We start from the raw sequence: 55,000 nt of genomic DNA on the forward strand, positions 1-55,000 counted from the left end.
TGTGTGTGTTGTGTTGTGTGTGTGTGTGTGTGTCTTGTATGTTGTGTGTGTGTGTCTTTATGTGTGTGTGTGTGTGTCTTTTGTGTGTGTTGTGTGTGTGTGTCTTTGTGTCTTTGTGTGTGTGTGTGTGTGTGTGTGTGTTGTGTCTTGTGTCTTTGTGTGTGTGTGTGTGTGTTGTGGGTGTGTTGTGTCTTTGTGTGTGTGTGTGTGTGTGTGTTGTGTGTGTTTTTGTGTGTGTTGTGTGTGTGTGTTGTGTGGTGTGTGTGTCTTGTGTCTTTGTGTGTGGTGTGTGTGTGTGTGTTGTGTGTTTGTGTGTTGTGTTGGTGTGGGTGTGTGTCTTTGTGTTGGTGTGGGTGGGTGTGTGTGTGTGTGTGTGTGTGTGTGTGTGTGTTGTATAAAAGGAGGTGGGATCCGAGCAGTATCTCAATTCTCATCCTGCGTTTCTTTGGATATTACTACAGTGAACTTCTAAAAGTTATACTTACAACCATTGTTGTGTAGTATATTAACATTTACTAAGGCGTAAATAAGGCGAGTATTTCAGTTTGTTTTTTTTTTTTTTTCTTTTTTTTTTAAGTAGTAGATAACTTTCAATTTTTGATTGAGATTGTTTCTGTTTCTCCTTGAATAGATTGATGATCATCTTAGTCTATTTCAATACACCAGACTATTTCAATTATAATATATTATTTTTCAGGTTGGGAAAAATGAACCAAATGGATATTGGTAATGGGGAAGCAGTTGGCATTGAGAAATTGGGAAATGATGAAGAGAGGAAAGTAAATGAAGGAGGAGTTGAAGATGAAAAGGGAGATGAAGAAAGGGGAGAAGATGAAGATAAAAAGGTAACTGAAGAGGAAGAAAGATATAAAGGTAATTGAAGAAGAGATGAAGATATAAAGGTAATTGAAGAAGAAGATGAAGATAAAAAGGTAAATGAAGAGGAATATGAAAAAATCAAGTTTTTTATAAATAAATTTGACGCTCCATTTAAATATGATTCTAATTTTAAAAAATTTAAAGAATTGAAAAGTGAGCTAGATAGGATATTTCTTGAAACTAAATGTAAAGTTGAATGCTTAGAAAAATGTACATTCACTAAAGAAGAATTATCCGAATCCGGATTTCAAGATTTTATTAAATATGACCATATGGACCGGATATATAATTATTTCATTTATTATGGTTGGTATTCCACCATAACAGCAAGAATTAAGTATAATAATTGTTGGGTATATGTTCACATATATTATGTTTATGCAAACAATTGTTGTAATATGTGGGTTACTGAGGATGCTCAAATATTTCTTAAATTTCTTGTCAATGAATTTTTTCATCCAAGTAAACCCCATTCCGAAGAAATTTGGTTAGCTATGAAAAATGATAACTTAAATGTAGAGAAACCTCCACAATATACATATTAAGTTTTATCATGATGAGATGATGTAAAATAGGATTGAATGTTTTTTGAAGATAAAAAACACTAACAATATTACCAGATTTTCTATGGTGGATGTGAAGGTCCTAATTCCACATACATCAAGTTAATATCTTGTGATGACCATGAATTCATCATTAAAAGGAAAGATGCCTTCACCTCAAATTTAATTCAAGCTATGATGTCAAGTTCAACAACGTGTATTGAACAGGAAAAAAATGAAATCCATTTTAAAACAATTCCGTAAGTATAAAGCTGTTAGAGTGTTATTATATAAACTGTTATATTTAGAGATAACTGTTATTTAGAGAAACATATAAACTGTATATAATAAATAAATAATTATAATACTTTTATTTTTTTATTTTATTTCTTCAGATCATATCTTCTTCAAAAAGCGTGTACATATTTCACCTACAATACTCAATTCAAGAAAAATGAGATTACTACTGATCCTGAATTTCCAATTGAAAATAATATTGCTCTAGATCTGCTTTTGGTTGCTGATTTCCTTGATTGTTAATAATGACATCCATAACCATATATTTTTTACTAAATGTTGAAAGATTAAAATATAAAAACAAGCTTTAATGTTATATTATTTTTAGTTTATTTTGTGGCTTGAAAATGATTCCAACCCTTTTTTATTATTATTAATATTATTATTATTATTATTAATTATTCCAGTAATTCCAATGAATCAAGAGTATGATTGCAATGAAGTTATAGTATTGAAAGATTCAATTAAATACTGGTTTGATAGAGGTGATGAGCAAATTAAATATAAACATGAAGAACTTTTCAATATATATGATTTACTATCACAACAAGAATGGTTCGAGTTCCAGTTAAACTTTAAAGACACTATACAGGTATATATACTAATAGGACGAAATTCATCTATTATACTTCCAAACCAAATAAACATAACTAACTTAGCGTCAATTTTAATAGAATGCCGTTATTATAATAATGAAAATGTACAAAGTTATAATGAAAATGTACAAAATTTATCTTTTATTAAAGATGCATATATGATTAGGACTCCTGTTAAATATATGAAATTTTCTGTATTGTGGGATTATAAAAATATACTACTATGTTGGAATCACTTGTCTATAATAGTAGGAGGTATCAATAACGAAACTCAGGTGTGTAATAATTTACAAGATAATTTGAATGTCATAATGTGTTGGTTATATGAAAAATATAACATTACAATCCTTGATAATAGTTTAAATATAAATAACAGTAAATATGTTACAAATGGACCATTTATATAGGTATTACACACACGAAGAAAACGATATCATTATTTGTTAAGAAATTTTTCATTATATTAACAATTGTTTTCACAATTTTAAATGTTATAATTATTTTACATGGTGTTTTTAAATTGGTATGTTTTTTTTTGTAATATCCCCTAAATTCCCATATATATCGTATATATGACTTGAAATTTTAAATTGGTAATTCCAATCATTCCAACATTGAAGGAAAATATATGGGTGGTGAGCTGTACTTTGGTGGTAGTGGTAGGTAGCCTTGGCTATTGGCTAAGATATAATAACTTAATCCTCAATAAAGAGTTTTAATTTTTGGACTGACATTATTGTAAGAAGGGCCTTTTGATATACTACTATGTTAATCCCAATTACCTATTATTTGGGAAATTTGAGACAAAGATATGATGATACTACCCTATTCAAACCCCAACCCTAAATAAATTTTGTTAACAATGAGTGAGTATTTCTATTTCACGATTTATAAATATGGCTCTCATTGTAATTGTGTTATGGACCCGACGCCTCCACAGAGAATGGAGAAGCGATGGCAGCGCTGCTATCTATGAGCCGTCACCCACAAGTATGGGAAAAGAAGGCGCCCTCTTCTGGTCAAAAGTACAATTATCTGTGGTGAGTGACTCTTACTATGATTGGACACGGAATGGATTATTACAGTGCGATAGGTGTGAAGGAAGTGGACTCGACAAGGGTGTGGTCAGAGACAGTGTCCTGTGTGTGTCGCTCTACATAGCGACATTGACTCAATGATATTTTTTGGAGGCTACATTCAGTTTTATTATGTACATTAATGTACTTTCTATATATTTATATAATAAATAAAGAAGTAAGTAAATAAATAAACTTTTATATTATTTATCTCCATTCTTAGTGTTGTATTCCTTCCTATATGTTATGAACCTCATAAATTCCCCTTATGAAGCCAATGTACGTGATTTGTTAAAAACACTGAGCCCTGAAGATATTAGATGTCTGGCTCAGACATCAACAGGTAATCATCGCCTTTCACCTAAAAGTTCTCAAGAGCCCTAAATATAATTTTATTATATACTTCAGACTTGAAACGCTTGTTTTCTTATCGACGTCTTACTGCCCAAAATCTTTTTAACTACCTCTATAAAAATCAAGTACCATCAATGCCTTTTGCTAAGAAAATGGAATTGGTAATAGCTGTAAAAGAGTTTTGGACAAAGCAGCATGGTAAAATAGGTATCGGATATTCAACTGAACAAGGAAGAGCACATTCAAACCCCCAAACCGAAATTACAAGTGCTATCCAACTCTCAATACCCGGAAATACGAACATCATTTTATGTTCCAATCCAAGTTTTATTCAATATACAACTGGTGAAACCAAGAATATAATTAAAAATCCTAAACAATGTAGTTTTATGGGTACTGCAGAACGTACAAATTTAGGAACAGTACAATGTCAATGTGATTCATATATAAGTACACTATTACAGCATCAGACAGAAGAGAGTGAAATTAAAACTTTTACTCAAACAAATAATGAAAAAAACAACCTGTCTTATGTGATGATGTTCCTAAAACTTCTATTCGAACTAATAATGAAAAAAACAAATTTGTATGTGGTGTTCTTTCCCCGGTAGAACATAAAATGGAAGTTATAAGAAGTGACGAGTTTATACAAAAATTTTGTAAGTGGTATTTTAGAATGATTAATCGTTTGCAGCCAGAGTGTTTCCACCTACCCGGAGATACTTTTCGAGGTGATATTTTTTATGACAACAGTTACACTGATATTTACTTAATTGGCCAGTCAAATAGTGAGAGACATGCTTTTGGAGGAGGAAATACTTTCCAACTTTTAAAACAAACATTTCAAGAGTATAAGATTCAGTTCAGTCCTAATTTAGAAAATGGAATACAAGCTTATCAATCCAATTTTGGTATGGTCAAAATCAGTTGTTGTGGCACCATACATATCCGAAACTCATGTGTGGGAATTTTTGAACAAGAAACGGGTATGGTATGCAGTCCAAATGATCATGTATGGAAGATAATGTATATAAAGATAAATTTAAAACATGCTAGTACACATAAACCTCCAAGTCTACCTTCATGTCAAGTGTTTGAAATTAAAATTTGAAATGGGTTTTTTGATTAACAACGAATAAATAACAGAATAAGTGAAATCTATAGACTTTACTTCTCCGGGATGTAGACGTATTCTGTCAGGATATTCTTTTTGATTTATAAATATACTATTTTAATTGATATAATCGCAAGATAAAGATTGTGTAATAACATTATGTACTTTTGAATAATATATTATATATTTTTTTTTCCAAAGATATAAAATATGGGTTCTGTACCAAGATATAACCATTAAGGTTCCTAGACTCATCACAAGGATAACTAGTGGCACTAAAAGGCAAGTAGTTATTTCAGTCAAACTAAAATGGAATGGAATTGGTGTATATATGACATGAATAGTATGGTTTGGTCCCATTTAGATCTATTTTCTAAACATGTTATTTTCATGTTTTTTTCAGGAGGATATTCTAGCAATAATCATCATGGTATCGTCCTCCAAAATCAACAAAACCCCTAAAATTATCAAGAAAAATCCCACTTTTGATGATAAATTTTTTGAACTTTTAATTAATGAGCGAGTGAAGAAAGTGGTGGACATGCTTATCAGTGTCCATGGTATTCATGGTAAAAGGAAAATTTATATCATCTCCAAGTTGGAAGATTGCTGGAATATGAGATCAACTATTCCACTAAAGCGAGACACTTATATAAATTTATGTTTATCATTGTTAAGAGATCCAGCATATTCACATGATACCTTAGGAAATTTAATGTTTTAACCCATAATGAATGTGGTGATTACATGTTTGGACATCCTGTTATAGTCAATGATAACCAACGAACAGGAAGTCAGATTGATATTCAATACTCATGTTCGGAAGTGATTATCGGGACAGTGACTACTGAACAAGGACTGGTCAATGGTTTCATAAATACAGGAAAAATTACATTTACAAGTGTTAGGTGTACCTTTCTTGAATATTCAAAGGCTAAAAAATTCTATGATATGTTCATTTTAAATTGAACTATATTATTTTTTTTTTTTTTAAATCAGTTCATATTTAGGTAGGGTTGATTTTAGGTTTGGTCATATAGATATTTAGGTAAGGCTGCGATATTGACACTACTAAATACCTAACCATAAAAATACCTTTATGGTTTATATGACAGACAATCTGTAAAATATTTTTTAATAAATAGAATCATCCAGTCTGCTATATCTATGTGGTTTTCATGTGAACCCTGTTTTGTTATAATAAGAATAACTTCATATATAATGAAAAAATTCTAATACAACATATATTTATTTATTTACCATAATTTTTGAAAATATATTTTCAATTTTCTTCTATAAATTTACCATGGTCTGTTACTGTAGGTGTTTACCACAGCTCTGTTTTTGTATATTTATACCAGGGGAGCCAGACAGATCACTGATAAGTGATCCAGTCACCAGAGACACTAGTGTGTTGTACCAGTAACCAGACACACTAGTGTGTTGTACCAGCTTCACACCAGTGGGCTATTTAGAATTTATTTCAGAAAAATTATGGTAAATCGCAAATACACAAATAAACAAAGAAAACAACTATTTAATCATAGAAAGAAATTGGTATAGGTTATAAAAAAAAATGAATAAAAATCTTCTAATTGATAATAATAAGATCAATGACAAGTTTTTACTAGGCCTAACTCTAATTATGAATCAAAATTTATGTTTAAAACTTTCAAATTTTTCTTCATTCCAATATTATGGAAAAGATAATATACTCCATATACATCCTGTATTATGTGAAATGAAGCCACTAGGTTTACTGGGCCAGTCATTAGATTCACTTTATCTTTCAAAGAAAATTATACCTAAAGAAATTCAGATAATATACATTAGCCCTCATCATATTTTTTCTCACGAAACCAATGGCCAAATTACAGCTGATTTACTCTTAGGTGGTTTCAAGAATAATATTACGCCACTTTATCTCTTAAATGAACATGATCTAAATTCCCTTGTTGCAAATCCCTCTCACAGATTTAGACTTATAGATGGTCGATCGGTAGAAATGTTTGATAATATGTGGAAGCTAGGAACTAATGATTGTGCAATTGATAGTAAAGATCATAATAATGATTTATTGGGAATTCGTCCCATTTTGGGCTTGTGTGATTTATTTTCTATTTCTAAGCGTTTAATATATTTAACCCAATTGAGCGATTTGATCAATAAAATTCACCAAGTATTTAATATAATTAAATATTTTCCCTATCTAATACATCCATATCGTTTGCTGGTTTCTGAAACAGGGAAATTTTATATTATGTCATTTAGTCTCCTTCATTATTTATTTTCACCTCATGCTGAAACCAAAAAAATTAAAGATATTGTGTTTTCTCATCCCCAATCTTTAATACAACGTACTGAAAATATTGAAAGTAATACTCTAAATAGAATCAAAGTTAAATGCAAAGAAAATTTTATAATAGCTAGCAAAGACTTCAAAATATATCATAATTATTTAGCTCAAAGTAATTGTCGTCTACTTCCCGATATGTTACACTCTCTATTTGTAACTATTATATGGATTGCTAATGGTGGAGGAGTTATACATAAACAACATACATTGGTACGCAATTATTTGACCTTACAAGGGAATATTACCTTAAAACCCACTCACTCCCAAAATCCATATAAAGTTACATCACGAAAACCTATTCATAATACTAGACTACCTTCTTCTTCCCAACCACCATCTCAACTTGAACTAACATCATCTCCACCATCACCATTATCTAATAATGTTAATCAACAACTGAATTGCCAGAATCCATATGGTTTATGTCATAGCACAGATTATTTACAGCTCATTCCATACAGATGAAATCAAATGTAATGTGGCTCAACATGTTCATAATTATGGTTGCCTTCATTTGTTGAATTATACTCCAACAGTTCTTGAGGAAGCCTTTAGAGAAACATTAACATCACACAGAGATAATATTCTAACTGATGTAATTGAAAATGAGATCAATATAATTTTAGCATTTATATCACAGATAAAAAAGGAGCTCGAGTCAACAATAATTTAATATATATATATATATATATATTATATATATATATATATATATATATATATATATATATATATGTCGTACCTAGTAGCCAGAACTCACTTATCAGCCTACTATGCAAGGCCCGATTTGCCTAATAAGCCAAAGTTTTCATGATTAATTATTTTTCGACTACCTAACCTAACCTAACCTAACTTTTTCGGCTACCAAACCTAATCTAACCTATAAAGATAGGTTAGGTTAGGTTAGGTAGGGTTGGTTAGGTTCGGTCATATATTTACGTTAATTTTAACTCCAATAAAAAAAATTGACCTCATACATAATGAAATGGGTAGCTTTATCATTTCATAAGAAAAAAATTAGAGAAAATATATTAATTCAGGAAAACTTGGCTTATTAGGCAAATCGGGCCTTGCATAGTAGGCAGAGAAGGTGCATACTGGTATATATACGACATATATATATATATATATATATATATATATATATATATATATATATATATATATATATATATATATATATATATATATATTATATATATATATACTAAATATCCTGAGATGATTTAGGGACTATTTAGTGTCCCCGCAGACGCAGTCCTAGACCAGGCCTATTTCTACCCCCAGGAAGCAGCCCCTGACAGCACTGCTATGAAACAGGGGTATCAGGGTGAAAGACGCTATCCAATGTTCGTATCCACTCAGCTGTGTGGTGGTCTAAATGGAAGATTATTCATGTGTAGATTAGAACTGAGGATAGTCGTGACCCCTGCAGGTAACCCCACATATTGACTAGATGACATCGTATCAAACTAACACAACTAAGTCAACAAGAATGTTGTTTCGTTATATATAAATATAATCATTAGTATACATTATTAGTTTAGATGTGAGAGACATTTTTTTATATAAAATAAAATAATAATGTCACTATCAAATTCCTTATATATTATAATATTTATGATATTTTTAATTGTGATCTTTTTAATTATATATTTATATTATTCAAGAAATAGGTCAACAATTTCAACTCAGCATCCTCAACTGTCAATGAATTTCATTACAAAAACTAATACTAAACCTGCTTGGTCTGTATGTTGTCTTTGAAAGTAAGTATTATATGGACCAAAATCGTGGTTACGATATGATTTCTCATGTAAATACAGTTAATTGTAATGATGATACAACGATTAATAATGATGAAAATAATAATGTATTTTGTAAATTTGATACAATCCATATTTGATCAATTTAGAAAAGAGAATTGGTATTTAATACCTTAACACCGATAATTTTATTATCTATTCGTAATCTTCGAAATTTTTTACCTAATGTATATGATAGAATTGAAGATCTTCCACTCTCTTCAGATCATGAGATTACAAGCCTGCGTGAAAATATGAAGAAAAGCTCAATTGCTAATGGTAATAAGTTACCAAAATGTGTATGGGTATCTTGTTCACATATTTGGGTTAATAGTCCAAACAAATATACTCCGCAAGGTTTTCCTGTTTATTATTTTCCAACCAAGGAACATATAGATGGATATTATGCCCCACTTCTTCCTATTCAATTGAAACTTAGCCCAGGTGAAAATATTATAATATGTAAAATGTAGGCAAAAAATATTAATATAATGAGTGATCCATTTGCTGTGGTTAAATTTAGGATCACGGTTAAAATGTAGGATTTATAATACTGTAAAGCATGATATACTAACCTGTTTAAATAATATTACTAAAAAGATAATTATATAAAAAATAAGGTATGTAGATTTTTCTTGGGAATAAATTATTCATTCTACTCTTGTATCAACACATCTTTATATATTTCTGAGCTTATAATATACAAAGAACTATTTTTTTTTATCATTTTCAGATAATTATAAAATGATGGTGATATTGGTTCTATTTGTTCTTCAAGATCTCAACTGTCAACAAGGGTGGCGCAGTTGCTTGTTTTTTTTTTTGTAAACCATGAAAAAGCAATATGAAATCTACCCCAGAAAAATATTCTGTTATAATACTAACAGCCCCAAAAAAAATATCATTCAAGTGTGGGATAAAATTGTCATATGGAGAAATAATTTAAAATAAAAGTGGAATTTTTACAAAACTTTAATCCAACAATCAACTTGTATCATTTAGAGGAAAATTCATTTTTACTTATATTAGATAATGTTTCATCGATAAATGTAAGAAAAACATTTGCCGACGTATTAATTGATCTTCAAAACAGTGAAATAATTATTATAAAATGTGCTTCAATTACTTGGCCCTCAATAAATAAAGTGGAAAACTTTAATTAAAACATTTTGAAGATGTTAAGATTATTTTAAGTATGAATGACTGGGAACGAAATTATGTATTGGTAAATAAGTACCTTTCATATGAATTTGCAGACATTAGTATTAAACCTCATTTAAAATCTTTAAATATTTTAACAGAAGATATAGGGAGTATCAATTCAGAAAAATTGAGAGCAAATCTACTTGATACTTGGAACAATGAAATACCCCCTATATACCCTTCTGAAGTTCTCCCAGAGAGTGAATATACTGTTACTGAAGTAAATAGCAACAAACGCAGCAGTGAGTCACAATCAGGTTCAATTGGCATGCCTTCAAAACATATGAAGTATTACTGCCCGGTGTTATAATGGATACTGCTCATTGGGAAGCGTGTCAAAGAAAAGAATATATATGTGTGTGTGTATGTATATGTATGTATGTATATATATATATATATGTATGTGTACCTATTTTAGTTTACATAAAATATAGGATGGAAGAACATGTACGCAGTAAATTAATCTCTTTTTTACTCAAAATTCAATAATTTCATTCGTTTATTATGCTATGATAGTGAACATAATGTTAAAATAAATATTTTATTTATTTATTTATATATTTTTTTCAGATGATTGAACCCTTTATGATTAAAAATCCAGGACGTTTTACATTGGTTCCAATTAAAAATCATGATATCTTTAAAATGTATAAGAAGGCGCTAGCATCATTTTGGACAGTTGAAGAAGTAGACTTGTCAAAGGATATTGTAGATTGGGAACAGAAACTTAATGAAGAGGAACGTCACTTCATTTCACATGTTCTAGCATTTTTTGCCGCATCAGATGGTATCGTCAATGAAAATCTTGTTGAACGTTTCTGCCAAGAGGTACAAAATACCAGAAGTGAGGTGTTTTTATGGTTTTCAGATTGCCATGGAAAATATTCACAATGAAATGTACAGTTTACTTATTAATACATACATAAAAGATTTACAGGAGCAGAACAGATTATTTAATGCTATTGAAACGCTGCCAGCTGTTAAGAAAAAAGCTGATTGGGCTCTAAGGTGGATTACCAATAGAACGGCAACATATGCCGAACGCATTGTTGCCTTTGCTGCAGTAGAGGGTATTTTCTTTAGTGGTTCATTTGCTGCAATATTTTGGTTAAAAAAAACGTGGTTTAATGCCAGGTCTAACCTTCAGTAATGAACTGATTTCTAGAGATGAAGGGTTACACACAGATTTTGCTTGCTTGATATTTAAGTACTTGATTAATAAGCCTGATCAGAAATATGTATATTCTATCATTGATAATGCTGTGAAGATTGAACAAGAATTTTTAACAGATGCCTTGCCAATCAAACTTATTGGTATGAACTGTGATCTAATGGGGAAGTATATAGAATTTGTGGCTGACCGACTTCTCTTTGAACTCGGTTTTAAGAAACTTTATAATGTAGAAAATCCATTTGACTTTATGGAAAATATCTCATTAGAAGGGAAAACTAATTTTTTTGAAAAAAAAAGTAAGTGAATATCAAAAATATGGTGTAATGAATTCAGATCAATACAGTGTTTTTACATTAGATTCAGACTATTAGTTAATTAGTTGATGGATGGAATAGAACATGTTTTTTTTTATATAGAATATAAATAATTTAATATAAAAATAAAAATATATATCTATTATCTTTTACTATTTTACTTATCATATTTATATTTTGACTTGATGAATAATGAATTAAATACCTTACATTCTCTCTTTCCACTAATTACAAGACTACAAAATATGAGGTATGTAATTATGGACATAATAACAAAACCATAATCTTCTTTATAAAATATCAACATATCACATGATTACCAAGCAGTGCTACTATCGTCCGATGTAAACACCAAGTTTGGTTATCGCCATTGAATCAACTTTTATATTTTATATTCACCAATGAATATAATTCAAAGAGAGAAATGAATCATTACATTAAGTTCCATGCAATATGCCGGTAATACAATATATAAGAGCCTCCGTATCCAGTCCAGTCAACCAGTATGCCAGAATCCTGTTCAGTAGTAATACGGGCTACTGTGTAATGGAGCTATCCAAGGAATCTTGTGGTGTAAGTACCTAAAAGTTATTTTATGATAAGCATGATGAAGCTTTGGACACTATATTATAATAAATAAATAAATAATGTCTCAGGTGCATTTGTGATGAAATCTAATCTTTCTAGGATGATATTAGCGATATCAGTGAGGGAGCCGAAGAGAAGAAGATAAAAGAGAAAAAAGATACTACTTCAACTAGCAAGTCTATTATTGTTAAAATAGAAAACCATATCCATTCCAATGATGAAAATGTGGCTTTGAGAAAGTTGGTTAATATAACGCCTGAGACTATATAAAAAAAACCAACGTTATTGTGAAATTAATACTCAAAGTTTATTACAAATATTAGAATGGTTTGCTAACCACGATGGAACCAATGTGTTGCTGTATGAATTTGCCCACAGTGCATCATGTCAAAAAAAAAACTTGTACCCCGATTTGTCTAATGTTTCGCCGGGTTCGTCATCATGTAGTAGTTTCTAGACATCCACAATTGTTCGGTGTTAATCTTATATTCAAACCCTCTTGCATACACATGTGTCTTCATGTGTTAATGATGATTGTGGGTTGCCTGCTTGTCATAGACTGAAAACCACCAGATCAACTATAAAGTTTCGTCTTACCAAAAAGAAGTGTGGTTGTTAACTCAATGTTGTCTGCTGGATATATATTATTGTTAAAATTTTTTAATTCGACCTATCAACAGAAGCACATTATGATATTGGATTGAAGTGTTTTTTTTTGTTTTGTTTTTTCCATAATATTTGACAAACGAACTTCTGTGAAGAAAAGACGCTTTCCTATTTCTGCAACGGAGGCCTGTCGCTGGATATTTATTGATTTGTACTAGTTAGTGATATGTTTTATTGAATATTTTCTTCATACCACTGACTAGTTAAATTAATATATATTTACAAACATAAGGCAATTGTGATCTGTTGTAGGTCATTTGGTGAGATGGTGTGTTAAATGGTTTCACCATAATGTGTGAGGATTCGATGAACATTGTTTTTATTTCACTGGTCGAATCAAATAGGGGCAATCATCAGTTTCAGATGCTTCACCAACAACCGGGCTCATCATCAATGGCATTACATATTGCAATCTGTGCTCCTTCCTACTTCAATAATGAAAATGATGAGGTCTTGCGAAAGTGGAATCAACTTCAAGCTTTTTGGGGGTTTGGTAAAGGTAAATATGTGGATTTTATTTTTTTTCAATGAGGTAGTGAGTAAATCATTATGGAAAACTTAGTAGATTTGACTAGTTGTTTATAATATTGTACAAATGTATATAATTAAAATAAAGTATAATTTTATGAATTTTATTCCAGTTATTATTCGGCCAATATGTCACCTGTAGAGTTCACATCTGAAAATCCATATTGTCGTTTCAAAGTAGTTTGCTATACAAAAATTCCCAATTATCGTAATGAAGATGGTATTGTGCAAATTATAATTGGAAGGGGCCTTTCAGAAGTGGAGTAAGTAATTAATATTCATATACTTGTATAATATTCTAATAATTTTTCAGTGTTAAATATGACTAGGATCCGGGAACATTAAAAAATGTTTTTTTTATTTTTTTTATTCTTCCAGGGCCTACAAACAGGAAGTTATTTCAGCATTGAGTCTATTATTCGGAGGTAATGAAGTTGTTGTTAATGAAATTTTTGCTGCTGAAGTACCAAACAAAACGAACTTCAGATTTTACATTCAGCAAGTTTTTCCTAATGGTAAAAGAATTTAAAGATTTTATAATGTTTTCCCTAATAATAATTATCATAAAAAATGATTTCAAGTATGGTATTATGCAAACTGCTCTATATTATAATATACCTTCTAGAAGAGATTCAACGTGCATCTACCACTGACACCTTAGTCATATGTTAAGAGCATCATACAATCCAATTTTTAAGGTAAGCCTAAGTAAGCCTTATTATAGCTTGCACCAATCTATTTAATGAGAATTGATATCAGGTTGGCTTAAATAATCAAATTAGCTTAAAAGGGACATTATTAATGGAACGTTTTTTGATAGACAGGCAGGTAGATAGCCAGACAGAGACAAAAATGCCTACTTTTTCTGTTTCAGAATTTGTTTATTGAACAGATTATTCCAATGTTGACTTTAACTGAACAACAAATGAAGAAATATCTTGATACACCGCAAAGAGGTAAATGATTTTGATATGACCAATCCATCTACTTATCGTGACATAATGACAAAAGTGAAGATATTACGGGGTATTTTTTTTCCTACATTTGTGGAATTAAAAATTAAAATAAATTATTTATTGTTTATAGGAATTGATCCAGCATTGTGGGAACTGGGCAAGCAAAAAAATCCTGACCCAAAGAAATTGATACCTGTTGTAAAAGTGGGATTTCAGGAATTACAGAAACAGTTGAAAGTATCAAGAAGAATATGGCAATAAACTTCATAATAGTATGAAGAATATTATGGATGATATAAGACAATTAAGTTGTATGCAGACGACAATTAAAGTTACCATTCAGAATTTTAAGTTGAAACAGACAAATATAATGCGCCGAGTTCTAAAATTGGTGTCAGCACAAGAGGTTGAAAGGAAAAAAAATCTACCACTAGAAGAAATAGAGGATCAGATTCGACTGCGATTAGAAAACTTGTATATGCAGCTGCAGGACCTCAAGGGATGTTTGAATGAACTAATGGCTCAGGTCTATAAGCCTGGTAGTTTTCCGCGAGCCCAACGGTATGGACTGGTTGTTGACAAAGTGCAGGATATATCACAATACCTAAAATGGCAGCAGGATGCACTTCAGGCTATAGTTAACATACTTAAGGAAGATATACAAGTGGTCGTTAACATAAAAAAGAACATCAGCTAAGTTTTGAGAGTTAAGGAAATTGGCTAACCGTCAACCAACTTCCCCAAACAACATTCAATCATTGGTAATTAACCCTATCATTGTTTTGCTTTTAACACCTCCCTTCACCCTTTCAGGGAGGGTATGATGCTACACTGATTTTTTGTTCGTAACCCGCAACACACACATTGAATTGATGATATTCAATAAATTAAATTTTAGTCTAGTTCCTTGTGTTTTTTTTGTTTTCCCACATACAATAAGTGCACTCTGCCCATTAGGCAAAGTATTATAATAATTTTGCTAGGTATTGATGACACTGACATTTTAACAAACTTGAAATAATTGACCTAGAATGTAACAACAATGTTTGTGTTGTCTTACAGGAATAATTTAGTCAAATAAGCACAAACTGTAAACTGCCAGCTTAACCAAGAAAGCCTGCCAGTGATTGGTCAATATAAAATATTCAGCGTGTGAGGGTTAATATCAGAGTCAGTCGATTTTGCTCCAGCATGGAGGACACACCTACAATTTCCTCTCCATTAACATGTGGACAGAAACAACAAGAAAGAAGTGATAATAACAATACTAGTGTTGATGAAGAACCATTACCTTCATCATCCACGTCTTTACCTTTGGGACAAAAAGTTAATGAAGGGCGTGAGAGAGAAGAAGAGGTGAGACAAAAAAAGGAATTTGAATTAAAAATTAGCCAAATGTTAGAAACAGATGGGCATGGAAGCCGGAAAATTTTCACTCGAGAAAATTTAGCACAAGATATTGAAGTCAAAAATGCTAAATTGAAACTGACTACAAAGACATCTCATGAATATGATCTATTGTCTCGATATGATGTCAAAAATCTATTTGGGGATGACGTCCTAGTAACCATCGACGAAACTGAACGAAGAATGGAGCGGGGGACCAAGCGTAAACTGACCAGTGATAATCATCATCGTCATCATTCTACTACGGCTGTAACAACAACAACAACAACAGGAACAACAGCTGATCCTGGCCGGATATGTCGTCGTTTCATACATAAAGGGCAATTGTATGATACGATTTATGATGCACACAGAGCAGTTTGTCACGGAGGAGAAAAAAACTTATTTTGAAGTAAAACTATCGCTAACGTCACTCAACAATCGGTGAAACTCTTTATTTCACTCTGCCACATATGCAATTTGAAACGACTTCCTCGACGAAAAAAAGGGGTAGTACGGCCCATTGTATCTGCCAGTTTTGCGGAGCGAGGACAAATGGATTTAATAAATATGCAACAAGAAGGAGGATGTGTGTATAAATATATTTTACATTATCAGGATCATTTAACAAAGTTTTCGGTTTTACGAGCTCTTCGCAGTAAACGGGCGATTGAAGTGGCACGCCACTTACTCGATATATTTGCTCTCTTGGGAGCCCCACGAATTTTGCAGAGCGATAACGGCCGTGAATTTGTGGCCGAGGTCATTCAAGAGCTTTCAAACGAAATGTGGCCCAACATGCTCCTCATTAATAGCAAACCTCGTCATCCACAGAGCCAAGGGAGTATTGAACGTGCGAATGGGGATGTAATCAAAATGCTTGGCAGTTGGATGTGTGAAAATCAAACGCGAGATTGGTCAGCTGGACTTCCATTTGTGCAATTCACCAAAAACACAGCATATTCACGTGGAATTGGCATATCGCCTTACAAGGCAGTTTTTGGTATAGAACCGCCAATAGTTATGAAGATTCGTCTTTCGCCCTCAATATATAGCCAATTGTTCAATAACTGTCACTATGATGACAATGAAGAAGAAGAAGAAGACGACAAAGAGGATGAAGAAAAAAGAGGCAAAGAAGCAAATGATCCTCAGGTAAAATTCCTTAATATTTATTGGTTTTGTTTTCAGTTCAACCTTGGAAAACAAAGAGTCCTCAATTAATTTCTGTATACTAAAATATTTTTTTTTTTTATAATTGCAGTATTCCCTGTCATCAAGTCCGCTGCTGCATCAGATTTCTTCACCGTTGCCAGACATGGAAGAAATAATTTTTGATGAGGTTGAGGAGGTTACTGTTACTGTTTCTGCTGGTGCTACAACTGCCTCTACTTCCATATTATCCCTGCCACAAATACCGCCACCTTCATTACCCCCTATATTATCACCACCAACACCATCACCTGGTAATGTGCTGTCGCCTGAAGTAATAATGAATAGAAGATTATGTAATTTAGAAGATGGTAAACATAATGATAATAATTCTGAAGTAAATAACGATTCATATAATTTACATATTGAAAATTTAGGAACTATTAGAAGCAAAGTTTATGAGCGTCAGATAACTAATGCCTCCAAAATGTTACAATTGTCATCGGCAAATGTAACACCTGTTAGCCTATATGATGCTGTTAATGTGATAATACCTAAAGAAGATAGGGAAAACAAAACAGGAATGCGAACAATCAGTGGAATTATCATCGAAATAGACAATGAAAGAGATTTATATCGTGTAGCTAAAAAATTTGGAACGATTAACCAATATCTGTCAAGAAACGATTTTGATAAAACAATCAAAAGAATAATGCCAAACGAAATTAATAAGAATTAACAACTTGGGCTTCGTGAGATTGACGTAGACAATCAAATTACTTTCTCAGTGATAATAGATACCTGAAACAATTAGTATGCCACTGTAAACTTTTATCCTGTTTAAATCATAGATGTATTTGCAAAAGAAATAATCAGAAATGTACCAAAAAATGCCGGCATAATGAAAATTTATGTAAAAACTCGTAGCACCAAAAAATAAAATGCCATTTCACTCGTTTTTCAATATATATATGGTTGGTTTGGTTTAAACGCACATCAATAAAGAATTATATTTTGTATTTGGGCTTATTATTTATTACCAGTTCACAAACTGTTATTTTGATTGATTCTGACAGAGTATTGAACACAGGTGAGGAGACTAAAAATAATCTAATGAACTCAGCCTTATTAGGTAAATGGGGTCTTTCTTGCACAGTAGGCCGAGACGTTTGTTCTCTGGCATAGAACGTACTTCTCAGCCACTATGCAAAAAAGACCCCATTTGCCTAATAAGGCCGAGTGATTTTCTTGTTGTGTTAGTTTATTTAAGTTAATTCGTTTTAACTCAAATATAAACAAATTAACTTAAACAAACATGAAAGTTGTAGGCCAAGTGCGACGTCCCCTAAAGCCTATAAAAAATTAGAGGTCATTCATACAATTAACTATAGTATTTGGAGGAGCCACTTTGCAATTTCCGAGAACACACCAGATTACATCAGACTTCTGAAGTACAAAAACGTTTCCTCTGGGGAAGAGCAAATGAGTATATATGACAGGAAGGATTTTGATATTTCGAGTCAGTAACCCAAGACAGACATATGGGCTGAATAAGTATTGGTCATCATTATTTGATATTATATAACCATCAATTAGGTTATGACTGAATCTATCAAATATCTGAGACTCGTATACGAGACCAACTGGCTCATAACACTTTACACACTGTGGATACTTATTTATTTGCCCACTCCTCCTGCGAGTACAACTCCATCTTTTCTTTAAGGCTCCCATGACATAAGTTTTTTCGTCCATATTCTGATTACTGGTTCCTAAAGCCATTACGCCTAAGGTTATAGGCTCTTTCAATATTTCAGCCCTTTTATAACCAAATTTGTATAATATCAGCGAAGGTACACAGAGACCAATGGGAATTTTCTTGCCTTGTTATTTACATTTTATAGTCCTCTTTGCAGTACCTTCCCTTTCATGTAATGTCATTGAAGAAGCATTACAAAGGTCGGGTATTTTTAACCACTCGAATATTGAAAGAAATGGAATATTATACTCATCTTCATTAAACCACTCACAGATTTTTCGTTTCCTTTTAATTTCAAAACGGGGATGAATAAATGTCAACCTTAGATCTACTGGATACAATTTACAAACTTTTTGATCTGTTTTAAATGAAGGAAAAATTCCACATCTTTCGGCATCAGTATCCATAGTTTTTATTACTTCTTCATAAAATCTCCCAACAATATCGGAAACGTTGGGAGGTTCTCCATTGTCGAGGGTACCATTTTCAACTGTGAACTTTGATGTAATTTGTTCTTTCCAGGTAATGTAGTTTTTAGGTAGCAATACTCGTATTGACAGAGACTCAATGAAGTATATCAATACTGGTACATCTTCCGGATGTATTAATTCAGCGATTGCTATGAACCCTCCTTTTTTTGTTTTTTCATTCTTTGCAAGTGTATAACCTGAATATTCGATGGGAATGAAGTTTGAAAGTTTATCAACAAGCCAGTCCTTCCCAATGAGGCAATATATTTTAATATCTTTATAATTGTTCAACACGCCTAATGTGGCAGAGGCATATTCTCCACAAATGGCAGCTGATCCTCTTGCTTGACCAATTATGTAGCTGGCAAGTTTCATTTTAGGGGTATGGATTGAAATCATAATAGTAATCTTACCTAATAAAAAATATCTATATCCTTTTATAATGAAAAAATATAAAAAAAAAATCCACTACCTGTTAACAGGTAGAATTAGCTATGTTATCATCAGTGCCAACCAGGCAAAGGACCACACGAGATTGAACAAATGGGAAAAAGTTTATTTAACCCTGAATGCCCCACCTGGACTTAATCAAGCCTTGTTATACTTTTAAAAACATTAAAATCGAGTCGGCAGAACATCAAAGCCCCCAAAACATAAACGTATATAATAATAATTAATAATTACTTGTTTTATATAATAAAAATAATTACTTGCTGTTTTCCGTTTTTGGGGTATACGGTTGGTTTGGTTTAATAATACACATCAATAAAGCCAACTATTCAAGGTTCGATTTGTATAATGAACAGGAGCAATATCCTCCCAAAATATATATAAAGAAGTGTGCGACCAAGAAAATCAGTCATTAATCCTATAAATTAAGGTAATGGATTAGAATCAATTATTATTATTATTATTAATTTTGACCGTAAGAAAAATTACTACTGTTTGTTTTGCTCATTCTATAATTCCATGGGCTCCATTATCTATTAAAAGTCCATACATGACATTTATAAATGACCCATTCCATCCTACATGGCAAACAAGACATCAACAATCAAAAACAAAATTATTTAAAGAAATAGTAATGATCCCAACTGTTTATAATATTTCATTTTCAATAACATGTGGTGCATGTTATACGTACTCTTATTTCTTATATCCAAAATTAACCATAAATGTAGATATAAATGAAGAAACAGAGGGACGCTTATTATACGAAACTTTTCCAGATCCTAATAAATACTATATAGGATGTAAAATATATGAATGTAAAATGACCACGGTTAAGATTAAATTAAATAACCCTTTGGAAACATTAGAGGGAAGAATAATTTGTCATTTGAATCGTGGTATCCAACATACTAAAGAAATTCTACTCTTTAAAGGAATAAGTAGAGTACAAATACGTAAAGTAGAAAACAAGAAGTGTGCACTTCCTATTAACTTTGTTGAATTCTTTCATTTCAAGCCGAACTTTTAGTAAAAATGAAGATATTTGCTATATATATCCGATAGTAAGTAGTACTAGATCGTTTCTTTTCCAAGAGGAAACACAGTTATTAGTATACCAGATTAACTATACACATCAATCAACTATACACAGATTAACTATACGCATCATCATGTTGGATTATCTCAAGAATTGTTTTTAATTCCAATGGTTGTTTTTGGTTTTGGGTTTGGGGCATTTTTGATACATTAGACATTGATAAAGAAATAGTGTAAGTTTTTGATGGGATGTTGATGTTTATTAACACAAATTTATTTTAAAAGTGGTTCGGGAAGTTCGTATGAAATATACTCTCCTATTTCTTCCTGCTTTTTTTTTTTTTTTTTTTTAGTTTTAACACATGTAATATAATATAATTGAATAATTAATAAACTTACTGAAATTATAATTATTATTATACTCAAAACAAACAAATATTGATGCATATAGGTAATAGCATGCGAATCAATACTTTTTTTTACAATTACCAATACACTGTGCTATATAGTGTCCCATTTAAATCTTCTTGAAGAACTTTAAGTATAGGACGAGTCTTATTATATGTTGTTATATTGTCAAGAATGCTATCTTGTTCATCCAATATTTTAATATTATTCTCATCGTACACAAATTTGATAACAGACGACATCCTATTTAAGGTATCACACCTTTCTGATAATTTATTAACATTATTCACAACCTTTATTTGTGAATGACTGTGATCCAAACAGTGTCTTTCTTTGACCATCTATTAAAAACTTGATATAGGTATCTGCTAAGGGCGTCAGAATAAGATATTCTTCTTCGTTACCTGAGGCATCAATTTGTAAATCATATTTCATTGATGATGATAATTTTCTGTATGGCCAGCCTTGAGGGCAACCTAGAAGAATATTGATATGGCTAAATATTACAACTCTTCCTATTAATTTACTTGTTGTGTTTTGATTCAGTCGTCTTTTCACTGGTAATTGAAATTTATTTAATATAAATAGTTTTGAAACATTCCCAAATTTTAACTCTGCATTTAACCATTTATGTTGTTCTGTATTATTATATCCTAATAATTCATTAAAATTTCTATCGTAATAAATAGATATTATAAAATTGAGGTTATTTCTTACAAACCAAAATTTAATTGAATCTTCAAATATTGTTAATCTTTTTCCATTTTCGTTGACTGCACATTCAGTATATAAATGGGGATTGTGACTATTACTCGTACTGATAACAAAACAAGAAGAAATATCTTTCGTGAAATTGTATTCATTTTTTTAAAAGGTAAGAGTATTATTTCGATGTGTCAGGGTGGTGCTGTGCGTTCTAGTGGTCTCAACGGAGTTCCCCCACCCCCCTGCCTCCATCCGGGAGAGTCCCATCCTGTCAGGGTATAAATATTAAAGGACTCGAGGTTCCACACACATAAGTGTGTCCCTGCTACACCCAACAGTATGGACCATGGGGTCCCTACTATAGATCACCTCTCTAAGGGTTTAGCAAGAGATTTCTCCAGTAAAGTAAAAGGTGAGTTGCAAGTCTTTTCTGTTTTTAAGGTGCCGTGACCCTGGAAGCCATTCCCAGAGATAAAGGATATTATTAGCCATAGTCTTTGTAGTCTTTGCGATGCAGAATGGTGATGATCATACATATTTCATAGGATCAATTCAAGTGTATAACTGCCGAGTTCTTTGTCCGAAACTCAGGACAGAATACTCTTTGTACTACTGTGGTGGCTATAAAATGAAAAATCATACCAAAAGATTTTCCTAGCCATAGCTTATTTATTTATTTTTTATTTTTTTTTATAGATCCAGATCCTGAAATTCAGGATACATGGAAGAGAAGCATGTCCTTTTCCGAGTTACTGGAAACGGAAAATATGGAAAAAAAAATGTCGGATGAAGATTTTAATTGGACTCCTACTTACTCTCCTCCTCTAATTTCTCTAGATCAATCTTCCTTCCTTGCCTCAACACACCCACCATCTCATTCTCCTCCTCCTCCTCCTCCAATTAGTTCTCTAGATAAATCTTCCAGTACAATTTCTATGACTTAAAATTTCACAATCCCCTCCTCCTCCTCCTCCTCCTCCTCCTCCTTCTCCCCCGCCTTCTCGTCCTTCTCCTCCTCCTCCTTCTCCCCCTCCTTCTCGTACTTCTCCTCCTCCTTCTCGTCCTCCTCCTCCTCCTTCTCCTCCTCCTCCTCCTCTTCCTCATCTTCTATAACTCTTTCAAAAAGTTCCAAATCACTTCCTCCTTCTCCTCCTCCTCTTCCTACTCTTCCTAAATTCTATTTCCTACTTACATTCCACTTCCAATTAGTTCTCATCAATCTTCCTCTACAATTACTACGCCACTCCAAATTTACAGTAGGCTTCAACGAGTGAATACAAATAATGATATGCTTGAAGGAGTGAATATAACTTAAAACTGATATATGCTTCAATTGGAACTATTTTTTTGTGGCTCAACAACTCTAAGACTTCACCCGGCCTAGCCCCTTCAATCCCCAAACAAATAATGACTAACAAACACACAACTTAGTTATTTGTTTCATTTCGTTTGTAGATGACAAAAGTTCCTCAATGCCGCCCTCGCCGTCGTCATTTATGTCGACCTATCTTTCTACACAAAAAAATAAGAAAAGAAGATGCCCAGAGATATGGCGAAGCAATTAAGGAACTGGAACCACCTGATAGGCTGTGTATCACTCTACCAACCGTTCACAGGACTCCTGAAGAAAGGATTTTAAGGAGTAAGCCATGTCAAAATAAATGTACCTTTTTTTTAACCTTTGACCCTTTTGAAAAGAAAGATATGCACTTTGAGTTTCAAGCCAAGCAAAGTACTATTACTTTTGCTAATGTATGTTCGCAAACCGGGGTCTCTGGGTACTTCCCCTAAGGACTTTCGCCCTATTGCTCTCACAAGTTGTGTCTGCAAACTCTTTGAACGTATGGTTAACGTTCGTCTGATGTGGTTCCTGGAACACCATCACCTCCTCTCCCCTTCTCAATTTGGTTTCCGCAAGTGCCGCAGCACGACAGATGTCCTGGTGAACTTGGAGGTCTATATTCGTACTGCTTTTGCTGCGAAGACCTCCGTTGTTGCCGTCCTTTTTGACCTAGAAAAGGCTTACGACACCACTTGGCGTTATCATATCCTATCTCAACTTCATTCTTTTGGCCTTCGTGGTCATCTCCCTCTCTTTCTCCGCAGCTTCCTCTCTCGTCGTTCCTTTCGGGTGCGCCTTGGTACCGCTCTGTCTCCCTCTTTTCAGCAATACGAAGGTGTGCTCCAGGGTAGTGTTCTGAGCACTACTCTTTTTCTGGTTGCCCTCAATGGTCTTCTTTCCTCTCTTCCTTCTGGTGTCTTCTCCGCTCTCTATGTCGATGATCTTACCCTTTGTTGTCAGGGTGATGATTCGCCTCTCCTTCAACGCCGGCTTCAACTTGCAATTGATGCCGTGTCGTCTTGGGCCACAGGTCATGGCTTCAAGTTCTCTACTTCTAAGACTTGTGCCATGACTTTTACGCGGAAACGGATTGTTCTTCGTCCCTCTTTGTCACTTTATGGTCATCCCCTTGAATACAAAGATTCCGCGAAGCTTTTGGGGTTATTCCTTGACACTCGTTTGTCTTGGTCTCCCCATATCTCTTACCTCCGTGTTGAGTGCTCTAAGGCCCTTACCCTCCTTCGGGTCTTGTCCCATACTTCTTGGGGGGCAGATAGGCGCACTCTCCTTGCTTTACATTCCTCTCTCGTCCTGTCTAAGCTCGATTATGGTTGCCCTGCTTACTCGTCTGCTTCTCCTTCTACTCTTCGCCGTCTTGATGCTTTGCACCATACTGGGTTGCGCCTCAGTTCTGGTGCCTTTCGTTCGACTCCCGTCCTTAGCTTGTATGTTGACACTGGCTTCCTGTCTCTCCAGGCAACCCGTTCTCGCAAATTCCTTCACCTGGCCTGACGGCTGAGTGTACAGAGCTCGGGATTCGTAGTCCTAAGGTTCCGGGTTCGGTCCATGGCGGAGGCAGAAACAAATTGAGAGTTTCTTTCACCCTGATGATCCTGTTCACCTAGCAGTAAATAGGTACTTGGGAGTTAGACAGCTGCTACGGGCTGCTTCCTGGGGGGATGTATAACAAAAAAGAGGCCTGGTCGAGGACCGGGCCGCGGGGACACTAAGCCCCGAAATCATCTCAAGATATCCACCATACAAAATGTAGAACAGGAATTAGTAGCAAACTACAAATACTTAGCAATATAGAAGGAAATGGAGGAGAACCTTTGACAAGCAAATAAGATGCTTGAAGGTAAGAACAGGTTATAGACTTAACATAATGACAGTTATATCTGGGCATGAGATTGATGACTAAACATCTTTCTCAGGTCATTTTTCACTCATGCAATCCAATCTATTCTACACTGTGCAGCTCCTGCCCTGATCTCTCTTTCCAAAAGCAGAAGAATCAAAACCCATGAAACTCTTCAAAAGCAGTGCCATGAGGAGAATCACAGGGTCACCAAAATGGACATAAAACTGAAAATCTGTACTTCAAAACAAATCTAGGACCACTTAGAACTAGAATCCAAGCCCTAGCAGTCAAGATCTATAAAACTGATATCAGATGTGGCTGCCAGAAGAGGTTCATAGGCGGCATAAGAAACACAACCCTACTGCAAAGTAGTGAACCATGGATGCCTGCACTACTCAAGAACTTTAAATACAATCAAGTGTATTGCATAGACCATCCAACAAACCTGACTGTATTGCATATACCATCCAACAAACCTGACTGTATTGCATAGACCATCCAACAAACCTGACTGTATTGCATAGACCATCCAACAAACTTGACTGGTCCAACAAAATGGACCTGACTTACCTACACCAGGCTACAACTTACCACTCCCTTGGGCTCCTCATGCTGTGGAGCTGAAATTAAACTTAATAAAATCAAGGAAGGAAATGTATTATCCACACTATCCCAAAGCCCTAGTCTTAAATTAATGATGCACAGTATATCCCCTCAATGCAGTTACGTACTACACTGATGGCACTGTAGATCAACAATCCACCCATGCAGCAGCGGGATTCTACCCCCCCCCCCCCCCCCCCCCATTCTGTTCAGTTAGCCAATGAGTGACAATGCCTCCACATTTCAGATGGAAATGCTATCAATGAAGATCGTTGATCCAGGATAAGTGGGTAAAGCACTTATAGCTTTGCAGTGGTATTAAGCATGTGAAATGTGTGTGAAAAGCTGTCTGCTGATGCAAGAGGTGCACAGGTGTATGTTTCAAATTCTTTATACTGTAGATTGTCCAGGACAATTGTTTATCTCGAACAAATTTATAATGCTGATGAGAGATGTTTCCTCTCATCTTGTCAAATCCTTCCCACTGTACTTAGTAAACTAATGAATGTAGAATTCTTACACGTGCCATGTTATTTTTATTTACAGTGGTACAGTAACAGATCTTCTCTAGTCCTCTTGCACATTACCACAATTCCATGCTTCCTGGCAGAGTCTTCGTGCCCACTCCATTCATTTTTCTCTATAACATTTAATAATTTTTGTACGTGTCTAATGTTTCCGCAGTTTAGCGTCCTCAAATTGTTAAAATGAATGTTCTTGCAGGTTCGGGAAATTCTTGCCTTGGAGCAGAACGGGAATACCAGAGCATGGGAGGAGGTAACCTTTTCCCTGAATGACCTTCTTAATGCTGACTCCGATCACGACCTGGACTGTCAGATAATATCCCCGCCGCCACGGGATCCCGCCTCCACCATCACCATCCACGACTCAGACTCGGAAATGGAAGATCTCATTCAAGGTGAAGGCGAGAGTGAACATGAAGAGGATGACCACGAGCCAGAAGAAAGAGAGCATGAAGATGACGACCATGAGGATAGGGAGAGTGATCGTGAAGATGAAGATCAAGAAGATGAAGACGAGCATGAAGACGAAGAGGAGGAGGAAGATGAAGATGAAGAGGAGGAGGAGGAGGAGGAGGAGGTGCAGCACCAAGTGTCTGTCTCTCCAGAAAATGTTGAGTCAAGTGACACTAGAACCTCAATCAGTAAGAGAGAAGTGGCCACACCCCACAGTGGCAGCAAACCTTCAGGTGCTCCCTTACAGATGCTGCCGCCTATTCCCGTAGAAGTGCCACTGTGCGTTATGGAATCCCTAGCTAGTGGCCCTAACAGTACTAGAGATCTAACAAACCAGGTGTCTGATGCCACACTAAACTTGATAGCCTCAAGTCAGCCACCTTTAAATAGCCAAAGGCCGGCAGCTGAAAACATCTCGGTGCCTGGACCCAGTTCGCTTCTTTTGGCTCCGCCTAGACTAAAGGTAATGTTGACGACTTTACACATAGCTTTCATAATCACATCTCTCGTGGGCTCTCTCGTGTAAATTGGATGTCGGGCAGTCATTTTTTCCAGAAAGTGTCAGAGTTAAAAATGTATATACAACAGAGAAATTAATTCTTAATTTATTAATTACTAACCCTGCATTAAGAGACATGAAAAGAACGCAGTATTTCCCTTGCTCGGCTATTTACAAATAAACATTTAATTATTTTTGTAATTTTTAAATGCTTAAATATTTTACTCAATTGCTTTATGAGGAAAGTTTAAATACATAGGGAGATTGGGAGTTGAGAGCTAGACTTATGATTTGGTGCCTTATGCAATGTGATGCAGCTTTTATATCACTCCTCAGGTAAAGGAAGAACGTCCATCGCCCATCAGTGAATGTGGCCTCTGCATGCACAATCCACGAACGCCTCACACCTCAGAATGCGTATACCCTTATGGCCTAGCCCCTCCGTCTCCTGTGGCACTGATGCCCGGGCCCCCACGGCCCTTGGGCACCACACCGCCACAGAGGCCAGTCCCCCACATGCCAGCCACTCAGCAGCCTCCTACCGTCCCACTCTCATCGACTCATTACCAGAGGTCTATCAAGCAGGAGAAGCTTGATGGTTAGTTCAGGATAACTTTGTAATTAATGCTATGATATGGTTTTAATGTGTGATTTCTTCCATTTCTTGTTATACTTTTAGTACAACTATTTCTGGGGAGTTCCCTTGTAGTTCCCTGAAGTTACTAGGTCACATCAGCCATGGAGATCTGTTGGCCTACCGGGGACCAAGAGCCAGAGTCTGGCCCTCCTCACAGAGATGTAAGGAGTGATGACACGTACTTATTTATTTATTGATGCCACCCAGCAGCCGCGTCCAACAGCCTGGTCGACGACCGGGCCGCGGGACGCTAAGCCCCAGAAGCACCTCAAGGTAACCTCAAGGTAAGGTAACCACCAGGGAAGGAACCCAGAAAGTCAGCAAGACAAGAGACCAGTGATGATATCACAAGAGACTACAGCCTCAAGAACCACCAAAAGAACTCCTACAACAATGTAAACAAACGATTGAAATCTTTTGAATCTAGAGCAGGCTTGTTTGGCCCACCTCCCCCATTGGTTTGGGGGAAAGGTAGCTCATGGTCCAACCTGTCCTCTTAAAAAGAACGTCGCTTTTGGACGTTTGCCCGTATGGCCGAATTTGGACGTAATTTGAAAAAGAAAAAAAAATTAAAATAAATTTAGGATTTCTTTTTTCAACAACAGTAAGTTAAGGGTCCTCTGATAGGTTAGGTGGGCAGGAAATTCTCATAAAGTTTCAAAACGTTATGAAAAACGTGAATTTAAAGTGTCCTCTTATAACCTCTGTGTGTAAGCCGGACGACTCAAATAGAAAACGGAACAGAACGTCACTTTTGTGAGTCGATTTCATTTCAAATTACGTCCAAATTTGGCCATATCGCGCATACGAGCCAAAGTGACGTTCTTTTTAAGAGGACGGGTTGCATGGTCAGCAGGCATCTTCATCCTCAGTTCTATACTGATGTAGGGTGTACTTGACCGCCTCTCTTCAGCTCTGGCTCCAGTGTCTTGGCATTCAACTAAGTAGTGTTTTTTTTGCCTCTGTGGCTCTGCCTGTACACTGTTGTGTAAGGTTAGCAAGAAGTTAACAGTAGTTGGAGCTGCATGTGTGCAGGGTTATCTTGTGTGCTCCTTAGTGCTGCCCTTGCATTGCCACGGTTTTCCTCCCTGCACCCTGATAAGGTATCTTTTGGAGGTGTTTATCGAATTCTCTCTTGAACACCATGAGAGGCCGGCCAGTTACGCCTGTTATGTATAGTGTTGAAGAGTCCTGGGTCCGCCTCCAACAGGGATCAAACTTGGAACCTCACGAGTACGAATCCGAAGCGCTGTCCACTCAGCTGTCAGGCCCCTAATAATACCTTAGGAACTGCACCAGACCTCAGAACCCCTCACTGACCTACTGGAAGCTAGGACCCGAATCTGGCTCTTTACAAGTTGAGGCAGAATGTGGATCACAGATCTACCCTAAACCTAGAAAAATCCACCAAAACGGTCAGAGAAAACAAAACAAAGAGACCCCTCTGAATGAAAGAAATGAGCCCTGAGGCAGGCAAGGCAACCAGTTGTCACAGTGAGCGAGCAACCCTTACCATAATGGGCCTGAGTACTACTACTAGCAGATGGTAGTAGTAGTAGTCGGGCACAGGTCACCCTAGAGTCCCGGTCAGCCATCTACATCACTCGCCTGGTGTAGTCCAGGTCGGACAACTTCCGCAGATATCCCTGAGCTGCTTTCTTGCTCAATTAAGTGGTGTTGGTCATCCCTAAAACTTCTCTTCCATGTTTTGTTCTTGTTTCATTTATGTTTCATGGTTGTGCTTCTTGCAAGCCACATTTTGCATCCAATGGCATTTATTTCACTCCAAAACATACCGGTAACTAAAAATTGTCTACTGGGAAGATATAGAAAAATTTCAGTCAGGTTCCACCAAGAGTATTGGATGCAAAACATGTCAGAACTCCTCGTGTAATGGAGTGACTATGTCAAAGATCTTAGAATAATATTGTCAGTCCTAACTAATACACATAACAAAATAAGCATACCAACAGCCAGGAAAATAATTTTGTTTATAATCTGAAAATTCAAAACCCAGGATGCAACACCAATGACAGCATGACTTTCAGTGCATCAGTGCTGTCTCGTACAAACTATTACTCAGTCCTCACAATCCGTTTCGAGGCAGGCGAGATATTTGACGTCCACAACTCTTCAATCTCCTGTCAACCCATAGACAAAATATCACTGGACTGATGGAAATTCCTGCTCGAGTTAATAGTCGAGTCTAATTGTGCTGGCTAGACTAATGGGAGTAAGAAACAAAATTCTAACTGAGAATATGTGTAGAGGTAACCCACAGGTAAGACTGCTACCACTGCCTCCACCATATAGTTATTACTGGAACCTGTAGTTACTCGACTCCTCTGGTCTCATTACAACACTTTGTGTTCTGAAAAGCTTGTTCATAACACTCAACACCACCTCCAGTTAAACTATATTTTTGTTTATTATTATTACTGATTTCTTGTACAAGTCTTTGTAGCTTATTGAAATTACATGTATATGTTTGCAGCATATTATATTTTTGTACAAAAAACTGTTTAAAGAATTGAAATTGACATAATTTAAATATTATATTGAGGCTATGTAATTTTAGGTAAACAAATATCAAGGCATGTTGAGCTAATTGTATTCCTTTATCTTGCCCACAGACTCGTATCTGAAGTACGAACATGTAAAACGGCCATCCTCCGAAGAGCGTCCAAAGAACCCTGCTCCTCCTGATGCACTACCTCTTCCTCCTCCTGCCCAAGGCCTACACCATCCTCCACATCCAAGGCCACTCATATTCTCTCCGGACAATGATTTCCCGGATCCTCCGCGTCCACCGCCACCTCCGCCCCCGCAGTTCAGTCCACGCATCAAGATTGAGCGACATACACCTGTCCAGTTCATGTGCTGCTGCATGCGAAATGAGTGTGAACGAAGCAGCACGCACAGTGCAGAGATGCGGCCACCTTCCCGCCGCAATGGAACTACTCCACAACCTACAGAAAGAAGACCAACGCCACATCTGTACAAAATGGAACCACCGTCCCCTTGTGCCTCACTGGCCAGAACTCCACACCAAAGTCTTCCTGGCCACTTTGCACCACCAGCTTCACCTCGTTGTCATAGTAATACAGTGGCAGCTGACGCTAGAGTTACTGTTGGTGTACAGACCGAGAAGGAACGACTTGTTCCAGCATATGACCAATCCAGTAATAATAATAATAATAATACTAATAACAATAATAATAATAACAATAATAATAAAAGACAGTATGTTCCTAACTTAAGTTTAGCAAGAAGTGTAACACCATTAGTTACTATTAAAGTGGATCAGAGTACAAGTACAGAAGATTTAGGTGGTGCATGGGAGCAACAACAGCAACGTGGGAAAAGCAGAGGCAAAGGTTGGTGGTGGCATCGTAATGGCCGCCCTAGAAACCACCTCAGTCAATTAACTTCTATTTCAAATTCTTTAAGTGATTTTGAATTTAGTCAGGATGCAGGAATTGCATTGCAGCAAATGATGGTTTTCAGTGAGCAAGAAACAGAATTTGTCCGACACTTGGAAAGCATTGATCAAGAAATACACGAGCTCATGCGGGAGAAAAAGCGAATGACTGAGGAACTGGGACGCCTCCAGCATCTCCGTATAGGTAAGCTACAACAGCTAGTAAGACAAGGTGGCGCTAGTAGTAGCATAACCGGAGCTGTGGTCCCTAGAGGAGAGCCTCCCGTACTGCGAGGAACTTGTAGCGACATAAGACCGCCACGAACTCTTCATCAAGACTCTAGCTCAGATGGGGGTGATCATATGGATACTAGTAATTCTACCACCACATACAATATTGAAAATATTTCACTTCGGTATGGATTGTCTAAGGAAGACGTTTGTGTTCAGTCTACAACAGATAATGCCTCGGTTGTAACTTCTTCACAAGAAAAGGGCCCAAGGGTACGCTCTTTTAGTTTCTCTCACACTTCCTCTAATGACTCCAGCAATGAATCTCAGACTGTTAGAAGACAAAGATGTACATCCACGTGTCATTCTCCAGGCAGAAGCTTGAAATCTAAAGAAACTCTTCAAATTACTTATCTTGGTCCCATTAATCCTAACGAAGAATTTTATCAACAAATAGCCAGTAACATTCATAAACTGCAACAGTCCATTTCTAATACAGATTCAGAAACTGACAATGATGTAAAAACTTTGGAGGTTCCTGTTGAAAGTTCAGAGGCAAATGTATTTTATAAAACCGATGTCAGAGAAGCAACAAGTAGGAATAGAAGTAACTCTTTGTCTAGTTCAGCTGAAGGTGACATTGAAAGTGAAGTTCCTATTGATCATGATGAGGAAGAGGAGAGAATACCAAGACGAAGGCACAACCTGTCTACTGATGAAGGCGAAGCTGTTGTCGATTCCTCTGAGCAGCTTGATAAAATAGACAATGATTCTTCTCAAGGAGATACTGAAGACCAGTCTGTAGAAAAGCCTCAGGATGCTGAAAAAGAATTAAGTGTGCACATTTGTCAACAAGTAGATAATGGAGAAATTAAGAAAGAGGAGGAACTGAAATATTCTCAAGATGCAGGGTCATCTGAACCAGGGTCATCTGAACCATCTCAAGAAGCTGAGTCATCTCAAGCTATTCAAGAGTCTGAATCAAGTTCAGTGTGTAAAAAATCTGAGTCTCCAGAAGCAAATGACTCGACTGAAGTGTACCAAGGGCCTTGTCAGATGGAGATGTCAGTATTAGACGAGAAACCTGCGTTAACTGAAGCTTGTGAAGAAATAGGTTTTGCTCAAGCAAACAGTGCAACGGAGAAACGGGAATTCATCGGCACTTCAAGGAAAAGTTGTTCCTCTTCCTCATCGTCCCCAGCATCGTCACCAGACAGCCAGAAATCTAGAAATTCTTCGGGTGAACATTGTTACAGTTTGAGGTCTCGAGGCCCACCGAGTAAGATTAAGCAGAAGCTGTTAGGAAACGTTGAAGTGAATAATGACGTGCAAGAGGAGAACTCTGTGAAAACTTCCTTGGGTAAAGCTAGTGAGAAAGTGGGAGGAGAAGATGGACACGCAGATGACGAACGCGAGAAAGAAGATGAATTTAGCAGATTCCCACATTTGGAAGGATCAGATGGCGGTGCGGAAGAGAAGAAAAGGAAACGAAAACGAAAAACAAAGAGACACAGAGTGAATAAACGAAAAAAGAAGAAATTACCAGAAAAGAATGGAAGTAATTCACCCATTACAGTTAGTGCCAAGAGAAAATTGCCATTATCTACATCAGTTACTACTTCTCACAGTTCTTTAACTTTGTTGGAAAAAGATGTTACTGACTGCAATTTAGACATTGATGAAATCATGGACAGTTCTGGAGATGAACACGTATTCGTGAGCCCCCCGTCTCATGGTTGTGCAGTGCTGGATATTAAGGTGAAATGTCAACAAATATGTTGTGTAATATGAAATATTTACAATTTGTTTACATTTGCTATATTGTGCTGTCCATTTCTCTCACAGCAGCTTTCTTGCACTTGCCTTCAGCTTTATATTTTCAATTTGGGGAAATAAATGCAATGTGCTGCCAGAATTCCATCATTCAGGCCACATATAAGTCATGGAATATATACCTGGAGAGGGTTCTGGGAGTTCTTCTCGCCGAGCCTAGCCTGAGGCCAGACTCGACAGAGTATATCTTTGCTTAAGATAGATATAATTCAAGTAATCAATGTACCATGCTTTTGTCTGCTAGTTTACACTTGGGGACGCACTATTTACACGCCATAGCAGGGATCCATATGCAAAGTGTTCTCAAGGCAGTCTTACCCTTGCATAAATCCATATGGTAATGAGACTCCTTCACACCTACTGAACTCTCCCAGTTCGGTCTGTCTTTATATCATCCTTACTGTGACATTAGACTTACAACAAGAGATTATATTTTATCTTTATAATATAGACTTGACTACAAAAAGGAATGTTATTACTGTGACGGTGTGAGAAAGGTTTTGAAGGTTTAACGTGCAGCATTAAAAATCATATGTTGTTTTTCTATATTCATTTGCAATATCTAGGGAGTAAATATATAAAACGTGCAAAGTGAATGGGAATAGACATAGGAAAACTGTTGGTCAACATCATGTCAATAAAATGAGAAAGTGTTGATAGGGGGATGTACAGTACTGGCATGTGGGGAAAATATTTTCTTCTGGTGAATGATATCAAATTATCATATTTTAAATTTGCAGGTTGTAGGAGATTTTGTGATAACTGCGTCAAGTGATGGTACTGCAAGATGTTACAACATGATTTCAGGGCGTGTTATGGCCACATACGTCGACCACACCGACATTGTGACGTGTGTCGGAGTGGTTGGCAAACCCGATTTTGAAACGGATTCTCAAGAATTTCAGGTTGTAACAGGATCGGCAGACAAAACCATATGCATATTTAATGGAAAGGTAATACTGTCCACTTACTGTACTCTCACTCGTGTGTTTGGTGTATAGCTAACGTTCTTCAAGTTATTGACTTTGGCTCATAATAGTAATGTTTCCTTTAGAAGTACTATAAAGGAACCTATACCATACTGGGGGAAACTAAAAAATTCTCCAAACATAGTGTTCTTGTGTATTATTTATAGTCATACTCAGAAGCCAACTATACCACTGGTGGCTGCATGCAGCTAAGGCTATACTAGCATGGTGCTTTTGAGACTATTTACATTATTACTACACCACAATTGTTGTATAATATGATTATAATTTATTATCTAATACAGTACAGTGGTACCTCGGAATGCGATTGTCCCTGTATGCGAGATTTTCGGAAGGCGAGGTGTATTTACTCCAAAAATTTGTCTCAGAAGGCGAGGGTTACTTCGGGAGGCGAGTTTGGACGCGAGTTTGTTGATACGCGTACAGCCGACCTAGCGCGTTCGTCGCCCCTCCGCCCCTCAGTTTATTATTGTCTCGCGCTCAGTGACTACCCCCACATCAATTCTTCTCGCGGATTTTCAGTGTTTTGTTGGATTTTTGGTGATTTGTCTATACAATTTGTTATTATATATCTCACCATGGGTCCCAAGAAAGCCAGTGGTAAGGATAAAGGCCAGAAAGCTCATGTGAGGATGACAATAGAGGAGAAACAAGAGATCATTCGGAAGCATGAGAACGGTACACGTGTTGTTGAACTTTGTAGGCAGTACAACAAAGCCACATCAACAATATGCACTATACTTAAGAAGAAAAATAAGATTATGGGTGCTAAAGTGGCAAAAGGAGTAAGAACATTAACGGCACAAAGACCACAAATACTTGAAGAAGTGGAAAAGTTGTTATTAATTTGGATACACGACAAGGAGTTGAGGGGTGATAGTGTTTCGGAGGCCATTATTTGTGAGAAAGCCAGGGTGTTGCACGAAGACCTTCTAAAGAATACCCCTGCAACGAGTGATGCAGATAAGAAAGAGTTTAAGGCAAGCAGGGGCTGGTTTGAAAAATTTAGAAAGAGAAGTGGTATCCATAGTGTTACAAGGCATGGGGTTATGTGATGTGATTATGGAAGGGGACTCCCCTTCCAAACAGTAACTCCTCTCCTCCTCCCCCCTCCTCACCATCTTCCATTCGCCTACAGCACTCGACAGCAAGGTAAGTAATAACTGGAACACAGTTTTGTAGGTTTATTTAGATGAATTAGGTAAATTAGGTATAAAAATTTAGTTTGATGTGGGGTTTTTGGGGTAGTCAGGAACGGATTAATTCATTTCCCTTTATTTCTTATGGGGAAATTAACTTCGGAATGCGAGTTTTCGGAAGGCGAGGCGTCTCCAGGAACGGATTAAACTCTTATTCTGAGGTATGCCTGTATTAGAAATTGTGAGAATGTGTCTTTTTGTCTCACACAGAGATTCATGTCACTCGTGTTTGCAAGAAACTTTCTAACACATACTCATGCCTGTATTATGGTCTGTTAACTAATACAGTTGTGTTATTCTAGACTGGCATAGCAAAGCAGCACTGTAAGGTTGGCGAGGGCGTACGGTGTCTCGACATATCTTGGGGCCAACTCTTTCTTGGCACGGAAGGTGGCTGTGGAGCAAGATGGAACTTCAAGGTAAGTACCACCATTAGGGATTGACTGGTTTGATTATATGTAACCCGGAGCTGTTAATAACAACTCATTAGTGTATTGTAAACTCAGTGAAAGAGTTTAGCTGTGCATAAAGCATCCAGTCCTTCAATACTTTTCTCATATATATATATGGTAATTAAAATAATGGAAAAATATGAACATAATTAGCAGGTTGTATGCGTCTGTCTGTCTGTGCAAGTGTTTTTGTTTTATTTACTTCATTTCTATCATTAAGTCTTGGTTGTTTTTCTTGTTTGTCTTCCTGTTTGTGCATTTGCTTATAATTACTATTGCAATTCCTATCTTTACACTATTTCATGCTTGCACTGCTTTTCTAAGACTCTGTTTTTGTTGGCTCTCGCTTCCAGTTATTGGGTTTGGGAGCCTCAGGAACAATGAGTTCTATTTTTTTGTCCCTGGAAGTGGTTTCTTAGTCTGCAGCTTTATTTTTTAGCTAGGTCTGAGACAGCTAGCTTTCAAGGAATAGCAATAAACGTTGCTTTCACAATAATCGTTGATTATTGATTCTTGGTTCGTTCTGCCGAGGCTGCTTCTTTCTTGTGTCCTGTTGCTGCTGTCTGTTGTTGTTTGCGCGCACCTCCCAGGCTCCTCGGGGTACGGCATTGTTTGTCCCAGTGTCCTTGGTTCCTAAGTCCAATGCCCATTTTTCTCAAGTTGTCCATTGTGTCGTCAAGTTTGACGGCACAATGATCATTGTGTCATCAAACACCCCTCAGACCCATGATGATCATTGGTTTGTGGCATTGTCCACTGTGTCTTCGAATATGTCCTGGGTTGATGTTCAGGCTTGGGAGGTTGTAGTGGTCGCCCAAGGTTTTGATTGCTTGTTACCTGGTTCTTCTGCCATTGGTGTGGGGTTCGGTTCCCCCTTCCTTAATGCTTTTCCTTTAGAAGTATGTGGTTGTACTATACTCTGGTAGAGTACAAACTCCTGGTGAGCAACCTTTTCCGTCACACCGTCCCACCCCAAATCCTTATCCTGACCCCTTCCAAGTGCTATATAGCTATAATGGCTTGGCACTTTCCCCTGATAATTCCCTCCCTCCCACTTCATAGCATCAGCATAGCTACATGACTACTGAAACTTAAATTGAAGCCAAATCAAAGCACAGGTTACTACTAATAGTAAGAATAGCTTTCAATTATTTTAAATCAAAACTCATACTCACTAGTCTCTCGACGAGAGTGCTAGGTTTCTGCCTCATAATTTAATTGCTCCAAAATCATTTCCATAAATTGTGGCACTGATACAGAAATATCATGACACAGAAAATCACTTTAAAATATCACTTGAGGCACATACATAGACATAAGTAAAATAAATTCCTGTCTGTTCCTTGGAACAGCCTACTATGAAGGAAGTGGAAGGAGGGACAAATTTAATCTGCCTGGTTTTGCAACTGGCTCTCTGCTTCCATATAGGGTTAACCATGGGGTTATCTTGAGGTTATCTTGAGATGCTTTCGGGACTTTAGTGTCCCCGCGGCAAGTCCTCGACCAGGCCTCTATCCCCAGGAAGCAGCCCGTGACAGCTGACTAACACCCAGGTACCTATTTTATTGCTAGGTAACAGGGGCATAGGGTGAAAGAAACTCTGCCCATTGTTTCTCGCCGGCGCCCGGGATCGAACCCGCGACCACAGGATCACATGTCCATCGTGCTGTCCACTCAGCCGACTGGCTCCCTACTGGGAGCCTGTCCGCTCCCGACCGGGTTATGGATGTGTTGTCTCACTTCTGTCGCATTTGTATGGAATGGACCACCGATGACGTGTCCTTCCGTTGGATCTGCGAGACGTTTGGTTGCTCCAAGGTGGACTTTTACATTTCAGTGTCAAGCCAGTGCCTTCTTCCAGAGTTATCCAGTGTAAACTACTACTTCATTTGCATGTTCCTCCCTTGTTGTTCTGCCTTCTTATGTGTCTTTTAAGAAATTCCTCATCTTGCATCGCCTTTATACTCACATTCTTATTTTCACGCTGCTACTCCAGGTGACCCAGTAATAGACGGGACAAAGTGCAGACAGTCTTGGCACTCCTTAGCACTGATGTTACTTGGTACAATGGTTTCTTGCACTGCAGTGAAATTCCTACATTTGGGTTCACTGACAACTGTGGTCCACTCATTCACCCCACACACTAACTCGGATGTACTACTCCACACACTTGGAGATAAACACTTATCTTGGATCTTGTTGCCTCAAGCCTACCCGCTGTCAATTGCTTGTGCTCTAGGCTGGTTTGGAAGCACTATGCTGCAACACGGAATTAAGAGTAAACACCAGTCCCTTCTCCACCCAGTGGCCCAATGGCCGTGCGCATCTGGCGGTCAGTGGGGAGGAGTGGTTGCCTCCCGAAGCGGCAAGGGGATGAAGGAAAAAAAAAAATTGCCCTACAGGCAATCGAGCATCAGAAAGTCAGAGTCTATTCTGGTATGCAGTGGCCCTTCACTCAGGCTCACGAGGCTGCTTCTACCGCACCATACTGCTCACTGTCACTAAACAATTAGCTGCAGTGCACTCAGGCACTTCACTGCCTCACTTCTTACTGATTCTGGCCTCAGAGTAGTAGGTGTTTCTCACTCTTCACTTCCTCGTTCTCTCAACCACTTGGGCTGGACAGTAGAGCGACGGTCTCGCTTCATGCAGGTCGGCGTTCAATCCCCGACCGTTCAAGTGGTTGGGCACCAATCCTTCCCTCCTGTCCTTATCCTTATCCTGATCCCTTCCAAGTGCTATATAGTCGTAATGGCTTGGCACTTTTCCCTTGACAGTTCCCTCCCTTCCTCGCTCTCTTTGATGGGCTGTAGAATAACACAGACAGCAGGACTGCACGTGGTTCTCACAGCTTGCCTAACTCTTGTCACTGCTGGTTCTCGCTACCCAGGACTGGCCTTAGAAACACCATACAGTTACAGAAGACTAGGCTGCAGACACCCCTCACAATGGAGCTTCCTGCCCATCTGTTACATTTGAGCTTGTGATCAAGCTCAATTGTAATGGCTGGGCAGGCAGTTTGCTATTGGTCCTTGTGAACCACTAGTGAATTTCTGACTTGCACTCCTCTTGCAGCAAGTAGAATTCTCTTACCTATTCCTTCCAAAGAGTTTGCTTATGGGCGTTATTCTCATTACTCTGGTTTCACTGCTCCCTGGACTGGCGGGTTTGGGCCCTACTTGTGTAGACTACTCCTTTGTTCCTTTACTCCTCATCAGCTCTCGTCTTCGGCTATCTCTTTGTTTTTTTTGGGGATTAGTTTCCATGGTCTCATCCTCCTCCATCGCTCGATATGTTAGTGTAAGCTTTGGCTCTAAGTTGGGGCTTCATGACTCGTGCTCACTATGTCACCCAGGGCTGGTGGCCGGGCCTGTTCGTTTGGGCACACAGTACGGTGCACAAGTTTGAACTGTGTGACATGCCCTGAGGAGGATTCAACTCCCTCTGTGTTCAGTGCTCCGGCTCCACTTTAGCTGCTTCCCGGAGATTCATTGCCCGAGCCGAGGGGGGTCACTTTGGTCCATTGCCCTGTGTAGCTAGATGTTTACAAATAATTCGGACAACTAAACCCCGACAAATGGGGTTTGGTTCTCCGCATGGTATGTTTGAGGTGTTCAACATTCATGTGGATGGGTTATCTCACTCCGTCCCATTTCTATGGAATGGATTGTCTGACGTATCCTTCCGTTGGATCCGCGAAACATTTGGTTGCTCCAAGGTGGACCTTTACATTTCAATATCGAACCAGTGCCTTCCCTCCTACATGCATCTATTCCCCAATTGTATGGCTCTTGTGGCAGATGCCTTTCAATCAGACTGGTCAACATGGAGGTGCATTTACCTTCCCCTCCCACCCCATTTTTAGTTCAGTTGTAGCTCAGGGTTCTATCCATTTTGGAATTGTATTTGGAGAGGAGGTAAATCACATGTGGAGTTGTTTGGCGTTTTCAAGGCTTTGATTTTTGTTAACCCTCCTGTTGTGTGTAAAGGTTCGCTGACTTACTGGACTTTCCTGGTGTGGTGGCGTATTGTCACTTTCTTTCTGTGCTTCGTGAGGGGGGAGGGCCAGGTTTTAGCTCTAGTCCCCAGTAAGCCAAACAGAACTCCTACATCTGATGTGACCCATTTGTATGGAGGTCCATGGTTGTTCAACATCTTCTCAGCAAGTATAAGAAATATTGCTGGAACAACCGTGGATATCTTCAAGAGAAAACTAGATTGTTTTCTTCAAGAAATGCCAGAAGCTCTCACAAGTCAAACCTGGCCTCGGGCTGGGCTTGGGTAGTAGAAGAACTCCCAGAACCCCATCAAACAGGTATCAAGCAGGAGCAATCTTAGCGAGATAGCTTCAGGGAGCCACCTGGGCTCATCCAGAAAGAGGCGTTTCAGTATATTCAACACCGGGTTTTTATTTGTTTTCCCTCTATATTCATTTTAATATCATTCATTTCCTCAATACAGTATGTTATTGCCCTAGTTTGTCTCTCTTTAGTTTCTCTATATACTTTTTGTTGCCACGAAATCATTTTATAATGGATGTCAAAAATGTATAACAGTGAGTAAAAGACTGTATGAAAGAAATAACCAGATTAAAATAAGATTATGAGTATTTATTTTACATTTATTCAATCACCCACAAAATAATGTTTCGGCTAATACTCACATAATCTAAATGGCATAATTTATAATGAGGATCATCCCAAAGGACAAAGGTGTGACGGAGATGGTGCAGTTCTGTGGTAAAGCAGTAACAAGTCTGAAGGCCATGACTGAGGGTGGCCGGAGGGTTCTGCTTGTTGCCGCCAAAACTACGCCGCTCATGATCCGAGATGCCATGACAGGTAATGCTCTCTTCGTCTTGTAAGATTATTTCGTGGAATGAATGACCACTTGGGCTGGACGGTAGAGCGACGGTCTCGCTTCGTGCGGGTCGGCGTTCAATCCCCGACCGTCCACAAGTGGTTGGGCACCATTCTTTCCCTCTTCTCAGTGCTATATAGCCGTGATGGCTTGGTGCTTTCTCCTGATAGTTCCTTTCCCTTCATGGAATGAATGAGGTTAATTATAAGAGCATTTGAGACAGGAATTGATTCAGAGATGGAGATTTATTCATACACATGCACATTTGTGACTTAATATTTTCTTGACAGTTGGATTAATCCGAGTAATGAGTATGAGGCACAGCACTGTAGGGACAGACACACGAGTTGTTAAAGGTATGATTTATACATCATGTAGTTGCTGCATAAATATTTATTGGGAAAGAAAGGACACAATACAGCAGGAGAGAAAGTACAAATATTAAAGATGATAGCAGTCGGATGAGGAGGAGCTTAATTCGATTGAAGTTTAGAATGAAATGAATAAATGAGTATTGGGGAATGAGATGTGTCACCTGACATTATAGTCAGTTTAATTACAGAATATGAAAAATAGGGCATGTCAGGGAGCAATAAAATTAGTTTTACCCAGGCTGTTGTGGGTTGCATCTTATGTGCCAGGGGTCTTGTTCGAGCTGTGTGATTTATTTATTGGATGTTCATGTCGTAAAAAAATTATCTTGGGCATGATTGCCCAAGATTGGCATGAATGAGGTGATTTTATCAAATACCATGCCCAAGATTACCAACAGAGTGCCGGCGGGGGGATGGGGAATTAGCCTCGGCTACCATCCTCTTTTGTCCGGTCGTGTTGGTGGAGTGGTTAAGGGATCCTGTACATCAGATGCATTGCTTCTGGCAGTATGGGTTATAACTGTGTATTGGGTTGTCACTTCATTGTATCCTTCCTGTAATTATCTTGGTCAAGACAACATGCTGTGACGGGCAAGACAACATCAATGGGGCTAAGCTGTCTTGCAATGCTGCAGAATGACCATACTGCAAATGATTCCATTAATAGCGTGGCTAACACAGTGCTAATTTGAGAGCCCATTCCCATATTGAATTGTTGATAGTGAGCGACAAACCAAAGCCTAAATAATGGTTTTGTTTATGTTTGTTAATAAAATTACTACCTGGTAGAGTATAGTCATTGTTAGAAGAAAGTAGTTGTTGTTTTAATAGTCGTCAGGATTTGTTAGTGGCAGCCTAGTGGCAACTACACATAAGAGGCATAACTGGCAAACCCCTCACAGTGTTCAAGAGAGAACTGGATAAACACCTCCAAAGGATACCTGATCAACCAGGCTGTGACTCATACGTCAGGCTGCGAGCAGCCGCGTCTAACAGCCTGGTTGATCAGTCCAGCAACCAGGAGGCCTGGTCGACGACCGGGCCGCGGGGACACTAAGCCCCGGAAGCACCTCAAGGTAGCCTCAAGGTAGGTAGGTAGGTAGCCTTGATAAGCAGCTAGATGACATCCAAACCAACTACCGTAACTAATTCTTTACCACCTTGATGTTCCAAATTCTGTGTACTAATTTTGCACAAACAAATTTAAATAATGTGAGCAAGTGAGTGTGTGAGTGAGGAGTACTGCCAGTACCAGGAGTGATTGGTTGCATGGCAAAGTTAGGTTCATGGAGTTTTGGCATATTCTATGTGCAGGGTGATCTCGGGTTTTGTGGGAACTAGTTGTGAAGTTACTTGCTGGTGCTAAACTGCTTCAATAGTTTTGTATTTTCATACACCTCTGGGAGGCCTGGTCGAGGACCAGGCCGCAGGGACGCTAAGCCCCAAAATCATTGCAAGGTAAGGTAACGTCTTGGGTTACTGTGGTGTAGGTCTCGGCAAAACTGCAGAAGAGAGAGAGAGATGTCTAACGACCTAACGTTTAAGGAGCATAACCAAGTAAATATTGTGTCAGCCAGAAAAATGATAGGATGGATTACGAGAACCTTCAAATCCAGGGATCCCATCACAATGGTTGTACTATTCAAATCACTTCAAATCACTATTCTTTATCGCTGACTATTAATTCATACCCATTGTTGTCATTTTCATTTGCAATTCAAACTTGCCAGTTCTCTTGATGTTTTTAATTACCTCATCATTTTTGACTAGTTGTGGCATTGCTCTTATCACTTGTCTTAAAGATCCTCATGCGCCCGAGTACCATCGTGCCATGTACTAAGTTCAGGCCTCTGTTCCTGTGCCGTGTTGTCAAGTTTACTCAGTCATAGGCCTATCTCTGTGCTCATGATCTGTGCAAGTTCACTTAACACAAAAGGCTTTCTTCTCTGTTGTGTCCTGTGGTGACTTTTTATTGCAAACCTGTAGTTTGAAGTCTGTGTTCATGGTTAATGTGGATCTTTCTTGATTGAGATCTCCTCCCTTCCCTGCAGTACCCTCTGATAACACACAAGCACAACTATACTGTATTCTGCCTATGAGTATATTAGAAATGCCTTTCTCAGCATGGCACTTGGTTCACCTGTTCCCTCTCGTCTGTCTCGTCTTTTCTTGTGTTTTGTCGTTATGTGAGTCTTGGTATTGTCTTGGCCAGTTAACTAGTGTTTAACCCTTAAAGTGCGCATCACTTCATATGAAGTGTAAATCGTTTTACCAATCAACTGCGCTTCACTTCATATGAAGTGTATGGGTACCGCGCACGATTTGAATGGCCCGCGGTGTAGCTGGGGGTCCCATACGCTGCCCAGGGGCTCTAGTAAACAGCGGCCATTTTGAAAAAAATTCCAGCTCACGATCCGATGGCATGGGAGGCCTCAGTTTAGCGAGAGTCACCATGGCGAGCGCACGGTCAAACGCCTCACAGGCACGCACCACTCAGTCCCTCACCCCAGAGCAAATAGCCCACGAATTATTCTCTGAAGGTGAAGAAAGTGTGTTTGACGATTCAGACAACGATGAGGATTATACACAGTTGTCGGGTGATAGTAGCAGCAGCAGTGAAAGTGAGAATGACTGCCATGCCATGGCGAGGCCTATACGCTCTCCCATGCCTCCTCGCCCATTTTCTACCCCAATTCTACCACGACCTCACAGTTCCTGTGGATATTTTCTGTTTGAGGGTGATGAGTCAGAGGGAGGTGACTCCTTTTCTGGGTTTAGTGACTCAGATCAAAGTTTTATTGAGCCTGTGGCTGGTACCAGTGGTGTAACTGGGCGAGAAATTGTCGCGTCAGCAGCATCTCGCCCGGCCAAGCGCCACCGCATGGCACCACATGAGGGACCAAGACCCTCGTGTTCACGTGCATCCACCTCACGTGCATCCACCTCACGTGCATCCACCTCACGTGCATCCACCTCACGTGCATCCACCTCAAGTGCATCCACCTCAAGTGCATCCACCTCACGTGCACCCACCTCACGTGCACCAACCTCACGTGCACGTAGCCGCCATGCTTCTCGCAGACGGTATTCAGCTCCTGGTCGCCGGTATGCATTGCTTCCTCGCCGTCTTTCCTCTGCATCTCGCAGGACGCCTGGTATACTTGAGTGGAGTGATGGTGACGATTTTATTCCTAATATTCCTCACTTTGACGATAAAGATGTAGGGATTACAAACCTTTTCCCTAATCAAGGTGAGGACATGGCTGAGATGGAATATTTTACAGCATTCTATGATGAACCACTCATGGAATACATTGTACACCAAACGAACCTGCATGCTGCTTACCTGATTGAGAGGGAAATCACAGAATTTTCACGACTGCAGCGTTGGAAAAATACCACAGTGGCGGAAATGTATGTGTTTTTGGCACTCTGTTTGTTGATGAAGCACTGTCACAAACATGCAATAAATGACTATTGGAGCAAGGACAAGACAATACCAACACCTTTATTCGGGAAATATATGTCACGAGACAGGTTTCAGATACTCCTCAGGTGTCTACATTTTGGAAGTGTTCAGGACCGAACACCTGATGATAGACTGTGGCGAGTGAGGCACTACATGAACGATGTTATTGGAAAATTCAGAGATTTTTACGTACCAGCACAGAAGCTGGTGGTTGATGAATCTCTCATACTTTTCAAGGGACGTGTTCCATTCAAACAGTACATTCCCTCAAAACGAAACCGATTTGGCCTGAAATTTTTTGTTCTTTGTGATTGTGAGACAGGATACGTGTTACACATGATTCTGTACTCGGCTAGTGATGTAGACATTCCCGGTAACGACGAACATGGATTCTCGGGGAGTGTAGTGAAGACCATCATGGCTCCGTGGATGAACAAGGGACACATTTTATACACAGATAATTACTATACAAGTCCCTTGCTAGCTCGGTTCTTGCTAGAAAATAGAACCGGATTGGTTGGTACAGTAAAGCCACAACGAAGGGAAATGCCTGTGTTTGACAACGACATTGCAGTTGGTGAGTGTCAGAGAAGGAAAAGTGATAACATTCTGTCAGTTCGGTGGAAAGACAAAAGAGAGGTGAACTTGTTGACAACAATTCATGATGGAACAATGGTGAACAGTGGGAAAGTGAGCCATAAAACAAACGCACCACTATATAAGCCAGACTGTGTTTTAGACTATAATATCAACATGTGGTTGATTGATAAATCAGACATGATGATTGGCACTGCAGAGTGTGTGCGGAAGACATGTAGGTGGACGAAAAAAGTGTTCTTCCATCTTGTGGACATGAGCATGCTGAACTGTTTCAACATGTACCTTGTGAGAACTGGACGTAAGCCCACTTTCCGTGACTTTGTATTTGATGCTGCAATACAGTTATTAGGAAAGTTTGCAAAAGATGTCCCAGGTATTCAGCGGCCCATCATAAACCCACTGTTGCAGCATGCTGGTACTCCACGCCTCGCTCACACTGAAGGCTTCCTAGCACACAAACTTAAGTATTTGCCACCTGGTGTGAAGCGTGCAATAGCCCAACGTGATTGCTTGGTGTGTAAAACAACGACACGTAGAGACAAGAAACGGAAGCTTGTGCAAACATGGTGTGAAACGTGTGGTATCCCATTATGTGCTGTCGACTGCTTCAATGACTACCACAGTCTAGAAATCTTCTAAGTGTGCTTCAAAGTGTGTATTGCGTGTGCGAGTGTGTAAATATGTAAACATATAAGCAGATAGCGTGTGCGTGTGTGTAAATATATACAAATATAAGCAGAACATACAATATAATAGACTGTAATGACATATTATATTGCCGTAATTGAAAACATTTGTGTGCGCCTGTGTATACTCAAATATGCAACAATTATTGATACAAAATATGTTCAAACAGTATTTGAAACACAATTAGTGAAAAAAAATTAGATAAAATGCGCTTAGACGTTGTAAATAAATAGCACGAAAATATATTTGTGGCAACTCTGGCTGTTTGAGGACCGCGCGCAACACCTCCCGGGCGTGTACTGCATGAGCGAACATGCAGATTGTGACGTCATCACCGTCCTTCTCGGCTCTATTGCAACAAAAGTAAGTACAATAAAAATTTTTTTTTATTTTTCCCGTGATCAGTGAACAGAACTTAACAGATTAGCAAAAAAAAAAAATTTTTTTTTTTTCAAAATGACATGCGCCTGTGTGGATGGCAGGATATTAGACCCCGAGCATGTTAAAGGTTAAAAGAGCATTTCTTGACAGTCTGACTGTGAGTGTACAGTACAGTTGTTGAATGAGCTTTCTTGAGGCGATGACCCAATGAATATGTAAAAAAAAGGATTGCCATTGTGCCAGTGTGAAATGTCAACCTGTCGATACTATGTACTGGCCTGTCCATGAGACCTTGGGACAGTGGGACCTTGCTTGGGGGAGCAACCAAGTGCCATGCTCAGGAAAGAACTTTTCATTTAAATTCTAAGCTATATTTCCCTGCATTTGTAATTTGTTTAGAGAGATATCGTAGTGTTTTGTAGCTAAGTATGTGAGTAGAACATTGCATATCTGACTATATCCGTCTCTCTAGGTCTGTTTTTGCGCACGTTGGAGCACATACAGGTGACAGTGTATGCAACTGTGTCACACGGAGGACTTCTCTACACCGGTGGCTCAAACAAGGCCATTGTGTATTATGACTTTACGGTTAGTTTCTTTATCTCTACACTAAAAAATGTCATGCTTTTATAGCAATTTACTTAACTTTAAGATGATGGTAAATCCACGGTAAGTTCATTCAGGTATTTTAAAGTATTGTAGTATCAATAATAACTATAATATGTTTTAAACTTAATTTAAAGTTTCTGAAAATTTTAGATTTTTTTTCCCTGGAGAGCGGAGCTGCTTACCTAGGCTCCTTGCCCGGAGCAGCAGCTCTGTTCTCTGCATGTTTGGGGTTTTACTCTTGACTATTCTGCCTCTTGGCCAGAATAGTCAAGCCCCCAAGCCCTCTGCATGTTTGGGGTTTTACTCTTGACTATTCTGCCTCTTGGCCAGAATAGTCAAGCCCCCAAGCCCTCTGCATGTTTGGGGTTTTACTCTTGACTATTCTGCCTCTTGGCCAGAATAGTCAAGCCCCCAAGCCCTCTGCATGTTTGGGGTTTTACTCTTGACTATTCTGCCTCTTGGCCAGAATAGTCAAGCCCCCAAGCCCTCTGCATGTTTGGAGGTTCAGGTGTTTTCCCACTTTCCTGCCTTTACTTAGGTTGGGAGTGACAGTGGCTGGTGTGGGGCATACTGGGTATTAGCTTGCTCTACTGTAACACACTGAGGTAGGCCATCCTAGCCGCAGGAGCCAGCCTGTGTTTGCTTACTATGATGTTTCTATACCTTTGTTGAGGAAGGCAAAAAAAGGGGGGGATATATGCCAAACAAGGGATATATTGCTTTTGTATTGATTCAACAACACATTTTCTCATCAAGTCCGGCATAGTGTCCCAGTGCCTGAGTGTCCCATTTAGTCAATTGTTTTGGACCCCAAAAATCCCCTGCAGGTTCGGTGGTCGTCCTGTTTGGACCCGTGTGTTTCTGCGCTCATCTTATGCAAACTTCAGGGTTGTTCAGTGTCCTTGCCACGTGACGCCATTCAGTCCTCCTGCCTCCAAGCTGCCTGTTGGTTCAGTGTCACCATCGATACTGAGTCATGTAGGGGTTGTTCTTCCCATATGCTCTTCTGATGGCCCTCTTCTTGGGGCTTTTCAGTTAGTAACCACTTTGTGTCATGGTTTGCAGTGATCTGGATTGTGTCTGGTTGGCTGCCCCAGAGCTACCCCTTTGCTGGTTAAAACCCTGGACCTGAAGGTGTTGGGTAACTTCTCCCTTGGTTTTGTCCGCACCTCCTTCCAGTTGGGGTTTACCCCCCCCCCCCCCCCTTTCCTCTTCTTTCCCCTTCGTTCCAACCCGGTGACGTCTGAGGGTTCCTGTTTCAGGACGGGGTTTAGTTTAGGATGTGACTAGGGCGGCTCCTGGGGTTACCCCTTCTGATTCGGGCACAGAGGCAGTTGAGCCTGCTTGTCCCACTGGTGCTTTTGGGTGTTCGTTCAGCCAGCCCCTTCTTCCTCTCCTGTATTCTCTCCTTGTTCCTTGCTTTGTTTCCAACTCCCTCTTTCAGTTCTACAATTTAATTTCTATGTCCACTCATGTTGGTACTCTTCCTCTACCTCATTTTCTTGTTTAATCTTTCACTATTTTATGTTGTTGTTGTTGTTGTTTAGTGTTGTGATCTTAAACTTTAAGAATGCTTTTCTCCATAGACGCCTTGGATGGTTGAGTGCGTGGCTGCCTCACTTGTTTACCCGCACCTTATTTCGGATCAGGTCCCTGCCTCACCCTGTCCAACTGGTCACAGTGTGCTTCTTTACTACTTCTGAATTGTTTGTGGAATTTTGGTATTTTCGAGTCTTCCTCTTCTGTGAATCGTCTAGTTGTCTGTAAAGCCTCGGTGATTTTCTCTACGCTTTTCCAACTTGTCACTCGCTCCCTGCACCTCTGTGATGGGGGGGGCCAGGTTCTGGCTCTGGTCTTCAGGAGGCCAAACAGAAGTTCTGCAACTGATGTGGCTTCAAATATGGAGGCGTCTCAACTTGATAACTTCAGGGAGCCTCCAGGGGACTTTCCTAGAAAACAAGGTTGAGCTCTTACTGATGATGAGATCGTACACATTCCTCACATGAGTGTATTACATAAATACTGTTTCATTTCTTACATTCGTACATGCTCTTTAAAACTATTATTATTTTGTAAAACAAAATGCAGCATGTAATTGGTATATACAATATTTTATTTACTGCATTTTCAAACAATTGAACATTTAAATGTTGTTTTCACAGACGGGTAGCAGCAGAGGACACATAGCAAGTGAGGCTGACGTGTCGTGTCTCAGCATCTACAAAGGTCGCCTCGTTGCCACGTGTTATGATGGACTCGTCCGAGTATTTTGCCTGGCTGTATGTTTATTGATATTGAGTATAACAAGCCCCTGTTTGATGAATATTATATATATAACTAGGCTAATGTAATAAGTGTCAATTATTGCACTTAACAAGCAGACATTAAAAAAATTTTAACGATTACTTAAATGTAAGTTTTCATCCTGACTATACACACATATGTATGCATTGTGCAATTGTTTACTATGCATTTCTGAGCTCTCCCACTTTGCTTGCCCCTGTGGTAAGCTTCTGCTGTCGTGTGGTAGGCAGAGCGTCATACTAGGTACAAGTGCCACAGGGAACTTTCCTAAATCCCTGAACAGTCATACTGGTTCTAGTGAGCTGTAGAAAACTTGCATTCATAAATACTCAAAGCTTTTACATACTCTCTTTTGGCAACCCCAAGATTAAGGAAATCCCTATATCACTGCTTGACTCATGCAACCGCCTATTCCTCCTACAAATTAAGTTAAAACATCTGAATCAAAATACGATCCACTATCCACAGCCTCGACACATCCTCTCCGACTATAGTCATGCTAAAGAAACAAGTGGAGAGCCAGTGTGATCTCTGGGTTGCCAAGGAGGCTATGTAAAGAATTTGTGTATTTATAGCTTTTTATAGCTCATTTAGGCAGATGCTAGTAGTCGTAAGTACTAGTTTGAGCCTGCAAGGACATTAGATAAGATTCCTATACACTTGTACCTGGACTATCACCCTGCATGATTTGCTCCTGCTATAGCAGTGAAATCTTACTTAGGGAAAGGGAATATATGTTGACCAAACCACACACTAGAAATTGAAGACAACGATGTTTCGGTCCGTCCTGGACCATTAGCAAGTCGATTGTGGTCCAGGACGGTCCGAAACATCGTCATCTCTTCAATTTCTAGTGTGTGGTTTGGTCAACATTATTTAGCCACGTTATTGTGACTTTTCATCTACAAAGGGAATATAGACTCATCTATATTGATGATGGATGATTATGAGCAAGTGAATCAACTCATAATGCAGTTTTCATACACTCAGAACTTGTTTCTTCACAGACTGGCCAGCTTTTACAAAGAATACCGGTTGAAGCTACAAATAAAATTTTCATTTGCTCAGCATTGTATAAAGACAGAGTAAGTATTTATTTGGAGTTTCCTTGTGGTTAGCCACTAATGTGTATATTCATTATGTATGTACAGTACTGTACATAATTTTGTTTGTGTTAAGGGTATTTATGTTATGTATATACTGCTATATATAGGGTGCCACAGCCAGTGCTAAACAGATCATTCACAGCAGCACGCAACTGCTTCATAAGGATCTTCTTGAGGTTATCTTGAGATGATTTCGGGGCTTTTAGTGTCTCCGCGGCCCGGTCCTCGACCAGGCCTCCACCCCCAGGAAGCAGCCCGTGACAGCTGACTAAGACCCAGGTACCCATTTTACTGCTTGGTAACAGGGGCATAGGGTGAAAGAAACTGCCCATTGTTTCTCGCCAGCGCCCGGGAACGAACCCGGGACCACAGGATCACAAGTTCAGTGTGCTGTCCGCTCGGCCGACCGGCTCCCATTCCAGTCGTGCATAGGTCTCATAAGTTGTTGTAGAGCTATGGCAAACATTAACTCATGGGGAGCCGGTCGGCCGAGCGGACAGCACGCGGGACTTGTGATCCTGTGGTCCTGGGTTCGATCCCAGGCGCCGGCGAGAAACAATGGGCAGAGTTTCTTTCACCCTATACCCCTGTTACCTAGCACTAAGATAGGTACCAGGGTGTTAGTCAGCTGTCACGGGCTGCTTCCTGGGGGTGGAGGCCTGGTCGAGGACCGGGCCGCGGGGACACTAAAAGCCCCGAAATCATCTCAAGATAACCTCAAGATGCATCGTTAGTTGTTGCTACCTAGCCTTCTTCCCTACCACTTCTCATAAGCTGTATACATAAACAACCCACTTCCTCCCACACTCATCATGCCAACTCTCCTTACTGGTTCCTTCCTCATTATCCAGTGCTGAAATTCAATTAAACTTTTAACATTTATAAATTGAACTTGAGAATTGAAATGCATGAAGCACAAATACAGGGAGACAGGGCACAAGTTGCTAGATTAGATCCCAGATAGGTAAGCACCCACACAACAGCTCCCTGTTCCCCCACTTACACAAGTCTTTTGGAGTCTGGAGCCGGTCGGCCGAGCGGACAGCACGCTGGACTTGTGATCCTGTGGTCCCGGGTTCGATCCCAGGCGCCGGCGAGAAACAATGGGCAAAAGTTTCTTTCACCCTATGCCCCTGTTACCTAGCAGTAAAATAGGTACCTGGGTGTTAGTCAGCTGTCACGGGCTGCTTCCTGGGGGTGGAGGTCTGGTCGAGGACCGGGCCGCGGGGACACTAAAAAAGCCCCGAAATCATCTCAAGATAACCTCTTGTTTTTGGTTTAACACGTTTTGGTTTTGGTAAAACAAGATTATCACTTGTTTTGTTTACCATCAGTGTAGTCCTAGCTTGGTTCCTCAAGCTGGTTAAAGTGTACAACACGTGTCAGGGTTTAGGTGGAGAGATGCTAAAATAAGATCTTCAAACTCGGTAACAAGAAATGTATACACTATTAATTTTTATGTAATCCATTTGTGTTTCAGTTACTGGTGGGAAACAAGAAGGGAGAGGTGGTGGGTTGTCACCTGGCGCAGCTTGCTAGTCAACCTGGCCAGAGTAACTCGTCACAATAAAGCTGTCTGGCATTCCTTGGCAGTGGAGGCCCAGCAAGTTGGAGATGTGACAGCCAACTTGGAGATGCGGCTTCCACTCAAGATGGAAACGGGACAAAATTAATATTTCTCCTACGAAGAATCGGTGCTCAGATATTTGTTTAGAATATTAGGTGAGATTTTAAGAATGTTTATGAAAAGTTTAGCCACTAGATGACTGCCTTCAGTTGGTGTACATATAGTTTTCTGAAGTGTAGACTTATTTGAGTCTGGCTCAATCTTGCTCACTATCTACAGAATTGTGTTCTCCAGTCTTGTGTCCATCCAAATGTTGATGATTAATCTTTTTTAAGCTGTGGAATCATAATAAGCATATCCCTTTGTAGAATGTCAAATCTTTATTGTATACCGGACTAAGAAGTCTTTCAGCAAATCATTGTTTGCGAAGCGAAAGTTATTTTAATGATGCAACCTTCGATACATAAAAGGCGATATTTTTAAAATGAGAACCCAGCTTGGCCATTCATAATAGTGTCAGCACCCGTGGTTGTTAACTCTTGCCGAACCCCTTGTGGTAAAGTTCGGGATTTCCATTAAAAAAAAATAAAATACTTTGTCCTATGATGTCTTTCATAAGTGAATTTGTAGATCTCTGTGTTTTATACACAAATGTAAACATTTCTTTTCCTTGGTGGTGTCACTGGTTAAGAAAACATTTTGTTTAAGCTGGAATATTTTGCAGTTTGTAACTGTTATTTGTTATTGATTTTACAGGTCTATGTCCTGGAATTTTGCACTCAAGCACAAAACGTTTTATGTGATACTGGGCTGTGTTCAGGAAATGCGGCAGTGATACATTCTCAGAACTATAGAGCCAACTGAGGCACATGTGGTCAAGTGTTCTATTCACAATTTGTGTCAATTCTAAATACAAATATTAAAACATAAAATAGGTTGAAAATGGGATGATTTACATCGCTTCTAATCATGTTAGAAGTTCATCAGCAGATTAGACGAACTTATAAGTTTTAACCAATTTTGTTTTAATTGCACTGTTGGTATGTATGTCTTAACATTGTGGAATCTTTATTACAAATTGCCAAGAAAAGTTTGCACTAAGCCAAACATCTGGAACTGAAAACGTACCACAATTCCTAATGAGGCACTTCTCTGTACCCGTAAATATGTTTTGAGAAAACCCAAGATAAAAATTAACTTTGTAAGTCCGAGTGTAGTGCTGCTCATTTTATGCCGTGTACAATGGTGGGTTACCAGGTGTTAGCGTAACATTGTGAATGTGAGCCAGACTCGCAGTGGCGTTGGTGGTTGCTGTACGAGGATGAATACCTGTACTGTCTTTTGTGAAGGTGGCCCAAGGACTTGCTAGTCAGGCTCAAACATTGGCCATGATCTTTCATTATTTTCATTATTTCATTATTTTCATTATTCTCTTTCATTATTTTCTGTTAAGGTACTGTAAATTTATTATTTTTTCAGGATTCTCGGGATATTAGTGTTTTGCTCATACAGATCTCAAACATAACATTTGTTGTCAAATTTTAATGTTTATCACATACTTGCTGTTTATATAAATAAATAAAATCCAATCTGAATGATTTTATTTCTATATACAAATTTGTGTGTGTGTGTGTGTGTACCTCGCATCTAATTTAACAAAGTCTGATATAAAAAAGTTTTATAAATATGCCAGACAGAGAGATCTACATGAACTCCACAAATGGTCAGACTAGCAAATACTTTTTATTAATATCGACAAATGGAAGACCTTGCATGTGGGGCATAACAACCCACATCACAACTACCAAATTAATACCATTACATTATAGCAGATTGATGAAGAAAAGGATATTGGAGTCAAAATTCATCATTCGCTAAAAGTTGCACAAGAAGGGAACGGCAGTAAAAAAAAAAGTAAACCAAACCCTTGGAATAATCAAGCGTACCTTTACCTTTAAGGGAAAGAAGGTAAGTCATTCGTATGTATAAATCACTGGTGTGCCCCCACCTGGATTTTTTTTTTTTTTTTTTTTTTTTTTTTTTTTTTTGGTGATATATACAAGAGTTGTTACATTGTTGTACAGCCACTAGTACGCGTAGCGTTTCGGGCAAGTCCTTAATCCTATGGTCCCTGGAATACGATCCCCTGCCGCGAAGAATCGTTTTTTCATCCAAGTACACATTTTACTGTTGCGTTAAACAGAGGCTACAGTTAAGGAATTGCGCCCAGTAAATCCTCCCCGGCCAGGATACGAACCCATGACATAGCGCTCGCGGAACGCCAGGCGAGTGTCTTACCACTACACCACGGAGACTGCTCAACCATTTCATCCAGGCATGGAGACCTCATCTTCAGAAAGACATTGCTGCTCAGGAGAAAGTGCAACACTGGGGGGCAACAAAAAATCATTCCAGAACTACGACAACTCATACCAGGAACGGTTGATGGCCACAGGGGTAAAACACTGCAAACCAGGCATGACAGGGCGGATCTCATCGAAACTTATAAAATGCTGAACAGTTTGAAGGATATTGATTCGGACATCGGTCGGCCAAGCGGACAGCACACTGGACTTGTGATCCTGTGGTCCTGGGTTCGATCCCGGGTGCCAGCAAGAAACAATGGGCAGAGTTTCTTTCACCCTATGCCCCTGTTACCTAGCAGTAAAATAGGTACCTGGGTGTTAGTCAGCTGTCACGGGCTGCTTCCTTGGGGTGGAGGCCTGGTCGAGGACCGGGCCACGGGGACACTAAAGCCCCGAAATCATCTCAAGATAACCTCAAGATCTTCAAAAGGCGAGATGTAACACGAACAAGGAACAACTGCTGCAAGCTCAACAAGTCCCACAATGTAGAACTGAGACCAGGAGATGCTCTTTCACCCACAGGATTATTAACCAGTGGAACCGCCTACCCGCCAAAGCCGTAACTGCCAAACAAATTTTAAATTTTAAACTCGGGTGGAAAAAAATCATCCTAGCAAATTAGGAACCTTTGACAAGCTGCCGATTTTCTGTCGTCGTCGAGGCCTCTAGAGTATTTATGGCAGTCACGTAAATTCAGGTAAATGTTCACTCACAGGATGAGTAACGCTGCCCAGTACTGCGACTATGGTGTGTGTTCACTCACAGGATGAGTGGCAGTGTCCAATACTGTCACTATGGCGGTGTGTCTACTCACAGG

At 38.6% G+C, this 55,000-nt stretch overlaps 1 protein-coding gene and 1 pseudogene across 2 annotated transcripts; both read left to right on the forward strand.

Moving 5' to 3' along the window:
• Window positions 1–14,157: 14,157 nt before the first annotated feature.
• On the forward strand, window positions 14,158–17,446 carry LOC138363963 (nucleoporin p54-like; annotated as a pseudogene).
• Window positions 17,447–26,305: 8,859 nt separating this feature from the next.
• On the forward strand, window positions 26,306–53,408 carry LOC123772859 (uncharacterized). 2 transcript variants are annotated; one of them, XR_011228186.1, is made up of 11 exons: window positions 26,306–27,062; window positions 27,435–27,696; window positions 30,369–33,145; window positions 33,961–34,173; window positions 35,711–35,827; window positions 40,566–40,701; window positions 46,704–46,819; window positions 49,003–49,119; window positions 50,152–50,229; window positions 51,731–51,972; window positions 52,574–53,408. XR_011228186.1 is itself a non-coding variant. In XM_069323320.1 (10 exons), the coding sequence occupies exons 1-10, from the start codon at window positions 26,334–26,336 to the stop codon at window positions 51,818–51,820; spliced, it is 4,635 nt and encodes a 1,544-aa protein (XP_069179421.1). In that variant the 5' UTR covers window positions 26,306–26,333; the 3' UTR covers window positions 51,821–53,408. The 2 variants fall into 2 exon arrangements, 1 of the variants encoding a protein (XP_069179421.1); XM_069323320.1 differs by having other exon boundaries at window positions 51,731–53,408.
• Window positions 53,409–55,000: the final 1,592 nt, after the last annotated feature.

Source organism: Procambarus clarkii, chromosome 12, assembly GCF_040958095.1.
Source record: "Procambarus clarkii isolate CNS0578487 chromosome 12, FALCON_Pclarkii_2.0, whole genome shotgun sequence".
Taxonomy (NCBI): domain Eukaryota; kingdom Metazoa; phylum Arthropoda; class Malacostraca; order Decapoda; family Cambaridae; genus Procambarus; species Procambarus clarkii.

Coding starts and splice junctions, on each gene's coding strand:
- LOC123772859 (XM_069323320.1), top strand. CDS start 26,334: ATGTTCTTGCAGGTTCGGGAAATTCTTGCCTTGGAGCAGAACGGGAAT. Junction 27,063..27,434: donor TGGCTCCGCCTAGACTAAAG/GTAATGTTGACG, acceptor ATCACTCCTCAG/GTAAAGGAAGAACGTCCATC. Junction 34,174..35,710: donor TATGCATATTTAATGGAAAG/GTAATACTGTCC, acceptor GTGTTATTCTAG/ACTGGCATAGCAAAGCAGCA.